This window comes from Camellia sinensis, chromosome 8 (genome assembly GCF_055761805.1).
Source record: "Camellia sinensis isolate YWXY chromosome 8, ASM5576180v1, whole genome shotgun sequence".
NCBI classification, from domain to species: domain Eukaryota; kingdom Viridiplantae; phylum Streptophyta; class Magnoliopsida; order Ericales; family Theaceae; genus Camellia; species Camellia sinensis.
Genome location: NC_138968.1, coordinates 13700044 through 13772132, shown reverse-complemented (window position 1 = coordinate 13772132; position 72089 = coordinate 13700044). Strand labels below are relative to the sequence as shown.

General features: G+C 32.5%; 3 protein-coding genes across 8 annotated transcripts; 1 reads left to right on the top strand and 2 right to left on the bottom strand.

Moving 5' to 3' along the window:
• The first annotated feature begins 18657 nt into the window (after positions 1–18657).
• ATO (splicing factor-like protein) lies at positions 18658–27975 on the top strand. 2 transcript variants are annotated; one of them, XM_082882090.1, is made up of 14 exons: positions 18718–18800; positions 18838–19034; positions 19117–19230; positions 19455–19559; positions 20727–20869; positions 21033–21129; positions 21218–21382; positions 22299–22370; positions 23611–23769; positions 24050–24127; positions 25271–25399; positions 25804–25950; positions 26696–26877; positions 27663–27975. In XM_082882090.1, exons 2-13 carry the CDS (start codon positions 18861–18863, stop codon positions 26840–26842), a joined length of 1530 nt encoding a protein of 509 aa, XP_082738216.1. In that variant the 5' UTR covers positions 18718–18800; positions 18838–18860; the 3' UTR covers positions 26843–26877; positions 27663–27975. The 2 variants fall into 2 exon arrangements, with proteins under 2 accessions (XP_028079041.2, XP_082738216.1); XM_028223240.2 differs by having other exon boundaries at positions 18658–19034.
• Positions 27976–28441: 466 nt separating this feature from the next.
• LOC114280828 (histone-lysine N-methyltransferase ATX4) lies at positions 28442–42988 on the bottom strand. Of its 4 annotated transcripts, none has more exons than XM_028223239.2 (22): positions 41328–42988; positions 40932–40987; positions 40648–40855; positions 39672–39740; positions 39293–39361; positions 39110–39201; positions 38924–39007; positions 38077–38212; positions 36731–36836; positions 36524–36623; positions 35924–36048; positions 35056–35201; positions 34446–34550; positions 32589–32653; positions 32044–32251; positions 30565–30657; positions 30412–30468; positions 30149–30238; positions 29541–29627; positions 29369–29443; positions 28867–28967; positions 28442–28770 (listed from the first exon to the last, which is right to left on the bottom strand). In XM_028223239.2, the coding sequence occupies exons 1-22, from the start codon at positions 42270–42272 to the stop codon at positions 28680–28682; spliced, it is 3108 nt and encodes a 1035-aa protein (XP_028079040.2). In that variant the 5' UTR covers positions 42273–42988; the 3' UTR covers positions 28442–28679. The 4 variants fall into 4 exon arrangements, with proteins under 4 accessions (XP_028079040.2, XP_082738215.1, XP_028079038.2 ...); XM_082882089.1 differs by having other exon boundaries at positions 30565–30654; XM_028223237.2 differs by having other exon boundaries at positions 38924–39019; positions 41328–42887.
• A 3238-nt stretch (positions 42989–46226) lies between these two features.
• On the bottom strand, positions 46227–52463 carry LOC114280827 (uncharacterized). Of its 2 annotated transcripts, none has more exons than XM_028223235.2 (4): positions 51986–52463; positions 48288–48773; positions 47338–47484; positions 46227–46566 (listed from the first exon to the last, which is right to left on the bottom strand). In XM_028223235.2, exons 1-4 carry the CDS (start codon positions 52088–52090, stop codon positions 46474–46476), a joined length of 831 nt encoding a protein of 276 aa, XP_028079036.2. In that variant the 5' UTR covers positions 52091–52463; the 3' UTR covers positions 46227–46473. The 2 variants fall into 2 exon arrangements, with proteins under 2 accessions (XP_028079036.2, XP_028079037.2); XM_028223236.2 differs by having other exon boundaries at positions 46227–46555; positions 51986–52416.
• Positions 52464–72089: the final 19626 nt, after the last annotated feature.

The following is a 72089-nucleotide window of genomic DNA, read 5'->3' as shown; positions in this document are numbered from 1 at the left end:
AGGATCTTCGAAGATCTTCGAATTTTCCAACTCCTTTCTTGAACCCTCTCCTACACCCACCAAGAAGCTTCCCGTTACATTAAAACAGAGGTTCAGGGGCTGTTTTCCAATTTTGCTCCCCGAACGCCCTTTTCCGATTACATTTATGACATTTTCAACTCTAACTCCCAATGTAGGTGTCCTATTTACATACCGTCTGTCCCTACATGTCACCTTTGTCACCGGGAAGCTTCCCGTTACATGAAAACAGTGCATCGGGGGCTGTTTTGCATTTTCGGCCCCCCAATCCCTTTTTTGTTAACTAAATTTATGACATTTTCAACTCTAACTCCCAACGTAGGTGTCCTATTTACGTACCGTCTGTCCCTACATGTTACATTTGTCACTGGGAAGTTTTCCATTACGAAAAAACAGTGGCTCGGGGGCTGTTTTGCATTTTCGCCCCCCGAATCCCTTTTTGTCGACTAAATTAATGACAGTGTGAACTCTAACTCCCAACGTAGGTGTCCTATTTATGTACCGTCTATCCCTATATGTCACATTTGGCACCAGGAAACTCCCCGTTACGTTAAAACAGAGGTTCGGGGGCTGTTTTCGATTTTCGCCCCCCGAACCCCTTTTCTCGACTAAATTTATGACATTTTCAACTCTAACTCCCAACGTATGTGTCCTATTTGCGTGCCGTCTGTCCCAACAAGTCACATTTGTCACCAGAAAGCTTCTCGTTATGAAAAAACAATGGCTCGGGGGCTGTTTTGCATTTTTGCCCCCTGAACCCCGTTTTGTTGACTAAATTCATGACATTTTCAACTCTAACTCCCAACATAGGTGTCCTATTTACGTATCGTCTATCCCTACATGTCACATTTGGCACCAGGAAACTTCTCGTTACGTTAAAACAGAGGTTCGGGGGCTGTTTTCCATTTTCGCCCCCCGAACCCCTTTTCTCGACTAAATTTATGACATTTTCAACTCTAACTCCCAACGTATGTGTCCTATTTGCATGCCGTCTGTCCCTACAAGTCACATTTGTCACCGGGAAGCTTCCCGTTATGAAAAATCAATGGCTAGGGGGCTATTTTGCATTTTCGCCCTCCGAACCCCTTTTTGTCGACTAAATTCATGACATTTTCAACTCTAACTCCCACTGTGATCTCCAACTAAATCAAGCCCAAGTGTTCCACTTAGACAGGGTGGACCACATGAGTCTTTGTTTTGCTATTCTGAGATTCATTTTAGGATTATTGTTCATAAAGAATCTAATAGGGATTTTTACGTTTTGGCTGTTAAGCTAACCCTCCTATTAGGGTTTTAGTTATTTGAATTTTATTGTGAAAGGAAACTACAGTATAGTTCTCAGTACAGGATGACATATTGGAGAGTTTTGAAGTCTTATCTATCCTTTATGAGCATTTCCTCTCTTTGGGTGGTTCTTCTAGTTAGATTCCATCTGCTGTTTTGTTTCCTAGGAAAGGATGTCTTGTCTTTTCACTTTTTTCCTTGAACATATGCTTCTACTAGTAACTGTACACATACTGTCATGCTGGCAGACTCATATACATTCCTATTCCTTATGTTGTCTCTTGTAGTTATTATTGTCTTAATTCTTTCTAATGTGTACAGGTATGTTTCAGCGTTTTCGTTGGATTCTCCATAAATGAGAAATTGACAAAAGAGTTCAATTTCTGATTGGAGGTTTATTTGCAATAAGAAAAGCCAAGTTTCAGGTGCGGTCTTATTTGTTTTTGTAGATTATTAGTAGATTAGTTTCTGTGAGTATTTAGCAGTAAAGAATGGTCTTAACCTAAGTTGCTTCATGTCTATGTGCATATGTAAGGATATCCAGCTGTTCGTCCAGAGTTAGATCTTGTTGAGCAAGAAGATCAGCTAACTCATGAAATCTCTCTTCAGGAAGAGGAAATAGACTCAGAGATTGCTTTACGTATATGTATATCCTTTAGACGTTTTAACTTTGGTTATATATCATTCTAATGCTTGTTATTGCCCACATCCAGATATTTTGGTTTTGGATCCATAGTTCTTGGAGAATGAGAAGCGATATGAAGAAGTGAAAAAGACCATACTCGATGAGGAGTCTGAAGATGATGCAGATGCAGATTCAAATGCAGGCTCAGATGATGAGGATGATGAAGAATCTGATGAAGAGGATGAAGAGAAGATGAAAATAAAAGATGAGACAGACAAATCTTGTAAACCTTTGGAGGACAATGAATTGTCAAGGCATCTTAAATGTCTCCTAATTGTCACCAACGGAATTCTCTTCTTTCACAACTTCTCATTTGAAGTATTCTTTTTTCTAGGTAAGAGTTCAATGAATGACGGTCTTCGGTGGTAATGATACAATGTATTTCATAGTTGAAATTGCGAAGGTTTTTGTTGATGGTTTGTTGATGGTTTCTGTCATATACAAGCATATGGTGGAGAATTGAAGAGAGAGAAGCATAGAAGAGTTATATGTAAAGTAGGTGTATAAAGGCTTTAGCTTATCTTCATATGCAGTAGTCTATTGTATTGATTAATCAAGATGAGATGCCAAAAAATGTATACAATATCAAAATGTGATATTTCATTGACTTGGCTAATAGGCTTATTCATTTGGGTGCTCCCTATATAAGTACAGATTTAAGGGACAGTTGATGAGTACAAAGCCTCATATATGTGCTCACTTCATATACTGTGAACTATTCGCATTTTTATACATCAAGATTTCAGTGAGCCCTAATGATACGTCGTATTTGTTTCGAACATAATCTGCCTTAACTAACAATAGTTCTCATAGTGTCTGTTTCGTATTCATTTACAGTGGCCTCTAACAAGACTAAACTTTGCACCAATTAAGGAAGCAACATTCTCCAAAGTACGAATGTTGTTAGCCAATAGAAATCTAGGAATGAGTACCACATAATCAGGTCAGAAACTTAAAAACATAAGTTAAAGCGAACATATTAAACAACTCCTATTGAATCAATGAGGCAGATTAACTCCCACATTGATGACACTTTCAACTCTTAATGTGAACATATTTAAATAAAGTAAATGTGACATTAATGATATTGTTCTTACCAAAAAGCAAGCGTCGGATGCCTAACTTAGATTCTCAAGAGTTGTGACAGTTTGGCGACTACGTTATTAAGATGCTCGACCTTTGTATTTGTCTCCTCCCTTGCTTTTTGTCCCTTATCCCGCTTTTTCAACATCTCATTGGCTAATTGAATGCGCTCCTCTTGCTCTTTCAACATCTCATTGTAACATCTCGCGCGCTCCTCTCACTCTTTCATTAACTCGTCATGATCTTTTTGTCACTCCTCACGAAGTGCCTCCACCTCAGCGCACATTGCCTCCATGTCCTTATCGCGTGCTCGTGATGCAGCTATGGTAGAGGGTTGTGGGCCACTCCCAAATCCAAGCAAGTACCTTTTCTTCTGTCCAAGCACTTGCCTTGAAAGCTCCTCGTGTGTCAATGGCGTCACCGACTCAATGGCAGCCGCTTGTACATTGACCATCTCTTGCTATCACTGCAAATACATGAGACAAAGAAAGGTAACTAATATATATGTATTATTGGTCACTAAGTAAAGTCATATGGAATACAATTATTTCATTGTTACATACTTACATGCAGCTCACCGCATTTCTGATGGATCTAGTCATTTGTTTTCTTGGAAGTGTGGCAGTCCTCGTAGAACTTAGGAAAATCCAACTCTCCAGTTTTTGCTACCTGTTAACACACCAACGTATAACAGAATGACACTTTATGCACCAAATTTGAGCCATAAGATTTTTTGTAGACACTATGTCAATACGAGAAGAGTTGTTGCAGACAGATTTGTAGTTTATACAGAGTTCGAATTCAAAGAGAGTATCATTAACAGATTTATATTTTTCAGACAGATCTTTTGCAGATTTTTTCAAACATAGTATCATTAACTGATTTTTTCAAACACAATTGTACCAGAATTCAAACAGATTTGAAATTAAGATTTTTGCAGATTTGTTTCAACAGATTTTTGCAAACAGATTTTCGCAGATTTTTCCAAACAGATTTTGTGAAACTAATTTTTGCAGATTTTTTCACACAGAATTCAAACAGAATTTTTCCGACAGATTTTTGCAGACAGTTTTTGAATTCAAATAGAGTATCATTAACAGATTTGTAGTTTAGATAGGTTTCGAATGCAAACATATGGCAAGGGTATCATTAACAGATTTTATAACTGGCCCAAATCATTAAAGTGTGATAATGATATGTAGAGTTGGTTAGAGAGAGTTAATTGGTAGTAGAGTTACATAGTAGTCATCTTATATACAAGAATTGAAGTGCGATAGACGCAAAATCTATCAGAAAAAGAAAAATTTGAGAATCGGAAAATAAAAAATAAAAAAAAAACCCTCTTTGTTGCATGAACATTTTAGTATCATTTGAAAAGTTGATACAATCGTTAGAAATGAAAATCTAGCACGCACTTGTTGGTACCCACAAGTTTTATTTATATAATAGTATATATATTATATGTAAGAAAGACAAGCATTGCTCTTGCTAAGCATAACGAGACATTTGATTCATGAACCAGAATACATAAAAAAAGAATGAAAGCGGTGGTTTAACTAATGTGGTAGACAAGACAAAGCTTTGAAAAATAATATTGAAGATGATGTACAGGCTTGCATTACTTTAAAAATAATAATAAATATATTAGAACAATATTTAGTTAATAATTGTAGTGTAACTATTAGACTCAACTGAATGATGTAACGATGATATTTTTGTAATTAAAATAATTTCTTTTATGTTTTTGGTAAATAAAATGCATATAAGTAAAATTAATTATGCACTAGTTTGGGGATTCGGGATAGTCAACCCCCTCTAACATTTTTTTAGAAATACAAAGGAATATAAATATTTTTATAAATATTTTTTTATTTATATAACATTACTCTTCACTAAATCATGCAAAGTGAGATTCGTAAATAGTCCTTTTAATTAAATTTGCATAATTTTTTCCTTTGGTTTGATTTTGATTTAGATTTATATAGATCATGAAATTCGATATTGTTGGTTTATGCCATTTACTATTTTTAAAATAAAAGAGGTTTTTTTACCATCTTAGAAGAATTAAGAAATGAGCAATAAAATTTCATTTTTCATTTTTTGGGTGATTGAGTAAGAAATATCACTTTGAATATAGAAAGTTGAATCAACAACATTTTCAAAGTGGAAAAATATCATTTTCATTTGAGTTAGGTGAGATAACTACTTATCAACCAAAAGAGTTTATTTAAGCGTAGCAAGTTTCAATTATATAAACAGCAATGGTAGAGAGCCCAAATTTTGTGGCTCAAATGTGGCTCAAATGGCCAAAACGACGTCGTTTTGAGTACAAAACAACATCAAAATAGCCAAAACGACGTCGTTTTAGCCATTTGAGCCATATTTGAGCCACAGAATTAGGGCCCCCAAACATTTTTCTTATATAAATATGTACCTAACTGTAGCTTAATTGGTGAGCTTTTAAACCCGTTCTTTCTCTAAAATAACATCAAAAATTTTATTAATTATGGCGATCCAAACCTAGTATACAAGCCATGGTTTGGCAGCTCATCCAAACCAAAACTTTGGTCATTGCTCCTCCTCAAGCTTATTACTAGGGAATCTGTTACATTATCTTTCATCGACAATGAAAAAAAAAAAAAAAAAAAAAAAAAAAAAAAAAAAAAAAAGTAGGCTTTTTTATTGATGCTTTTGTAAGCTCCGCTTTAATTTATTCATGTCATCGTATTCAAAGAACAGTGAGGATGAGAATAAAGGCTATTGACCATAGTTTGTATTAGTAGAATCTTAATATAATAAATCACTAGAAGGCAAGAAAACTGGTAAACAAATGAATTGTTTATTATAAAACTCGGTATGGGAGATAAGCATATTGATAATTTAACAAAGTCATAACATATTTAAATAAATTGTGTTAGTTGCATTGTTGGATTACATTGTCGATGTGGCAGTTTTGGGCTTATTAAATCCCCGATCAACTTTACTAGTGGCAGTTTTGTGCTTGTTAAATACCTAATCAACTTTATTAGTTGGAACACGTTGCTTGTAGGCAAAGTTTATGTATGGAAATTAAAAATAATATTGTTTCTTTATTTAAACCAAGCAAATTAATTGTCATTTACCTCTTTGGAAATAAATAAATAAATAAATAATATATCTCATGGTAATCAAAGAAAAAAAATGTTCTGTATTGGAAGCATGCAAATGGATGCATTTCATTGAGAATATTCCAAGCTCATAGTGCTTTTAAAATCATAATATATATATATATATATATAGATAGATTCTTTATATTCATTTCATAGGAAGAATTACCTGTAAAGGGTCTTAACTTATTTATGTACTTTGTTCAACTTGTCATTTGGTTACAATGATAGATAGTACTGAAGATAGGGTCAAAAGAATGAAAATCTATTATGGGTCGTTTTATAAATTATAAAAACTTAAAAGGGTTTTGCTCGGTTTGAGTCGTAGTGGTCTCTACAACACTAGATTATGTTCTCTAGTCTAGTTGGTTTTTCAATTATAACAAAGGTTTCTACAATAATGATTCCCCCTTTAAAAATCTGTCAAAGTAAAACACAGTGCCATATGTTGTCCCATTTAAGGGTGTTTTGGGAATGGTATTTTTTGTTTTTGGTCTTATTTTTGTTTTAGTGAATTTTTTTCAATTTTTTTTTTTAAAGTTTTAGATTTTTAGATTAGTTCGATAAGACGAATCAAAAAATTATAATTTTTTTTAAAAATTTCAAAAAAGACAAAACTAAGTCAAAATAAGCAATATTTTTTGGTTTACTTTCGTCTTTAGTGATTTTTAAAAAAAAATTCAAAAAATAATATACTTTTTAGATTTGTCTCGACAAAACGAATTGGAAAAGTAACAAATTTTGACATAATTTTGAAAAAAAAAAATTGACTAAAGACAAAAAAAAAAATCAAAAAAAGAGGTGGCTTTTTTCTTTTTTTTTTGGCTGCCAAAATGGGCCTTAGTGATCATCAAAAACAATATTTTTCAAATAACTTAAATATATATATGTATGTATGTATTATATTTACTCCCCAAAAGAATAAGGGGAAATTGCAAGGCAGTGCAACTTTTCAAAAAAATAAAAATTTAAAATTCAAAACAGCGGCAAATCATATTAACTTTAATAATTAAAATTATAATTTTTTTCTTTTATAAATTTGTGAATATTTTTTAAAAACAACATTGATTTGTAATTTTTTCAAAAAAATAATATAATTGATAACCAGATTGACCAAAAGTCAAAGTTAGCAGCAAATGGCAATTTAATATAATCTCATATATGCATCAGCTACATATTGATTTTTTTTTTTTTTTAACCAAGCTACATATTGATTGGTCACTACTCGCTTTGGATACTAATCAAATGCAAATTAATCTAGTTAAAGACGCGGCGACATAACTCTGATTTGCCATTTTAGAGCTAATGACGACGATGATGATGATTATGATAATTTAAAAAATAATATTTTTCAAATATGTTCAATATATACATGCCCCCAAAATAATATGAGTGATAAAAACATTGATAAGAAGTTAAAGGAAGGAGCAAATGGCAATTTAATATAAATCTAATATGCATCATCTACATATTGGTTGGCCACTACTTGTTTAGGATATTAATTAATGCAAAATTAATTGAGGTTAAAGATGCGGCGACTTAACTTTGATTTGCCATTTTAGAGCTAATGACGATGATGATTACGATAATTTTGTATTATTTATAATGAGATCCATCTGTATGATTGAGGCATGGAGGGAAGTTGGTAATGTATCCTGGATGATCTCATGCATGTTTGGGCTTCCATGCTATGCTGTTGGTTTTTTTTGATCAACTGTTTTTGTTTTTGTTATTATTGTTTGTTGGTTTGAGATGTGAATGCATTTGGATCAGATTTTTTAAATTAAAAGAAAAAAAAAGAAAGAAAGAAGGTATTTGGCTGTTGGATTGAGTGAGGAGGCCGACAATTTATATAGGCTTCTTCACTCCTTTGTTGATTCCAAAGGGTGCTAAAGAGCCCCAACATTACGATAACTGCTTTTAGTAATAAAATAAAAATTGTTATTGATATAGAATTTGTCATCATAACAATGTGACGGTAACATTTTTGTAATTAAATATCATTTAAATAGGCACTTTGTTTTAAAATGATGAGTCCCTATGTACTCACATCATTATGCATACAAATTATGTAATATTATTTTTGTTTGTTTATCACTATTCTGATAAAAATTCATGTGTTCGTTTGGCAATTGTTTTCTTTCTCTTTACTGCTCTTTTTTTTTTCTATTTTTTTACAAAAAAAAAAAAGTAAAGGAAAAAAAAAAACTACCAAAATCTTTTAAAGGTAAAAATATATATAGTTTCATTGATTTGGCTGTTGGATTGAGTGAGGAGGCGGACAATTTATATAGGCCTTCACTCCTTTGCTGACTCCAAAGGGTGCTAAAGAGCCCCAACGCTACAATTAGTGCTTTTAGTAATAAAATAAAAATTGTTATTCATATAGAATTTGTCACCATAATGATGTGAATGTAACATTTTTGTAATTAAATATTATTTAAACACTATATTAAGTGCTTTTAGTAATAAAATAAATGATAAATTATACAAATAGTCCATATAGTTTGGGTCTTGTGTCACTTTGGTCCTTGACTTTTCAATTGTGACACATTTGACCTTGAATTTTGAATCTTGTTCCAAATAAGGACAATTGAAGATATCATTAGATTTTTCAAGGGTAAAATTGTCAATTTGATAATATATAAACTAATTTGACAAAAATAAATGTCAAACAAATATTTTTGAATTTTTAAAAATTATAACAATAAATGACTTGATTGATTTAACAATAAATAAAATTTAATTATATCTTCAATTGTCCTTATTTGGAACAAGATTCAAAATTCAGGGTCAAATGTGTCACAATTGAAAAGTCAGGGACCAAAGTGACACAAACTATATGGACTATTTGTGTAATTTACCCTTTATTTTATTACTAAAAGCACTTAATGTAGTGTTTAAATAATATTTAATTACAAAAATGTTGCATTCACATCATTATAGTGACAAATTCTATATAAATAACAATTTTTATTTTATTACTAAAAGCACTTAATGTAGTGTTTAAATAAAATATAAATGACTTGATTGATTTAACAATAAATAAATAAATAAATAAATAAATAAAAGAAGGAAATAGGACTGAGAAAAAATAATTTTAAAAATTAATAAATCAAACACATTTTTTAATTTTTTATTTAAATATTAATGTTAAAATTAAACCACGGTACCTACAGTTTTAAATAAATGTTTTCATGTGTATTGGTAGAAGTGTGGCCTAACATTTTATATATTTTATAAGAAGATTATAAATTACATGCTTGTGGCACCCAAGTTGAATCTCGAGAAATGGGCTTGCCAACCTGCATTTTGGTAGGTGTGATACGATTGAGGGAAGATTCTTGCAATGACTATTATGAGTAAGGCTCGAAAAAAGATTGGTAAGGCCTCGTTTGGCGGAGTGGTTGTTTTTGCCTAAAAATTAAAAAGTTATTAAAAAAATCAAAAAGTTAATAATTTATACCAAAAAATTGTTTGGTTTGTGTTTCTCAAAAAATTTTGGAAAAATTTTTCTACAAATAAGTTTTCAAAAGTAATCAAACCAAACAAATTTTTCCAAAAAAATTTTTCAAAACTTATTTGGTTTACAAATTTTCCAAACAAATCTCTCTCTCATACACATCAAATCAATCACTTTTTCCAAAACTCTCTCTCAAAATAATTTTTCAAAACATCTTTTGAAAAAAAACCAAACCAAACAAATTTTCGTACTTTTTATCTCAAAACATGTTTCTCAAATACAAACCGAACAAGCCCAAAGATTTCTTTTTTTTTACTTTTTACACATCTTTTCGTAAAAAGTTAAAAAGTCCTACCAAACATACTAGTTTTTTTTACCTCATATTTTAGCCAAAAAATTAAAAAGTTACTAAAATAGCTTGTTCACAAACGAAGCCTAAATGCTCTATTAATTTTAATTGATGTGTGAGTTTTATGTGATGTGATGTTTTAATTTAATTTAATTTTTTTATTTTCCACATTATTAGAGCATCCCCACCAGTTTATTAAAATTTTATTCTAAAATATTATTAAAAAATTCATTCCTTATTTTAGGAATCACTTTTTCATTTAGTTCTCCCAACAGACTTCCTATTCTTTCTCTATTCTATTAACAAATCCCTTATTTTTTCTTTATTTTATTAAAATATAATTTTTAATTATAAATTTAAAAAAAATAAAAATCATAAATGTGTATTGCAGTCTCTAAACAAAGCAAAGCAAAAAAAAAAAGAAAAAAATATATATAAGGGAGCTACAGTGACTCCTTACAAATAGGGAGTCACTGTAGCAAAAACTAATTTAAGAAATTATTTAGAGGATCTGATACAGGTGGATAAGGAGCCATTTATCTCTTAAAATATGGTGTGGGAGGGGGGGGGGGTTTGGGGTTTAGGGGCTTTGGTGGGGATGCTCTTAGTGTTCTTTTAGAGTTTCCAAATTAGAGGAATGTATCATTTCTGATAAGGCCTCTTTTGAGAAGTACTCGGTGAAGATCACTTTTTAATTTATAATTTTATTTTGAATTATATTATTTTTATTTTTTTAAAAAATTAAAAAATTAGTTTTTAATCATTGTTTCAAAACGCCCCTAAATTATTTAAAAGATTCCATTTAATTATCTAAACACTATATATATATATATATATATATATTTATTTATTTAAGCTTTTGTTTGTTCATCGAATATAAAAGTTGGATATGAATGTGTAATTTGGTATAATATGAGGTGCGTCGTACATTTTTTTTTTTTTTGGTCTTTCTATATCTTATGTTCGGTTGCTCTGAATATAGGAAATTTGAATAATATATGATGCAAAAAAGAGATGTAATACTACCCCTATAGAATTGTATATCTCCATCGTCGGATATAATTCATTTTTCATCCAAAATAAAAAATAATCATTCTTCTCTTATCCCATCTTGACCCTGTTTGGTACAGCTTAATTTCAGCTTATTTCAGCTTTTAGCTTAATTTAAACTATTTTGATGTGTTTGGTTTAGCTTATAGCTTATAGCTTATAACTTTGTGGAAGTCAGAAAAGAGCTTATTCTTTAAGTGGGGCAGGAGATGTTTTAAGAATAAGCTAGAAATCAGCTTAAGCTGAAAGTTATAAGCTATAAGCTGTTTAGGCATAAGCTATAAGCACTTTCCCACAGCTCTACCAAACAGGGCCCTTATATCCTATCTTAATCAAATATAATATAAATGACCTACAATATATATAATTCATCTCATATTCTACAACATATTATATTTCATCTTTATTCTTAAATATTCCATATCCTCCTAAAACTCTTTGATTCAATCTGAACATCAAACGGGCGTAAAGTCATAATCAATTAATAGTCCCAACATTCAATCTAAACAATCAAACGGGCCTAAAGTCATAATCAATGAATAGTCTCGAGTGAATAATGACTAGTGTGTTTATTAAATTGGGAAAAACAATCTCAGAACTTAACTCACTAGTTCTTTCACTAGTGTAGGACCCCTTGGGGTTGTTGGATTCAAAAGTTGAATCTTGCAAGCGACTTTCAAAGTAAAAACATGGTTACCTGCAAAGATTTGAACAGTATAAAGTATACCTTTCACCAACCAAAAGATGATTTTGGTAAAAAACTATACCTACCAAAAGCATTAAAAAAATGAAATAAAAATAAAGGTCTCCCCTTAAGATGGTAATGCATTACTCCCTCCGTCCCAAAATATTAGTCCCTTATTCCATTTTTCATTGTCCCAAAATATTAGTCCCTCTTTATAAATCAAGTACAAAAATAATGTAAATTTCCTATTTTGCCTTTCTGTTAAATTAATAAACAATTTAAAAAGTACAATTATGACATTGATATTCCCAAAAAATGTACTATCAAAAGGGTAATTTTGGAAAACCAACTTTTTTCAAATGCAATAAGTGTACTACCAAAAAAAGTTGGATTCCCCAAAAGGGACCAATATTTTGGGACGGAGGGAGTATTAATATTGACGAAAAACATCTAACAATGATTTTTTTTTTTAGATGCATAGAGATTATCATTTACAAATGGAAAATTGTATCTACAGCAAGACTTAAACCTTTTAACTTATTTGTGTGTGCGACAAAATTACACTATTGTTTCTCTCGAATACAATTTCCTTCAAAGCTTGAATTAACTTATTCTTTTTTAATGTAATCTAATTTTCTCCAATGTACACAAAACATATATGTTCAATGTCCATTTTTCAATTACATTAAACAAAACTAGTTGATTAATTTGATGTTCTCACATTCTTTTTTACATCAAAACTTGCTTGATGTTTTGTTTTAGCCCACAAGGCCTTCACTACTATAGGAGCTTCCAAGTATAATTTTCTTGGGCCCACAAGCCCATATATGTGAGTTGGTTTTATGGCACACCTTCCTATATGGTAGATGGTAGTAGGTTTGGTTAATAGTAGTTAGTTGATATGCACCATCTACTAGAGTGGGGTAGATGAGAATTTTGATGGTATTGGTATTGACAGTGAGATATAAGTATATCATATCATATCCTTGTGATTTTGAAAAGTTAGTTAGCATGAAAATTGAGCTACTATTACACATCCCTATTGAGTGTTCTCATTTGTGTGAATACAAATAATAGTCTTCTTCCTTTTTATTTTTAATTGTAAAAAATATAGCATGTCTCCACCAACCTAATTACTTTGTTTTACACGTGATGATTTTGTGTTACTCGAAACTTGACTCAACTGTTTGGCTGACTTGCTTTTTCGATTTATTTGATTTTAGTTTGTTTTTCCCAACTTTGTGTTACAAATTTTACTTTTTAAAATTCCATCTAGATTAGATAATTTTAAAAATTGTGTTGGTGTATTTTTTTTATTTTTTTTAAGGAAGTTCACTAAAAATAAAAATAAATCAAGTTTTATTGAAAAGACCTAAAAGAGTTCTTATTTTTATCTTCGCGGGATTTTGTTCTAAAAATTTTCAAACTTTAATATTTATTTTTAGGATCATATAGTATAGACAGACTTTTAAAAAGTAAAATATTTTGACTTAACAATGAAAAAAGCTCATTAAAAATAAAAATAAACCTAAAATATGCACCAACTTATAAATTTCAGCCAAGAGGTTATTAGTCATCTCGTTTGTTTAATAAAAAAGGAATATCTTCAAATGAATGAACTTTTCTATTAATACATGAATATTAATCATTATTGGTCACCAGTAAGTGAAAAAAATTGCATGTTAATCCACCTACATTTTCCCAGCCCAAACACATCCTTGATATCCAAAATACATTAGATTTTAAATGATCTGAGATGATAAGTGTTCAAACCATTTTGCGCATAAACATTTGACTTTTAAAAAAAAATATGTAATAAGTCTGATATTATTGTTCGTAAAGCTAATTTTAGTGATACATTTAGATTATAATTATTTTTTACAACGCGTCAAACACAACCTAAAATCTTTAATGAAATATAAAAATCCAGTCAAGGTCACTTCCCTAGGGTCATTAGAAGTCGCATCTTGTTGGGGGGTGGCGTGGAACTATTTTGATCTTTGTAATATGATTTGGTTTTCATGCCACCATGTTTCTACTTTTCAAGTACTAGTATGGTCCATCACAAATGACTCACAACTCTATTGTCACAAACAGAGTACAATTATGTAGTTTGTGATATCTATGAAAGCTATCATCAACTAAATGACAAAATAAATAAAACAAAATCAAAAACTTGACAACAGAAGTCTTGATGTCAAAACCAGTTCAATTTTACTCACCTACCTAGCTACCTGTTAACTTAACAATTGAATGCACAAAGCCCTTTATTTCTGATTAGTTAAAACAATAGAATTTACTATTTGGGAGAACATAAAAAAAAATAGTGTACAAAAATAATTTCAAAATGATAGAGCTATAACTGATTTATGCATTAAATTATGCAAACAAATCTTGTACCATCATCACTTAGATTTTTTTTTTTTACTTTTCGCTTTTTTGAAATTCTCCCTTACTATTTTAAATAGGACTCACTTTGCTAATTTAATATAAGGATTTTTTTGGTTAAGTGGGGAAAGAAATTATTTTTAAAAAAAACACTCATTCATGTGGTAGGTAGAGCATTAAGATGTGAACAAGAAAGTCACATGTGTCTTGGTCTTTATGGTCTTTAAGTTCATATTCATTGTTTGGGATAAATATTTATTTTCCGACTTTCACCATCTAATATTGACAACTAAGAAAGGATAAGCTTTGTGCATCTTGAAAATTTTGCATGATAGAAAATAAGTTGGAAGTCTTTGTCAAAGAAGAAGGTAAAGATATATAACAGAAATTGAATTGAAATTTGAATTTGAATTTGAATGTACAATCTTCACCACCATAGCAATTACAAGCTTGCTTTTCTAGCCAGGATGAACTATAAAAGCCGACACCGGTAGTTTAGCAATATAGGGTTAGACCTTGAGATGAACTGTAAATCTAGACATCTTAGTTTGACTCTCATTAGTGTCTCTTAGGCTTGACCCATACTTGTGGTTTATCGATGATTACAGGTATAAAACGTTCACTCTGCAAGGGTGGGTCAAATGTGGCCTTCCCTTTAAATTGTATTGTCTAAATCTTAGTGTTGAAAAAATGGACCATCCTATCAGAAACCACCCTATGAATAAAATGGAATATACCTTAAATTGCACCTGAAATACCTTAAAAATGGTTAAATAAGCTTGATGGATATAACAGCGGAACTAGCCTTGTTACGAAAGCTCGGACAAAACAAAATTTTCAGTGATAATTGGTTAAACATTACATGTTGAAGTTAAACTATGAAAAAAAGAGTGCATGAAGAAACAAACAAGAATTATAAATCCAAATTATACAATGCAGAACATGCTATAGTTTCTAGGATGTTAAGTTTAGCATTTTAGTAAATTTATTGTTATTTTATCAACATTCTGCATGCTCTTTAAAGGGTTGCTCTATGAGGTAAATTGAATTTGAGAGTCACACTCGTCCAATCACTTAGTGGAAAAGAAAGTGATCAAGCGATGACAACCAGGAGGTTGGCTTGGAAACATCCATCCTTTAAAGAAAGTGCAATAGCTCACTGGTCTAGCTTCATGGCACCGAAAATGTATCAGGGCTCAAGTGATTCACCGAAGGGGCGAGACCTTGAAAGCTACTTTTTCAAGTGTCAGTACCGGGGTGTTTTGTCAATTGGGGAAGGTTATTGGTGACAACACCTGGAAATGAGGGCAATATTGTGCCTAAAGCTAAAATAGATTTGATTCCCTGCCCTTCTAATGGATATGGAATCACAAGCACAAGATTGGGTATCTCATCCACGAATTGCAGAACGAGGAGCATCTTAGGCAACCTGCTCCTGAACAGGTGGAGCAGATCATGTCAATGTTGGATTCACATCTGTTAATCCAAACGCAAATTTACATCATACACAATCACAATCATTCACAATTATTTATCCTAATTCATGCCATTTTGACAACACTAAATAGTGGAACAAGGAAGTGGATGATCCCATAAAAAAATGTTCGTACGATTATGATATTGCTAGGCATGGGCGCTTTCTATTGCCTGCTTTGCTAGCCATATCAACAAAAGATGCATTACCTCCATGTTCACTGTTAATACATATTTTCGTATTTTGAAACAATGTCACAATCAATTTAAAAGGTTGTTGAGGCTTGTGGATTAAGACTTTCTCACAGATCAAGGAAAACAGCTTACAACAAAACCTTAAGGCCTAGAAAACCAAAGGCTCAAGCCCAAGAAGCAAGGCTCTCATAAAGGACAAGCATCAAACTTGGAAAGATCTTATGCTTGCAATGCATGCTTCTCAAACTAGCCTAATGCAAGCAACCTATACCGATAATCACAAACAAACTTTTTACCTATCAGTCTTACTAGTTTATTTCAACACATTAAGATACACAAGTTCTACAAATCACACCACTAGTTATAGATATCACTATTTTTTACTTATTTGCACGGTTAGTCAGAAGTTTAAATCATAACAACTTGGTAGCTAAAATCAATTTCTATGAACTTCGCACAAATAATTTGCTCCTCAAACATAGAATCCCAAAAATAGTTGTAAGACATTGGTGTCCTCATGTAGTTTTTAAAATCTCATCATTTCATAAATCTATTGTTAATATCTTGTAGATTTTCTAATTTAGGCCTTAGTCCTATTAAATTTTGGCATTTCATTGTCTCCAAGGTAACTTATAAACTATTTTAGAGCATCTCCAATCTTTCACCAATTTTTTCAACTAGTTTGATTTCAAATTTGAGTAAAAAACTTGATCCTTTCATTAAAATCTTTTTAAAAATCTTCTTCTTATCCAAAATTTTCCTTTTCATCAAACTTGATCAAGAAAACCCATCTTCAATGCTTCATTTTTTTAAAAATTTAAATCAAATTCAAATGTGTTTGATGGATTCTTAATTTGATGAAAAAAATAACTCTTCTTAAATGATATTTGATGAAAGAATTGGAAACATTTTTTTAACACTTTCGGGAAAAAAAAAACAAAAATAACTAAATGGGTATTCAACTAATTCATACTAGAAGCATAAACAAGCAACGAATCCATAAATTCTTTGCTCAAACAAAAAGATCAACAATGTGCTCAGCCAAATGAAAACCCAATAAAGAATTAAAAATCTGTGTGAGCTCCAAATATTATGCCAAGTACCTGCAAAGGAGAGCCAACAGAGGTCTTGGGACTTGTCGAATAGGTTGTCCTGTAGCTCTTCATCTCCGCCTAAAATAGACTGGTTCAGCTTCCACATTGTTTGGGATCATTATTATTGCTATAATTGGCTGAGCTTTCTTTGCTCATCCAATGGCTTTTTCATCAACCCAGATCACTATTTCTTTGTCTCTTCACTGGGTCACCACCACGAAGTGGAGATCATGTGAGAATTTCAGTATTATTTTTATTTATATAACTACCCCAACTTTTAAGGCTATTTCTAAAAGCACCTCATTTTACTTGACAAGTTTACTCCCCCAACCTCTGGGATTACTAGCGCGGCTAAACGCAAGAGTTGTCTAGTCTTTTAACAACACATCATTCAGCTATGTACTTATGGGGCAATGTTATCTCCACCGAATTTTAACTTATTTGAATCATCTAAATTTATGTATGTTGGCTGTTCGGTTGATTATCCGGTAACAAAGGTGATAATTGTGATTGACAAATGTGACAATCGCGATTGACAAAGATTGCACGATCATCCAAGCAGTAAATTAGCATGCACAAATTTGAACGATTTGAACAATCTCAAATTTGATGGATAAATTATTTTGAGTGCTTATAATATTTTTTTTGAATTACTTCAATTTTTTTTTACGTCATACATCTAGTCTAATGATATTATTATTTTTACATAGTTTATTATTATTAGCCAGACACATCGTCACAATGTAATTTATTAGAAAATTACACTTTATTCATCTATTATGATTCGCTATCACTTCACTTTTTAATAGAATTATATTACATTTTAATTTTTGATTTGTTTTAATTTTAATTTTCCATTAACATCATGGTATCAAAAGAGTGTGAAAAAATGACAGAAGAGTTCCACAAACCAATTTTTATAACTAAAATATATTCATATCAATAAGAGATGTGTATATATATATATTTTTTATCATAAAAATAAAATTTGCACATACTTTTTTTGACAAAATTTATATATTATAGTTATGTAAATAAATTAGCTTGTAAAATCATCTCCAATTATTCATCAAAAGTTTGATTTGATATCAACTATTCCAATAATTTTATTAAATTTTCATCAAAATCTTTTAAAAAATTAATTTTTCATCCCAAATTTCACTTTTCATCAATTTTGGTAAAAAAAATCAGCTCTAATCCTTCATCTTTTAACAAATTCATCAAATTCAAGTGAAAAAAGGCTTGTTAGAAATCTGATTAAAGATTTGATTCATTGACAAAAAATTTGTTTCTCACTTGATTTGATACAAGTTTGATAAAAGGATTGAATCTTATTTTTACCAAATTAAAATGTGGTGAAGGACTGGAGATGCTCTAACTGACTATTTTGGTCATAAAATTTTTTCATCATATTTTCATAACAACATGACAACGGCCTCATTTGGAAAGTTGTCTATTTTAATAGGCTATTTTAGTAGATTAAAATATTTTTATTTGATAAAAGAGTTAGATTTTTTTATAATTAGATGTGATGTTTGTGAGAGTAAAAATAAAATAATTATGAATTTGTTATGATATTTTATCTTATTAATTATTTTAGTTTATTTTTATCTTTTTGTAAATTTTAGCTTAAAAAAAGCCAACTTTTGGCTTCCCAAACACGGCGGGTTAAGATTGAAACAAATCTATAGAGTAGAGGCAAAAGTGAACAACTTTAAATTGAAGGGGTAAAATGATAATACCTATAACTAAAGGGTGAAGTATAATTTGCCCTAATTGTTACTGGCTGGCTTGGTGTATTACCGCAAGTCTGCAACATCCGGAAAGAGAAAGGTGCAAGAGAAGAGAGAGAAAAGCCCTAATTCTGTTTTTGAAGAGACAACAGAGGAGGGAGGGAGGGAGAGAGAGAGAGAGAGAGAGAGAGAGAGAGAGAGAGAGTTGGTGAAGATGTCGTCGACTCTACTGGAAGTGACTCGGGCGGGTCACGAGGAAGTCGAGCGGCTCGAGCGACTCATCGTGAAGGATCTCCAGAACGAACCGGCCTCAAGCAAGGACCGCCTCTTCCAGAACCACCGTGTCCGCAACATGATCGACGAAATCACTTCCACCACTCTCAAATTGGTACCCTCCTCGAAAATGCTTGATTTATTAGGTTTTCTTTCGTTTTCCCGATAACCAAACAGGGGAGCTGTGTTTGTTGCAGGTCGAGATTTATGAAGATAAAGATAGTGCGAGGAAGGATGAGATTGCCGCTCTTGGAGGCCAGACTGCCACTGGAACAAACGTGTTTAGCGCATTTTATGACAGATTGAAAGAGGTATTTTGTTAGGGTTTTGTCTCTTTCAGTATAAATTGCTTCTCTATATGAAAAGAGGTATTTTTTTAGGGTTTTGGTGCTTTTCCTTGTGTGTAAGGTTGGTTGAGCTGAGTTGAGTATGTATGTATGTACAATTGTACATTGCAAGGGTTAGGAAATGAGCTCTTGCTCTCTATGTATGTGCTGTGTTAAAATTCTTGATGCAATATCTACAATTTGCGCAGATTCGTGAGTACCATAGACGTCATCCTGCTGCACGTGTTGTCGACGTTAATGAAGAGTACGAGGAGCTACTGAAGGAGGAACCGCGGATTGAGTTCACTGGGGAGGTCACTCTCTTTCTTTATCTCTATGGGTGTGTGTTGTGTGTGCGGCCCTATAACTATTTTGTTTCAATATTGTAGATAACATGTTAAGTGAATCATTTGAAAACATAGCAACTTATGTGTCATTATTTTGGCAAAACTTTGCTTTGCACTATGCAATTGTATGAGTTTCGATGTGGTTTTGCTTAACTAGATGCTTGCTCTGCAAGATTTCAATAATTGATAACTTAACTAATATGTTTCAGTATGTCATAGCTTCTTTTTTGATTAGGCCAGAAAACTTACTTCTGCTTCATTTTATTTCATAGGAACCCTGATTCAATCTTCTGCAATGTGACATTAAGACCTATAGCAGAAATAATTTATGACTAAATTGAACTGCATGAATAACTAGTGCTATGATAGATAGTTATGCATCAGACATCAAGTTGAAAGATTTTTTGATATTACCCTTGATTCTGAAAATTCATGTTATATCGGGCATTTCTTTCAATCATCTTGGCCGGAAATGTAAGCCTTCTGCTTTATCTGAACCAAAGTTAAGTTCAGGTGTTCATGTATTAATGGGCAATGTACAGTGGGTGGCTCCTAGAGGGTTTGCTCAAATGCTATTATTTGATTTTCAAGTTTTTGGAAGGTCGAAGAGGGCTAAAGTTCTTTGGAGCAGTGTAGTCTTTGCAATTTCCTGGGTCATTTGATTGGAAAGGAATGGGCGTATTTTTGAAGGAGGAACTAGGGATATAGATTATTTATGGGATAGAGTGTGTTATGTGGCGTCTTTTTGGGCCTTGGCAAGTCCTGTGTTCCGAGGGATTCCTCTTTTTTTGATTGTTTCAAATTGGGTGTCGGTTTGTGCTGTATAGTTGTGTAGTTTTGGTTGTCTTTTGGTGTGGTTGTCTTTTTGGATGTATTTTTTCTTTTTCATTGTGGAGGATGCCTTATCCTCTCTTCTCTTTGGCCTTGGGCCTTAATAAAATTTATCTTTTTTTGTTGCTGATCAAAAAAAAAAAAAAAAAAACAAGGGCAAACTTGTGCTGACTCATATATTGCAGTTCACGTTACGCCAAGTTATGGGAGTTATTTTATTTAATCTTTGACTTGTGTTACGAAAATTCATGTTTCCTGGTCTTTAGGTTTTATTCAGCTAACTAAAGTAGATCATATGTTCAGGAAGCCCTTGGAAGGTATCTAGACTTGCATGAATTGTACAACGAGTACATTAACTCTAAATTTGCGGAGCCCATTGAGTACTCTGCTTACCTCGATGTTTTTTCACAACCGCATAAGATACCTCGCAAACTGAAATTGACCAGGTAAGATTCCTTGCAATCTGGAGAAAAAGAAAAGCCTCAATCTTTTTTCAATCAATAATTTGGACATTTCTTTGTCTGCATGTAAGTTTATTTTTGCGTCTGTTCAGTCTGGTAATTAAGCCTTATTCATACCTTTTTAATTTATTTTTTTTTTTCTGTACAGGAAGTACAGGGAGTATTTGGAAAAACTACAGGAGTATCTGATATATTTCTTTGATAGGACAGAGCCTTTGCAAGATCTTGATAGAATATTCTCAAAGGTTCACCTTCAATGACATTCTTGATGTGTTGTTCTAGAATTAGGAATTCGTCCTTGTTTTTCCTAAAAAGGTTACTGGCTTGTGGCAGGTGATTGCTGAATTTGAGGAGCAATGGACTATTGGCCAGATACAAGGATGGGAGAATGAGGCTCAAGAAAATGGGCATGTTTCAGCTCAACCTGCTGTAATCGATCTTGATTATTACAGCACAGTTGAAGAGTTGATGGAAGTGGGACCTGAGAGATTAAAGGAGGTAAGGTTAACCAGTATTGAAATTTATGGAGATCTTTACTACCTTTTATTGGATTTCAAGACTTTTTCATTCCCAAGTCTATTGACTCATTATTGCTGGGGGATTCAAGTATACTCGTAATCAAATACTCCAAAGCAACTCATGACTACAAGTGTGTTGATTGAGTGCATGCAGCTAGAAGTGATGGTAGTAAATCTTCCATGATGAAAAAGGGATAAAATAAAATAAATTTCCCATCAAATTAATAAACACAGTTTACATGCAGACACACTTGGCAGTCTCACAAACTTTTCAGTTTCAGTTTCCAGAATATTTGTTGAAGTTAAGCAATCACTGACTCATATTTGTGCATTGGTCTTGCGTGCTTAATTGAATCAACATTGTTGACATACATGAGCTATAACGTGGGTTGTTTCCTTTATGTTATTTCAAATCAAATGGACCATCTGAATGATGAAGATCATGCCAAATTATGAGTCTAGTTTTTTTATTTTATTTTAAACAATGAGTGGTGTAATACAAGGAAGTGGCATTTTGTTCTTTCTGGTCATACTAGAACCTTATTTTAATTAAGGAAATCTAATAAAGTAGGTTAAACATCAAGGATGAGAAGTAAAAGAGGCGTCGTTTAGAGGATCGACGTGGGCTTTGGCTTTTGTATGCATGAATCTAATTCACCTGCCTTACATCATGTGTATTCTTGTACAATTTTCAAACTCTAAATAATTACATTGCCTTTATAATTGCAAATATTTTAATCCTCTTGTATGAGTTTAGAGTCATTGGACTTAAATCTAGTCTCGCCTACTAAAATTGTATGAGGATGAATTAATATTATGCCAAAGGATATGTATTTTGCTTGTTGCTTCTTTCTTTTTTGTTTCTTATTGGTTTGTACTATCTCATTGGGTGGTAGGCATTGGCTGCACTGGGACTTAAGACAGGTGGTACTATTCAGCAACGTGCAGAGAGGCTTTTCCTTACAAAGGTGATTTCACCAGCTCCTTCATCTAGTCAAATTCATGTTGCATTTTCTTTCATGAATTTTATTGCTGTCCTTTTGTATTAGTGAAAATGTACAACTAATAACCCATTGATCAAAATTGTACCTTGGTGGTAGGTGATTGTTTGAGTTTTGCATATATATGCTCTTTATTCTTTCTTTTTGTTTGAATGATTGATTGGTGGGGTCATGGTTTAAAAGTATTATTTAGTTGTAAACTTCAGTATCTTGTGAATCTTTGAGAATTCCTCAAAAATAAATAAATAAATAAAATGTAAAACAGGCATTAATTATTGTGCATGTCTTCAGACATCTAAAGGTTTACATCCTTAGAAATGGTTGAGAAACCTCAGATGGTTTTCTGAATGTTGACATGACCAAAACTGACCAACTGGAATAAGAAAGATGTGACAAATAGAATGTGACTTGAGAGAGGGGGGATGACTTAGCACGTGGACTTTCTCACATTGATGCTTCATAAATTTCTGAGTTAATGTTTGGGGTATTAGTTATGGGTGTGAGTGAGGTATTTGTCTAACAGGCCTACTTTTGGATTTGTATTCTTTCAGTGTCCAACAAAGGCCGCTAGGTGCATGTAGGGAACTGCGAAGTTCTTCAGGTACTTTGAGGGCAACAATCTCTTGAAGTATTTGCTTAGAAAAGGTGAAAAAATGACTGAAATCCTCATAATCCAGTAGATGACCATATAAGTAGCAACATGATCTCTTGGATTAATGGTGCCGGTGGATAGAGATTTCAGAGTTGATCTCTTGGATTTTATGTGGAAGCTTTAGTAGAGCTTATGAACAAAGGACCAGTAGATGACCATATTAGTAGTGACATGATCTTGGACTTCACACCACGGCAGTCTGTTTGTCTATATAGAAGTTGAGGACAGCAGACATTGGGTGGCAAATTTGACTCTTTATTTTAATATTTGGGTGTTTTAGATTTTATTTTTTATTTTTCAGTTTTTAGGAGTTTACGTTCAAAATTTGTATTTGTTTTTAGAAATTTATAATTTGTTAGCTTTGATTCATTCCCTATGGAAACCCTTCTAGCTACTACATTTACAAACTCTCCCTACTTCAAGGATTGAAGACGGCCTAATTTCCCATTAAATGCTTTTCAATATCAATTTTCTTTCCAGTTTCTTTTGAACCCTACATTAAGATCCATTTTGACCAACATGTTCGCCTTAATCTCTTCATTCCCTTATTTGCAGCATACACCTCTTGAACAGCTGGACAGAAAACATTTTGCCAAGGGCTCTCGTGTATCTGAACAAAATGCAAACCCTGCAGCTCCTCAACAGGCTGAGAGTTCAAAAGAAATTGCCCTTATGGAAGCCAAGATGAAAAAACTCTGTGATCTGTTGCAGGAGGTTAGCTTATGCTGCACACTCTACTGCTTTCCTTCAGTCAAAATTATGATTTAAGATCTAGACTATTTCTCATTCCATCTTATGTTGCAAAAGGACAAAAATAAATAAACAAATAAATGATAGAAAAAACGAGTTGGCAAGCAAGGGTTTTGTTAGCTTCTTTGTATTTGTAATTTACATTTGAGTATCAGCATGCACTGAAACATCGTGTAAGTCTATTTAAGATGGTTAACTATCTGGTGCTTCCAATTTGATTTTGATTTTGATTTTGATTTTTCAGACAATTGTGCGGACAAAAGAGAATGTTGAGAAGAAACAGGCTTTAACGTATGAGGAAATGGAAGCAGAGCGTGAGGAGGTGATATAATTTATTCTCTTGCTTTTTTCCTCTCGTTTATCCTCTGCTTCCCACTACTCTGTTTGGTATTCCTGTAGAGCTTGTCTTATCTTGCAACTCCCATGCAGGTTCAGTTTGTAGTTGCATAATTGCATTTACCAATCTGAATCTTATGATTGATGATAGGTCTATCATTGGGCATAATGGCCAAGGCTTGTAGAGAATGAGCTACCATTCCAGTTGTATATGCTGAAAGTAATTCAATTCCAATAGACAGTTTGATATAAATTCCCTCTATAATTAGATGACACCTTAAAAAATGCTATTGTTTTTGAATGCCTCGTGGATAATCAGGAAGTTTATTTTGATGGTGCTTGGAAGTGTGGTTTGAGAAAATATGTGTTTGTTTTCAGTTTTTGGAATTCAGTTTTCTGAAAATTGAGTTTTTGTTTTTCGTGTTTTTTCGTTTTTAGTGAACATTTTTTAAATTTTAATTAATTTTTTTACTTTTTTAGATGCACCTTACTTAAATGTATCTAAATAGTAAAATATTTGTGAAAAAATATTTTAAAAAATTAATAAATACACATAAATACGATAGTACTAAGTTTTCGTTTTTTTATTTTTTATTATTATTTTTTTTTGTATTTAGTGTTTTTTTTTAAATATTTTTTTCACAAATATTATACTTTTTAAGTGTATGTTAGGTGTGTCTAAAAATTTAAAAAAATTGCTTAAAATATTAAAAAAATCATTGAAAACATTAAAATACGGAAAATAAAAAAGTAGAATTTTTTGAAAATTGTTTTCTGAAAACCAGAACCAAACATTCCTGAGTTTTAAGCGGTGTAAGATATTTTATGCACAAGAAGTACGCAGCAGTAGTTTGATCTATCCATTAGTATCCAGGTATAGACTAGAGTACTGTTTCATTATTCCAAGTTCTGACATCACGTGTTTTAATTCTCTTGTTCATTATTCATAATTCTTGCAATTTTGTTGTATTAAACCATGACCGAAACTAGTATCCATTCTACAGTTACAAAACAAAATTGCTTGTACTGTGGCACAAATCTATGATTTCTATGACAAAGTGAATTGATTTACTTCGTTAATGTACTTTCTAACCCTAAAGGTTTGTTTGGATATGAAAATTTTAATCAGGAAGAGGTACAAGCTGACACTGAAAGTGATGATGACGAGCAGCAGATTTATAATCCCCTGAAGTTGCCAATGGGTTGGGACGGGAAGCCTATACCTTACTGGTTATATAAGCTTCATGGTCTTGGGCAGGTAAGTTCTGATTGAATGCATATCTCTTCAGCTATTTCCTTCCCTTCATTGATTAAAAGGAATAAATCAAGATGTCTGTTCGTGTCGTCCTAGATTTTTGTTTTTTCAGTTTTTTTTTAATCTAAAAAAGGTAGTTTTTAGTTCCTGTTCATATGTACAAATTATTCTTTTTCCTCTAGTTTGTACGTGTTAAATTTTGCAAAGAATCTCTCTTTTAGTTCAGGTATTAAATGGATGCATTTATAATATGTAATTGCATAGAAATTGACATAAAAGGCTGTTGACCACTATCATTTCAGATGACTTTTTTGCTGTGATGGTGTCATTACTGCTATTCAGGCACCAGTATATCTTCTTGGATGAAAGTACAGGTTTCTCAATACTTCCTTTTGAATGCATTTCAGGAATTCAAATGTGAGATATGTGGGAATCACAGCTACTGGGGCCGTAGGGCTTATGAGCGACACTTCAAGGAATGGCGACATCAGCATGGGATGCGTTGTCTTGGCATTCCAAATACCAAGAACTTCAACGAAATCACATCAATTGAGGTATGCTCTTAGATTTTATTTTTATTTTTTGTGTGCTGCAATTAATTCCTTTTCATTTAGATTTTAGTGATGTGAACTCATCTCGCATAATTTATCTATATTGTTGTGGTTTTTTTCATAGTGGTCATTGGTGATTTAATCTTTGTATTGAATGAAATTTTTGGAGCTTTATTTCTACTCATCATTTCTTTTGTTTTTTCTCTTTTTCACATGATATAGGATATCTTTCCTACTATGTGAGACATGTATTGATAATAAAAAGAACTACGCGAGACATATATTGACACAATACTGCAGGTCTTCTACATGGCATTTAATTGATTATTTCAGCGGATGAAGTCATTAGTGTCTGAGCCTGGATTTAGTTTGTGTTCGTTCGTAGTTGATGAAGTCATTCCTGTAATAATCATCTACTGGGCCTGATCCTTGTTATTTGGGATCACAAACTTAAACATCTTTGGATGACTATATAGGAATGGCCAAATTTAAAGCAACGGAAGTTCAAAATGAGGTCTGAATTTTCAGTGTTCTAAAACTTATAGATCTCCAAATTTGTTCATTTAGTAATTGAAGATGTCCAAAATTTAAGAATACCATGGCTTTGTGAGATTACTTGGTTATCAGATGCATATGATTGGGCATGCCATTATCTGTGTATAAGAAACTTGTAAAAATTGCACTATTTTGTACTTGCTGTTATTGTGTCTAATGTGAAAGTTTTAAACTCATTCATTCTATTACACAGGAGGCAAAGCAACTCTGGGAGAGAATACAAGAACGGCAGGGAGTGAACAAGTGGCGCCCGGACCTTGAAGAAGAATATGAAGACAAAGAGGGCAACATTTACAATAAGAAGACATATACCGATCTGCAGCGCCAGGGATTGATTTAAACTAAAGAGTCATCCAGATTTTGCTTCCTTACAAAGTAAGTTTCAAGGGAAGTAGTTTCTGTTCTTGTCATCTTCTTTCTTATTTGGGAATAGCTTGCATCCGAGTCTCAAGTTTAACTTTCCTTAAGTGGACATTTGGAGATCGCTTTGTTTAATCTCACACCAAGTTTGTGCCCCTTGGCAAATAATAGAGGCCATAATGCATTTCTTTTGTGGAAATTCTATAATACACCTCATTGTGGGGTGTGTACCATATGCCCCTAGTTTGTAGTCTTTGGTTATGACTCATTGCGGTGTTAGTTATGACTCATTGTGATGTTAGTTATGACTTATTGTGATTATTATTGTAGTTATACCTTATGTGGTATTTAGTTATGACTCATTATTTTTTATTTTTTTTTGTTATGATTGAAAATGATTTAGTTGACATTTATGGTGATCAACACCACAAATGTCATAACTTGCATATGGTACACACCCTTTTGAGGGTGTGTATATTCTAGCATGACCCTTTGTTTTGGGATGATTAAATATGGATTCAAAAAGACCTGAAGGATTAAGTATCTGCTACCCAAAGCAGGGTTACAACCTTAAACAATGATGTCAAATTGATAGGCCTGGAATCATTTGATCATTCTTTTTTTTCTTTTTTTTTTTGGTTAACCGTAGAAGTATCCTAGTTGGGATCCTTTTTTGCCCTAATAACTTCGTTTCTCCATTAATCATCTGAATTTGTTTGTGCTGCCTAATATTTTCCTGAATTTTTAAATGTTTTCTGAAACACTTGAATGCCCTTTTTTGTTTTTGTTTTTTCTTGCAGCTATGCTTGTCTACATTGAATCTTAAGGAGAGACTTGATCAGTCAATTGGAGATATTAAGACACTACTTTCAAGAGGAATATGATGGTGCATGAGTTTTTGAACTGTGATCTTGTTATCTTTTGAAGGATCTAGGCAAAGGAGAGCATTGTTAGCGAAGGCCCTGTTGGTTCTAGTTACAAGTTGATATTACTAAGCGATGCACCATTTTTAGCAGTTCAAATTCAGCATTTGTAGTTAATCTGATCCACATCTCACTAGTTTGTGTTCCATATCATGGTTTTCCTTGCATGATGAATGGCAGTCGCTACAGTGGTATGCCAAAACAAAATCCACAAGAATTTGAATTTATCTAATAATAATGTGTAAACCCAAAGATTATTGAGGGATTCCTAAAAAAAATAAAAAATAAAAAGATTATTGAGTGAATGCCGAAAACTTCTAAGTGCTGGTTTTGAGGCAATTATATATCCATGTTTTTAATTTTTTTTGTAGGTAAGTTAGTCTCGCTCAATTAATTTTTGTCGCTGCTGTTTTCTGAAAAGAATTAAATAAATATTTGTTCATTAAGTCCACAGATACTATTTGAGCTTGGGTTGTCTCATACCATAAATAAAGATGAAGAATTCCAATAATATATAGGCACTCTATTTATCAATTATGACCTCATATAGTTTTTCGAGTGATCTTTACACATAATTATATTACTGAAAGAAATGGAGGAAAATAAGTGAACAAATGAAATTTTAACCAAAAAGAAGATGAAAATGCATCAAATAATTTACACACGGTCAAGACGCCTCGAGCTGAAAAACAGCTGGGCAAAATTTATAGCTTTTATTAAGCTTGAAAATTATCAAAACAAGCTAAAAAAACAAAAACAAATAAAATACATATATTTCTCTGAAAAACTACAAATTCAATAACCAAACTGTGAGGTCTCCCTCTCAACGAGGGTTGGGTTAGTGCTCCTTGTGGAGAAACAATGGCTATATTCTCTCTGTAGTCTGTACCTATCCTAATTCATGAATTTTCTGCAGTTTGGAGCTTTACACAAGCAAGGGACTTTGAATTCGTCACACTCATCCGGATCAAATAAGTAATCATACCTGTCATTCACACAACCGAAGAAAATCATTTATGAAGCAAACTTACCAAATCAAATTAACACAGAGAGAGAGAGAGAGAGAGAGAGAGATACATACGTCAGCTCGTCACCAGCAGATACGTTAGTCTTGGCAATTAGAACAATCCTACTCTCATCATGACCCACACTCATGATCCTTGCATAGCAGTTGGGCATACACTGCAAATAAATGAATGAAAAAAAGTACAGTAAGAAGAGATGACACACATGGTCCCTAATAAGAAACACATGATTAAAATGGATGCCTATATATATACATCCATGGGACGATAAGTAAAACACGGACTCCTTTCACATTCTAGAAACAAAATAATTCAATCAACCATCATATAGCCAATGGAAGAACTTGCACCAATCACGGAGCAGCAGATAAAAAATAGCAGAGATTCTGATAACTCAAACAAAAAGAAACAAAAAAAACAAAAACTCAAGAATGTTTTGTCAATTCAACCATTTCATTTATTTAGTAATATATAAATAAAGGTAACGCAACGTCATCATCAGCAATGCGCAGATAGAAGGAAAATCATTAATGAAGAATCTCAATAAGAATGACTTACTGAATGGTTGATTAAGCGTGCAATGTTTCCCTTATCTGTGGCATCTACTACAACTTCTTCACTTATCTTAAACAGCTGCAAATTAAAAATCCAATCACGCTTCTACTTTTTTGCAGTTCTTGAAGAAAAGTAAAGGAAGAAGAAAGGAAATTTCCAAAAGCAATGAACTTACATAGCAATCTTTGCCTTCTAAACGGTAGCGTGCCTCCCTCAAATCTGCAACACTTCGCCTAACCTGCTCACCACGATATTCCAGAACCTGAAAGAAACACAGGTATGTTACCCTGCACATTTTGTAGTGTAATGCACAAGTGAACCCAGACACAATATAGTCTAGGGAAGAAAAATCCCTTGCCAAAGAATATAGTCCCGTACATACAAACAAACTAACTAAAACTAGCTCACACGGAGAAACATGCAGTGTTGGATGAATCATAATACTAATTTTATATCAAAATTAAAATTAGTCCACAATTCTTTTCCCAGCAAATTAAAGTTTTCACTGCACATGTAGGACCACTTTAGTTTTCATGATGATGCTATTCTTCTCTTACTACCAGATTATACTGACTACCCTTTAGAATCATCCTAATCTAGAGCATGGAAATGGGACTATAGAGGCTATATATGTCAATAGGACTGCCAAGCACGCCCCAGCTCTCCTGATAATTCATGAACTCCAAGCATAGCAGTGCCTTCGGAATAGTTTTAACACTTCAAAAACTAATAAGCAAAAGATGAGTGAAACAATAAAATACATACATATAAGCAAATACATACCATTTCTCCTTCTTGGATGTTTCGACGTGCAAAGAGTCCCCATCCATGAATTCCAGATCTCCCAAAGCAAACCCGATCATTCTCGGTTCTCTGGACTCATAAATGAAAGACAAAAAAGAAGCGATAACAGTCAACTTAGGAAATGACCTGAACTCAAACCTTTCATGTTGGGGATCAACTGCCCTCATTGCCCAAAACCCCAAAAAAGAAAAGCGGGGAAAAGTCGAAAGAAAGAAAGAAGATGGAGATTTAATAAAATTTGCCTGTAAGTGGTGCAACCGTTCCCTGAAAGTAGAAAATGCTTTAGGCTCATCTATTTCCTGTTTAAATGAAAAAACATACATATTAGTTCCACTTGTTGCTTCTGATGCCCAAATCAAACTGGATGAGAGCAAAAACCATAGAATGCAACTTACTCTGAATGCATTCAATCTTTGTATTGCACTTAAAGAATGATGGCAAGGTCCCATCACTCGATGGGCTATGGGAATGGCCTGTTCACCTGTCTTCTATCAAGCAGAAAAAGAGAGGGATAAGAATGGGCACATGTAATAATAACAAGAAATGAAATAGTTATGTATAATCTTTAAGCATAAACAGATGACTGAAAATTGTCCTTAAAAGTCAAAAAGAAAGATTTTATAAAAGATAATACATATCATATACAAATGTGGAAAACTAAAACTTGTAGCTTCATTTTAGCAAAATTTGCAAAAAAAGAACTCAACAATATTATAAGCACATGCATTGTTGCTCAACATGTCAAAGTCAACATGTAACCGTTTAAAACTAGAATGGCACAGGAGCAACTCCAATGGTGAGCTATCAGAGATGCTATTGCTATAATATAGCAGGTGTGGGAAAATATGGAGCTCCAATGGGCTGCTAAAAATAGCAATTACTATATCTTGTGTCAAATTTGGCACAAGTTTTATCTATAGCTAAAGAACTCATCAACAGAATTTTGCAAGCCCGCCAGTCGCCCGGTTGATGTTGGTACAGTGTTGGTTAAGCTAAAAAAATAACAATTTCACCATTGGAGCAACATTGCTATCCTAGAACTTCTTTGCATTGTGCATTGCTAAATTATAGCTTTAGCTATTCATTTTACCAATTCACCGTTGGAGTTGCTCTAACATAATCAATAAGGAGTATTGTCCTTCAAGTAGTCGAAAGGTAGATCATTCAATTTGTTGTAGACCATTTTACAAAATATGCAAGATAGAACACTAAAGTAAGATACAAATTAAATGTAAGTAAAACAAAAGGAAGATTAATGTCGAATGACAAGTTGATAACTAGTGCATAATTTCAAGGCAAAATAGTTTTGACCTTGTTTGCATTTGCCTTTTTATGCATCCTTAGTGCAGATCTTTGGCAGTGCCCAGCACATACTAATAAACTACACTTAATAATGGACTACACTTAAAACTACCAGACTAAGGCAAGGCATCAAATGCATCGCCAGAAGATACACATAGAAATGGAAACTAGTACAAGATTGAGGACAAGACTTGGAAGCAATCTTGCATAAAGAGTAGTAAAGCAGGAAGAAGAGACTGCATTTTTGCAGGAATGACATAGTTGTTCACTGCATCTGTTCCAGAGGCTGTTTTGCACACAAACAAATCTTTTTGAGAAAGGACAAGACAAATTTTTCTTCAAAAAAAAGATCACTTCAGCCAAAAGCATTAAGTAAGTAAATTTTTGACTTACAGGAATAAAGATGACACAAAAGGGAAATCAGGATAAGGAAATAAAAACAAAGTAGGGCAGGTTGTGCAGACCCTCCAACCCCACTTTCTAAATTGTATGTGGCCCACAAAGCATTCCAAATTTCACTGCATTGTTCAGGTGAACTGACACCTTTAGAAGTATATGAATTTCAAAGGTACCTTATTCTTCAATCTTTTAAAGGTTCGACATCTTGCAGCAGAATTTGGCTCAATCTCATTGATCTCCATTATTGGAGGTTCTTGAAGTTTCAATCTGTTCGACGAAATTAGCCTTGAACCAGTGCGCTTTTTGTCTTGGATAAGGTTTTTGGTGGAAAAAACCCCTCGAGGAGTCTGCATGATTAGAACAGTATCGGGATTTGGAGCCCTGTTCTCAACAAGAAGATTGTAAATAAATAAAATATGAAAAGAATCCCAGGAGACAAAATGTAAAGTGAAATAAATAAAAGCAAGGGCATTGTGTAATTCCGGTCCTGCCAATGCAAGGTGTGAGGGGAGAGGTCACTTGATACATACTTAACCTTTGGCGTTATTAGCACAAGGGATAGATGGGACACAAAGTTGCTTATGAAATATGCTAGGTAGAGTCAAAACATGCCCTTAAACCCCATCAGAAGAAGGGCCATTGGGAACTAATGGAACTCTGGCAGCAAAAACATGTGTGTGTGAGAGAGAGAGAGAGAGGGAGAGAGAGAGACTTTTACCTGTGATAAGCACAATATGAAACCATTTTTGTAATTTGTTTCCCATTTTTTTCCAAGCAATGCAACTGCAATTCAAAAGGTATTCATCACATTAGTAACTATGTGACAACTGGTTAGAACCTTTGTGCTACAACTATGTCACAAGCAGCAAGCACCTGACATTAGATTACTTGTGTAAATTCTTATATCGCAACATGGCAACCCTACTGTTCCTCCGAGGGATAGCTAAGATTCAAATAGAGAGATAGATACCCCACTAATTGTTAGTACTTGATAGAAATAATAACTCCAACAATTTCTTCGTTCTCAATGCCTCCTAATTACTAGGTATTAGTCACTTCAACAACCTTTAATGGTTATACAGGTATCCAAAATATGAACAAGATGGATGTTTGTTGTCCCAACCATTCTTGTTAGTCCTCAGCCTGATAAGGAAAGGGGTAATTTATTACAAAGTTTTTGTGTTATCGATTCCTAGGTGTAATGTGTCCATGCCGCCTATTGGTACTAGTGGAGTAGGATTGACCTGTAACACAAAGGGATAACTAAGATTCATATTGAGTGGTAGATACCACTGATTCAACCCCAGTAACCTACCCTTCCCTATCCATCATCACAAGGAAGGATGCCTTACCCATTTATTAGGATGAAACAGATTGATTTATTGAGACTGCACAAAACACCAATTTTGTTATCCACAAAAATGTACATTTAAGTTCTAGGCATTCTCTAATGCTAATACCATAAATGTTTTTGCAAAAAATCCCAGGGTTAGATGGAGTAGCTCCTTCAAAATTATGTTTGAGAATATATTTTCACAATTTTCGATCATACACAAAGACACCACCAAATGTGATACATACAATTTTAACATATGATCTAATTAATTTGAAATTAACTTAAGAAAAGAACAGAGAACTTTTAGTTCAGTCACATGAATAATCTCTTAAGATTCAAAGGTCGATAATTTTTCAATTGTAATAACCTAATATTTTACTTGTTCTGCAACAGTTACATCAAAGTATAAAATAACAGAAATCTACGTAGTTAAATTACTTGTTCTGCAACAGTAAAAATTACGTCAAAGTAGAAAATAACAGAAATCTACGTAGTTAAAAAAGAAAAAGATTCCAATTCAGGGTTGATCATCCTGAAGACACTTAATTCCAGAACGGAGATATATTTACTGAATCAGTGGAAAGATTCCTAGGTATTTATTTACAAAGATTTTAGATAAAAGATAGGCACACACCCATTCATACTTCCAAACACACACCAATAGAGAGAGTGAGTTGAAGCTTTTATCAAGGTACAATGAATCAAATTTACTGGTTGATCATTTCTCTTTTTAGATGAAGTAAGCATTTAAAAAAATGAAACCAAAATTATCATTATGTATAGAGATAGAAGGTTGATCATTAACATGAAATGCTTAGTAAAATTCATAGAATTAAACCATGAATTTTAGGGTCAAGATTTTGTACTTCTATAACCAAATCTTTCAATATCTTTCAACATATAAAAACTACCTCACTTCACTACAGCTTGCTGTTCATACTAGCAATCAGTTGCACCACACAAATCACACCATAAAAAATTGCACATTAATCAACTTGTGAGTGCAGAAAACTTCACAACTCAATTTTCAATCCACAAAATGATATTTCTTTCCCTCGGTACCTTCAATCATTGTGTACATCCAAATATAGCAGAGATAGAAGCAGAAGGTACTGTTGGTTTCTAAAAATATAAATAAACAAGTGGATACATGTGTATGGATAAGTGTGATGGGAGATGTTATGAACAAACAAACCATTTCATATCTCGAAAACATGTAAATACATATTGTTAACTCACCTCCATACGATACCCCGCCCTTGAAGCACATACTGCATGGTAATAAGTGGAACACTTGCAACACTGTGTGCAGGAACCATGAATTTGCTTGCAGATTACGCAGATCTGACACTCATAAAAAGAAGATACAGTTTAGGTTCCAACATCAAATGACTCATGTACATTAAAACCCGCAAATCATTATCCATCAGCATACTGACAATTCAAACTAAAATGAGACATTAATTTTTCATGATTGATCAAATGTTGCATTCTGGATCACTTCTGGTTTACACTAATCCTAAAGTAAAATTTAGAGAGAGAGAGAGAGAGTAACAACACTGTCTCAGTTACAATACCAGCAAATGTAGCAACAAACACAGTGACACACATTTGATTCATTATAAAATATATTCTCATGGAAGAAATCAGTATACTTTCCCATTTTTTTCTCTCTCTCGATGGATCACAACCCATTTTTTTATTATAGTTTTATATTCCAAGAGATCCATAAACTTGGAAGGTGGCTATTAAAAAAATGAAAAACACAATAAAGTAAAAAGTTATTCTACCTTTGAAAAAGATAAACAGAGTCACCTTTAAAGCAGTTTAAAAAAAACACTTTTTCTACCTTTACAAAAGAGTGTGATGGGATTCTCAAGATTCCAACAGCAGGCTCCATGTTTTCATCACTTGAGAAAGAAACTTCAGGTTGAAACCAAGCACAAGTAACATGAACCCACAATGACTCGACATCAGTAGGCTTCAAAGCACCTCCTAACAAGGGAAAAGGAGCAACATTAGAAGATAAAAGATAACAATTTACAAACACTTAGTACGTGCTATTATACTCTCTCGACACTTATGAAGCCCACAAGACACTTGAAGACAAAAGAAATCTCTTGACAGGACAGTAACCATATCGATGGGACCAATGCTGGCACTAGACTTTTTATTTATTTATAAGGTAACATCTAAAATATAGCATAAAACAGAACTTTTGGTGTATTCAAATTTTTAATTCCATAAATGCCTTTGTCTTCCTTTCCCTCTTCGTCTTGCCATCCACAAAAAAACAAATTTTGGGTGCAAACATGATTTGAACAATTCTGTCAAGAAGCCACATCATCCATAATCTTTAACATAATGAGGTTGATTCCCTACTAAAATAGTTAATTCAACAATTCCCCACTCCCACTACCCAAAATTCTCATAACTTTGACAAAACTAAACAAACTTGTAAACTTATGGAGGTCAAGTTAAGTAGGATAAATCATCTATCAGAAAGCATTTTGTGGTGCTAACTATGACAAATCACCCTTCCGAAAACACTTCACAAGTGTAGAGTAATCACTAAAAAATTTCACATTATGCCTACGAAATCATCCTTCAGACAGTAATTTTTAGGGAAAATTCTCATTAGCTTCTCCAATGGGAGATGGAAAGACAAAACAAAAAAAATACCAAAAGAATGTTTTCATTTCAGTTTAGGAACATGCCTTTTACAGGACAGAGGCAACACTCCCGCTTGATATCAGGTGACTCGCATGCTCGACAAACCCATGAAGTAAAATCTTTAACATTTCGTGCTCCATAGCATTCTTGATGAACAGCAATTTGGCATCTGACAGAAATATAAAAACATTAATTAAAGTACTTAAAATTTAGTACCATGTCTAGACAACAGATAAATTTGCCTTTAATTGCCAGATATTCTTGCAGAAGGTCAAACTGATAATGTGAAGGAAAAGTTTAACACGTGTATTTCATTCAAAAAATATACCATGCAAGGGCAATGTCTACAACTTTACTAAAGGAATAGTGACTTGGATTAACAGAATTTCAAAACATCTCATTGAGTCTATGTTCTTGAAGAGAGAAACATCCTTAGATGCTAGGAATAAGTCCACAATTTGGATGGCCCGGAATTGCCAGACCAGACAGTTTTTACACCCTCAGCAAGTCATAGGGGGGGCATCCTACAGGTGTCCTTGAATTGTTGGCTATTAGTAATAGTATTATAGTTCCAAATACCATTTTTGAGAACCCGGTTTTCAGTGTGTGTATCAAGAAAAAAGATGTTCCTTATTGACAAAAACCTGTTGCATATAATAATTTTGTTGTAGTCCCAGTCTTCAACCCATCTACATACAGCACACCGTTCTGTTGTCCACTTGGCATAAACAGGCTCATATTTCTCTGTCAAATCAAAATATTGTAAAGTCAGTTCACTGGTGCTACAGCAGGTGCAACAAACTGCACCATAATACCAAATTATAAAATTATATGCTTAGAAGATCAGTAACCTTGCAAAAAAGTAAGCAACTTCTGCTTTCGCACTTTTATTGAGGGGCGCTTAAGACAATTAACAGAAACAACAGTACGTGCATGATACTCTGCTATCTGCAGCATCTGCGAAACCAAATAAGATTCTATTAGATATATGCATCTCTCATATAAGAAGTGGCCATACACAAATAAAGATCTATGTAGTGAGGCATCTTTCATAATTCACAAAGGGAAAAAAAAAAAAAAAAGAAGGAAAAGATAAAATATTATGTTCAATAATGTAGAAAGAAAACGACAGTTTCCATTCCCTTTAAACCGAAAAATAAGTACTTTCCTTTTTTATTTTTATTTATTTATTTGTATTTTTAAAAACTAATGCAAGGAATAAAAAAGTTTATAGATATTGAACTCTTCGAAAATATTGATGAAAGTTAATATGAAGTTTAGTATTAAACAAATCCAAACAAAAAAAAAAAAGAAAAGAAAATAGAAAACATGGACATTAAAATTTGGTAGGAACATGCATGCATATGCATATCTATATATGCTGGTGCAGGTGCATGTTCATCACCACACAAACATAAATAAAGATAAAAAAAAATTTAAGAAAGAAAAGGATGTTAGAGGTTTGGGTATATTTTCAGTTTAATTCAACCTGGTTCATAGTCCAAAATCACAATATCATTCAAATCTATCAGCTATAGCCTATAGGTCTGATTCCTAGAAAGATCAATCATAATTCTACTAGAAAGTTGAAACATGATATATGCTTTAAAAACTTGTGTAACCAAGCTAGATCTTTTCTGGACAATGTTAATAAGTCAACTTCACTTTTCATACGACAGTATCTGGTTGGCATTATATCCTACATACATTTTACATGGTTTTAACTATCAATAGGCCAAGCTTTCTTAAGCTGCTAAATACAATATTTAGAGATATCAATGTCCTATATCAGCCAAAGATCTTATATCAATATGCTTTGGACCCTAAAAATGAATAATTCCCCAACGTGAGCACCAGGACCATCCAATATTTAAATCCTAGACATCTATGGCACACTATAAGCTATCAACTAGACAATAAACATAGAAAATAAATATATATTTTTTTAATAAATATTATGCACTGGAATGCTTACCCTAAGCCTGAGGTGAAACCAATCAATTATGGAGACCAGAGAACATTTGGCATTAGATAAAAAGAGCAGTTCTGATTTGTGATCATTTTAATAAAATTGAAGCAATTCATCTTTAACAGCAATCCATATAAACATGCATACACAAATAAGTCTATGTAAGTGCAAGTTGAGGGAGGAAAAATTAATATGCAGGAAAAAACAAGATCAGCTTCAAGTACAAACCCATTGTTCCAGTGGCAACATGGAACCTTTTACTCTGACACTAGTCTTCCAATTTTTTGCTTTTGAACCCGTATGTCGCTCCCATTCGTTAAGTGCCTGTTTTTCTGTCCCACAAGATCCACATTTGCAAACAACTCTGCCAAGAAAGGAAAGAAAAGAAATATATAAAAAAGGAGTTGAGTATGTTTTGAGAACAGAGCAAACTAAGACTCAAAACTGAAACAATCATAGCTCTGAATGTGATCATAGAAATTCAAGCTGATTGGCTTGATTAATTGATGCACCAAAGATCCAAGAACCTAAAACTCAACCAAGTGTTCGAAAGAAGAACTACACAAAGCGACAGTTGAGGACGAGTCAAATTAATCAGGCTTGACGACTAGGAGAAGCAAAAAGAAAACAGGTTTTGGTGGAAGGAGCAATGTAGTAGATACCATAACTGATTGCCAATGGTTTGTAGCAGCTAATTTTTTAGTAGTTCACATTAATCAATCAAAGAGTTTCAATTGTGAGGGCCATTAGCTTCATTATTTGATAATAAACTTAAACTATGTTGGATTGATACTCTGACTCTGAGTGACCCTGAGATGAACAATGTTCAATAGAGAATCATCTGCTTTGGGAGAATTTCAAGGACAAATTGGGATACTTGGGAACTAGAGAATGTTTGTTATCAAGATGCTAACCAAAATATGTTTGATTTATAAGCATCATAACGTAATTCTAGCTAGAGATCTGCATCAAGGAAAAAAGTTAGTTGTTTTTGGAAGGAAAGAAATTAAGCACTAGAAAGAAAAGAAGGAACATTTTTTTGGAAGTATTGATGCTTGAAGGTATTGATGCTTACAAATGAAGGCTTGGAAAATATATGCCTTCCACACCTGAGCAGACAACTATAACCTTGTCAGGCAGCACATTCTTCTTGTTATTTCTGCATAAATATCTACCCATCATTAGATATGCAGAAGAAAACGTGAAATTCTGGTCCCAATACCACATAAGCAGTAACCAGTGATAGCTAGTACAGACTTACTTGACTTTAGGCTGACAGTTTTCTGAATCTGATAATTCAAAATTGAACTTTGCTCGGCATTCAGGGCAGTAATAATCAGTCGCTGCCAAATCCTGGAGAAAACAAGTGAAAGTCACCCTGCATGCACTTAGATGTTGACAAAAAAGAAAAATAACATTTTAATAGAGCATGTGATGAGCAGACCTTGGAAAAATTGGGGGAAACTTTGTCACATGCTGCATGCAGCCAAACTTTACAACCATCACAGCGTACCTAATCAGTGAAATAGCCAATCATTGAATTGATTAACAGATTATACAAATTTTCTCCAAAAAGAAAGTATATAAATAAAAAATAAACACGTGTGTGTGTGTGCGCGAGCGCGCGTGAGCATATATATGGGTATGGGATAAGCTTCTCTCCAGTTGGACTGGAGTCCAGTACAAAATTATGTGAGAGGCTGAGGCCCACCATGGGACCCACTAGACTCCCACAAATTTTTTTGTTAGACTCAGTTCAACAGGAGAGAAGCCAACCCCTACATATATGTAATCAAAAAATCATTTTAGATTGTATGCCTCACCCAAGTGCCACTGTCTGAATAATTCCTGATCTTCTTGCAAATGCCACAAGAATGTTTTGATTTTTTTAACTGCAGTGAAAATGAATAGAATAGTCAACAATACACATCCCACATCTGAACGGTTTCAGTGAACATTTTGGTATAGAATACAACGATATAAACACCCCAGCACAAGGCATATAATACAAACCTTAGAACAGGAATTACACAGGTGACTTCCAGGAATTGGAGTCTTCATTTTATTTGAAAGATTTTAAGTAAAAGACTCATTCCACAAGACCACATATTGTTATTTTTAAATATGTAGTGATAGTGCACAAAGAAAATAAATTTAATGAACCCTAGTACTGAAAGGACAAAGATTTATACATTAGGGCCCCGTTTGTTTTCAAAGTTAGGTTGGGTGGGATTGTTAGTGTGGGGTTTGTTAGTGAGGAGATTGTTAGTGTGGGGATTGTTGAGGGGACTAAGAAAAATAGTGTTTGTTTTATGACCATCGGACTATTAATAAATGTTCAAAGTGAATATCATAGTAATAAATTTAGCAATAAATTATAAACACAAGGGTAAAATAGTCAATTAACCCATAGTCCCAAGGGATTCATCTTTGAATACCACCTCCCCTAGGCCACTACTAGTCCCCTCATTCAAGGCCTTTCATAGTCCCTATGAATCCTGAGGTCCATTTTGAAAACAAACATGATAATTGTTATCCCCTCCTCACTATTAGTCCAGTCCTGACACCTACCTCTCAAAACAAACAAGCCCCTAGGAAGTCTATAGAATACGGATTAGAATCCCACAACTAAAGAAGAACTAATCACTAATCAAACCCAAGGTCCAATACCAGACCTAGATATGCAGTATGATATTCATTTAACACTAAAAAAAGTACAAAAGCAATTCTGCGGCCATCAATATATTATCAAACATTTAAGGAAGTAAAAAATGAACCGTGAATTTTAAAGTAACTTGCCTGCTTCTGAGTGTCGCATTCCTGATTTGAATCAGTAGCTTCCTGGACTCCTCCACGAATAGATTCTAAATAATAAAGATTCCCAGCCGCTGCATTAATTTCCACCATTAACATCTCAGTAAAACCTTGTTCTGCCAAAAATGCCTCTTCTATCGCAGACCGAAGATTGCTGGGCTTGCTATCATTCAAGTCAGTCTGTCCCTGAAACCTGAACCAAAGACAAAATTTAGGCATACTTATGAAACCGCCCAATGGTGAGGCACATAAACCCAGCAGTTACACACCTGTCTACAAAATCTATGAACGGAAATATCCTTCCACGTTTAACCCAAGCATAGTCCTGCACATCAACATTTATTAAAGAATGTACATAAATACAGACAGATATTCTTGTTAACTATATAAACAAACATACATCATATGTGCGTGTATATATTTATACTAGATGGTAGGGTGTGCTTGAAATTGGCAGAGTTATAGATAGGCAGTTACGGAAGGAAACCTGTGCCTGAACTCAGCAGTTACAAAAGGGTAATTTAGGAATAAGAAAAACTATGACAAAAGTGTTCATACCAACTTGGCAATAGGCTTTATATAATATCACATATAGTATAGATAGATATCACAATAGTGAAGTCCATATAAAGCAACTAAGTTTGGGAGAACGTATAATAACTTACCCTTTGTGTTCCATTTCCAGAGTAACCAAAGAACATCACACAAACAGCATTGGCGACCCGAAAACTCAGAACTTGCTGGGGAGCTTGCGATTTGGGATCGAGAACAATAGCTGGCCACGCAGGATAGTTCTTCCCTGACATTGCCCAAACTATATCGCCAGAAACAAAGTCATTCAGGCCATACAACCCACATTTCTTCTCACCATCCTCCTCCAACAATCCATCAATGTCAGTCAAATCTATAGGTTCCTCCGGTTCCTCAATTGGCGATTTTTCTGCGTCGACAAATCGCTCATGGAGCGATGATACGGTACTACGAGAACTCAATTGCTTCCCAACATTAAAATTCTTGGACTTCTGATACACAACTTGTCCATTCCCTAACAATGGTGGTAATTGACGACATTGATAGCTAACTTTGTCCCCATTACGCGCCTTACTAGCTATTTGTCCGCGAATTTTAGGGGTTTTAAAGCTAAATTTCTCCTTATAAGGAGTGAATTCAGGGTCCAAACTCAATTCTCTGACACTAGATTTACTATCTTTCTTCCAATTATCAAGAATTGAATCATTGAATCGAGAAGGAAGTACCTGAACACGCCCTCGAGAAGTCCTCACAAGCGGAGTCCTCGAAGAAGCCTCGGGTACTGGATTGTTCAATTCCTTCACCACCTTCTCCTCACTTTTCAATTTCGATTCCACTTCTGATACCTCCTTACACCACGCCGCCGCCGCGGCTATGCCGGAAAACCCCTTGTCGCCGCCATAGCCGGTGAACGGAATTACACCGACGGCGACCTCTCCGAGAAGATGCAGAGGGTAATAGCCGTTAACTTTCCGTTTCTTCCTATTCACGGAACTCTCATCGTCTTCACCATTCGATTCGCTGACTCTGCATCGCTTCAGAGTCGGCATTACCGATTTCAAGTTCCGCTTGATTATCATCGTCCAAAAACCCTAATTCCCTCGATTCGAAACCCTAATTGCTCCAAAATCCGACGAGCAGAGAGAGACTCTGCACCAACCCAACAGAGATAGAATCGAATTGGGTAAGAAAGTGAGAGAAAATTGGGCGGGAAAATCTTATAGTGAGATCGAGAAATCAATCAATCGGAGATGGGTGTTCTCTGAAATAGGGATCGACAAAGCTCAGGAAGAGTCGTCGATGTTAAGATACACCAAAACCCAATATTATATATTATAAACTTTCCATAAACTTAACGATAATTTTTAGCAATTATATCAAAATATATACACATAGAGAAATATAATCAAAGTTTAGAGAGAGAAAAAATCAGAGAGAGAGAGAGAGAGAGAGAGGGAATTAGGATGAGTGAGTTGAGGTCGGCGTTATCATTGCAATGCAATAGTATTATATATATATATATAGATATAGATATAGATAGATAGATACAGATATAGATTTTGTTTGGGAATGAGTCCAATTCTGAAGTTGAGGCAAATTGGGCTGGGTTTTTAGTGAAAGCCATGGTGGTGGGTTAAAAATACAGAGATGGGAAAAGAGTGTGCTCCAAGAAACTTGTAATGCCAATTTTGAAAAAAAAATAATAATAATAAACAGAGAGTTTTATATTTTGTCAATTTGGAAATTTTTTGGGTTTTATTTACACTAGTTCATTTAATTTGTTTGAAAGTAATTGTTGATTGTGGTTTTTAAATCACTACAATGTGTGTGTATGTAAATTCTGATATGAAGCAGAGGATAACTTGTCTTGTCTGTGCATCTCTGTGTTCAAAAAATCGGCTGCCGTATAAATGAAATTTGCATTTTTTTTTTTGTTGGATTTAAATTCAAAATTGTTTCAACCATTTTTTATGGTAGGAATATCTTGCATAGCTTCTTCGTTAATGGGTATGATTCCCATTTTTTTTGGGGAATTTTTCTCTATTTATAATATGGTGGAGAAATTTATAAATTTTTGTTTTTGTTTGTCCTAGCCTACTCTGGTGGGTACTTTTCGGGTCTTATACTGGTAGATGGGGTTGGTTAATATTTAGGCTTCTAAAATGGCAATGACCATGACAGAAATGGAGAGATGGGGGGGGTGGTGTTGAAGAAACGACTGCTAGATATCATGGATAAATAGATCGGAGGCGGCTCGGGGTTCACCGGACTGCCATCACCTAGGAATAATCATGCTACTAACTGTACCGATCACACATGGACGAGGAGGATGACGAGGATGAGGACCAATCATATATGGAGATGGAGGAGGAGGAGGAGGATGATGAGGATGAGAATGAGAATAAATAAATTTTTGGAAAGGTGGAATAGTTTTTTGTTTTATTTATTTATTTATTTATTATGAGGAAAAATGAGTAAAAGGGAGATCTGTGGGTCTTATAGTCGTACAAATAAAGGTCTTGGAATTTGTTTTTTAATGGGGACGGGACATGTTGACATACAAATTCAGGTGTTATATTATTAATTAGTGAGATAGATGAAACAATGAGTGGGCCAACGGTTGGCTTGGAAGAAGAGGTGGAGCAATAGTGCTTCGATAGCAATATTTGCAGCTTTTTTTTATTTATTTTTATTTTTATTTTTATTTTTTATAAGCAGGTATTTAAAGTGAATCAAATTCAAGATTTTGAATCTTGTTTGGCCAACTGTTGCAGTTTCGTAAAGATTTATAGTGCGCTTTAAATATGAATGGCCTCGAATTTTTCAGCCATGGTTAATAGTGTTCCAAAAGAAACGTGGCCCATAGAATCATTTGATTTTGTGTGTTTCAAGATTTACTGTTTCAGAAAGAATTTTAGCATCAAAGAAAGTACATCAAATGGAGAGAGAGAGAGAGAGAGAGAGAGAGAGATCAAATGATTTGTGGATTCAGAGAGCAGGAGGAAGAAGAGCTTTATATGTCCACAAAGCAGCTGAAGAAGAAGAAATGGGTGCTCTGTTGGGGTTATGGAGCCTACTAATATGGAAGAAAAGGATCTTAAAAAAGACACTGAGAGAGAGGGATAGAAGAAGAAGATATGCTAAATTTAGACATGCCAAAAGGAAAAGGAGAGAGCCAGGAAAGGGAATTGCCAGATCTAGACTTGTTTATACTGTGTTTTCTGGTATGGACATAGGCCCTGCCCTAAAATTGGACAGCCATGTTGGATCATGTGAAGCCTTAAAAAAGCCCAATATGGTACAAACCTAAAGTATGGTTGTGTTGTGCCATCTCTCTCTCTCTCTCTCTCTCTCTCTCTCTCTCTCTCCCTCTGTTTTTTCAAAGTACAAGTTAAATATGTGAAAATGCATTCATATAAGTATGGGCTTGTAGCCAAGAGTTTCTACCCAATGACAATATCTCCACTATCATATGAGTTATTAAAAATTGTACTTATGTGAGTCAAGGGTGTAGTGGAGTTAGTAAGATTTTGGAGTTATAATCTCTAGATCTTTAGTTTAACTAGTAATGAAATTAATATTCTAATCTAATTTGAAAGGGATCATGTCTTAGATTATCAAAAAAAAAAAAAGTGATAAAGTATGGCGTGCATCTCATTACCCCAAATTTGGGTGTCTGGATGTGAGAACTTTTATGCTGTGTTTGGTTGGAGTTTTTGAGGTGGGATTTGGAAAAGGAATGAGAAATGTAATCCTATTTATGTTTGGTTATAATAAAAAATATATGGGAAAAGAAAGGGGGTGAGAAATAAATAAAGAAATAGGATACCTTTTAGGACATCAATTTTATTTTATAACCAACACAACCAAACATAGTTGGGATTTGAAATTCTATTAATTCTTTCTCCTTTTCCTTTCATTTCCATTTCTCTTTCCATTTCCCTTCCCAAATCCCCCAACCAAACACAGCGTTAAAGTTTTTATTTGCTTCATTTGTCATTAGAACATTTTCAATTGGAGAGACATTTAAACATTTTGCCTAATTTTATCACATAATGGAGCTCCAATAGAATGGATCATCCTCTCATGCGTTTCGTCTACATTAGTCCCACACTTTCCAAGCACGCATGGCAAGAACGCAATCTGATAGGCTGAATGACGCCATGTCGGGGAGAAAACAATGATGAGAGCGGCTCCATTTTGGATCGTTGTAGGACTACCACTTCACTTACATAGATTCACCCACACCTACCTTCCCTCCTTATCCTCCTCCTCCTCCATCGACGGCAACATGGTAGATATTTTGAAGTTTTTTCTCACTTATTCTCTCTGCGACGTGGCATCATTCAAACCATTGGATTGCCTTCATGCCACGCATCACCATCTTGTGGAAAGTATAGGACCAGAGCAGGATGGGAAACACAGGAGAGGATCCTGATCCCAACAGAATAGGCAACAGGGTAGATATTTTGCCTCATCCTCTCTTGGCTATACCTACAATTAGTCTTACAGGCTAGGCATTCTAAATTTCAAAAGTACAAAATATTTAAGTACACATTTAGTAAAGTGATTAAACAAAATACAAAATATACTCTTCTTTTTTTTTTATGTACTTCTAGTAGCAAAATACTTGGAATTGCTTTTAGCAGCTTCTCCTTTTATCATATTCTTTGAAGTAATTTTGGATCCTAAAAAACAAAAAAACATACAGAGGCTAGTTTACAATTTTATGGTGTGCAAATTCTTATGGGCAAAATGGTTTTGGTTGTAAGAGAAAATGTTGTATGTAATGAATCCAGATCCTCTAGAGTAATTTTTTTGTAGTCTCAAGATTTAATTTCACAAAAGTAAAAGGTATAATAGTACTAATAGCTCCGTTAAAAAAAAAAAACTAAATAAATGTATATGTATATATATAAGCCATACAAAAAATCACTCTAGAGAATCTGAACTGTTAGTTTCTACTTTCCCTCAACAATCAGTAGTAGGTACCCTTTTAGGATTTCATAACTTATATGCAAACAAAGTACAACTTTTTTTGACTTAATAGTTTTTATTCCACACACAATATATACAACCCTAGTTGGACATTTTGCTCTACAGAGATTGATTATTACAGAACATATATATGAGATCAACTAATTTTGCAGCTGTTGGGGGTCCGGACCGTCTTATTGAGCATAACCTGATTTAAGCTTCTGCCGAGTTTATGCCAGGCTTTACATGACTGCTAATCTCACTTCATTCCTACCGTTCTTCATACTGTGGTAGAGTTGACAGTTATTGCTTCTTCGGAATGTCAGATTCTTCTGTCTTTGCAAACCTTCCACGAATCCTTGGCTGATTATCGGCCAGTGCTTTCCTGCACGCATACTGCAAGTATGCTCACAACGAGAATGATTCAAGTTTTGTTTTGGCATGACCCAACAATTGATTGTTGAGAATGATTGACCCAACAATTGAGCTATGTTATTTAGACTTTGGGTACAGTACTGGGTGCGAGTATATGTCAAAGAATTAGATCTTCCAGAAGTTACGTATAGGTATAGGTATAGATATATAAACACGTATTAGATGTAAATTATTAGGAATATAACTGAAATTATATGGGATTTAGGGGGAAAAAAGGAATTTACATCTCATATCCAGGTCAGAGGCTAAAAGGTTTTATTTACTACCAAATTTGAGATTCTTCTTTTTAAAATATTGTAAAAACCAAAGGATCTAAGGCCATGTTTGATTCACAATACTAATAGTGAGGTATTAATAATCCTATCAAATTAGTGTGGTATTAACTATCCCACCCCTACCCCATTACTAATAATCCTACAAATTTGTTGGATTAATTATTCATTGGATTAATAGTCCTAAACCAAAATGTCAAAACAAACATAGGATGATTGGGCCCACGGATTAATAATCCTAATCCTATGCTTTAATCCTTCTAATCAAACATGCCCTAAGTGTCTAATTTAAGTGGGTGTTGTACTCATCTCATACACTTGCCCTAATCATATCGGGAGGAATATAAGAGTCCATGAAACAATGCAATTGAGAATCATTTTAATTTTGGTTGGCTATGACCCAATAATTGATGGGATAAAATGGAAACAAGGGGAAGTGAAAATCATAATTATAAATTACCTTGATTTTCCTGCCGAAATTCCTCTTCGTCTTCTTGTTCCTGTATCGGGAAAGCTTTTGCCTGCGGTCTTCAGTCGTACAATTGTTGATAAATTGTGGCAGCCCCAGGGGAGAATGGATGAGGCTTACATTGCCATTACCAAGAGTCTGTCATAAAAACTCAGTATCAATGACCCAGCCACATCCTGTCGAAAAATGGCCAGAAAACATCTAAACATTTCTCAGTTTGTATACTTCGTCACAAGACCAGTAGATGCTCAGGACTCTATGAAAAATATACATTTACAGGTACGTGGTGGGATAAACCAGATGCGTAGACAAAAAAACAGAGAATTGAAAATGAAGACAAAAGCAATATCTGATTTCACAGATGAAAAAAGAATCGTTCCTTATAATGAGTCCTTAGTTTCGCGACATGGTATATAACTTGTTCTCCCACTAAATATCCAGGATTAGCCACTTAGCAATGTACACATGTCAGCATGTAACGAAAAAAAAAACAATAAACACATGTATAGATATATACTCAGTAACACGGACACTTCTAAGAACACTTATCAGATACTTTCCAACACCAGTCCGACATATGTCCAAACATGTAACATTTTAAAAACTCAGACATACTTTGGACACTAGGAAAACAAGTGTCTATCACTTTGACACACATGAAATACATTTACAAATTTGAAAAAAATGTGGAATCCAATAAAAGAAAAAAGACTTAAATATTTTGTGTCGGTGTGTCTGTGCCATGCTTCTTAGGATATATATATCTAGGATCAGCTTCATACCAACAATATGAAGTCTCCCAGATGTCCTAAACTCTGCAACCATAATAGGTGTGCTCAAATTTACTTGTAGAAGTGTTAATTTCAAAATGAATTAGAGAAACAAAGATGTAAAGGAATGACAGTGATGAGAAGCAATGCAAGAAAGAAATTAAACTTGACCTTAATGTCACTGTCACTGAACGCCCTTCGCATCCCGAGGTCCATTCCAGGAAAATCCAGAAAATTTGGCCTCATTGGAATCCACTCCATTGAGCTTAAACACCCTGAACTACCACTCTTCTGGAAAGACCCTTCAGGAAACAATTTGTCCTCTGCAATCAGATTTTCATTCGTCCCTACAACAGGAATCTTGATATCCAATCCATCAGATAGCGGTGTTTCAATAGCATCTTTTGCCAAGATATCCTTCTTGCATTCATAGAAAACCTCACTCAAAAGTTGGTCATTTTGAATTGATTCGATGTCCGCGGTCTTGAGTGTTTGGGAGGATATGATATCTTCCCCACAAGAGATCATTGAAATGGCAGCTGTCATGGGATCAAGGCCTACAGTTGGTTCTTCAATAATCGGTTCCGGAGCGTTGAATAGATCCCCTTCTCCCCCCATGTCATACTCCAATATGGTGGAGGTCTGAACCAGGTTGCCCTACATTGGGAAGAAAAAACATCAATAGCTTCTAAGATTCACTATTGAACGCAGAAATGATTAGGGAATACATGCAAAACAAGCAAAACACTAAGGTTTCCTTTGGATTTATGGATTTCAAGTGAAAGGATTTGGACACGAATCAATTTAGGCGAATTACTCAAATTTAGACATGATGGTTTAGTACTGGACTTTAAGATTGAATTTGAAAGCCTTACCATGATGGATTTGAAATACAAAGTAAAGGAAGTTATTTTGAAATCCTTCATACTACGGATTATAGTTTTTTTTTTTTTCAACAGCAGAAAGAATGTTATTAAAGATAAAAAGTACAAAGTGAGGACGAGTCCTCAACAAAAGAACTAGACAACTCTAGTCAAGACGGAGAAAGCACCTTTAAATGACTCTCCAATCTCTAGAAATCAAAAAAAAGAGGGGTCCCTTTAAATGAAGTCGAAACAGAGGCTCACAGCTATGCTAAGATTATAATAAAATACTTTCTTATTATGCTAATCTATCGTCCACTTTAGTATCTCAATCTATCTATGATAACAAACTTTACTATATTTTCATAAATTTTATCAGATCCCTTCATTTGAAATCCATATATCAAAATGGAATCTAAAACCTAACTGGGATCCTGAGGCCACAAAATCTATCAAGCAAGAGAGCATTTCACAAAGTATTAATCTTCTTCTATGTCAAAGAAATAATGCACCCAAAATTATTTTATGATAGCAGCAGCAATCCATTCACATTACAAGTCAATATAGTTAAAAAATTTAAACATGAAACTTCAACATTCAGCTACATTAGGATCATTTGGAGTACTGTTTAGACATGCAAGACCATTTGGATCACACAGAACAAGCCCAAAGTAAGACAACATTAAAAAAAGAGTTTCAGAACTCCGAAGGAAACATGTTGGAACTATTCAAAACATATTTACACATCACGAATAATTCTAAAATTCACAAAAGATGAATAAAATTATAAATGAACATTCATATATATATATATATATCATAATGAGGTTTGACACAGTATATTGCAGGCAAAAAGTTCTGAACATAATGAAAAGCTTCTAATTTTTGTTTGAATTCCCATGCAACACCACAATTCCACAATTCAGATAGAAACAACTTTCATACAGGACACATTTTTTTCTATGGAAAACTGCAACATAAGTGAAATCAAAAGGGAAAGAAACATTACTTCAATAATAAAAGTAATGTCTGGGAGAGAAACACTGATCTGCAAAACCTCCATTGATGCATCAATATGGTGTAAACAGAGTTTAAAAAACAGTTCGTTTATAAGTTTCGGAAATCAATACTTTCGGAACTGACTCATGTACAAGGTTTCACGCATATACTCAACTCAAACAAGACAATCATGAAAGAGGGTGCAAGCATTCATGCATGTCCTCTCAATGGGAAGTGACAACCTTAGAATCAGAGCACTTGGTGGTGCGACTATGCTTAAAAAAGAAAAAATGAAAAACATAATAGTCCAATGCAAACGTAAAACACACGGCTCATGCATTATAGCAGAAATGTGATGCCAAATATCAAAGTCATGTAAAGTTGGCCAAATTCAATAATTTATGGGTATATTATAGGTTAGTTATCCTGGAAATTTCACAACTTCCAAACCAGAACATTCCTTAAGGTTGAGACCTATGGTTTTACAACAAAAAAGAAGAAGAGGAAACGAGTTAATGAATTGAGTAAAGAGACAGAAAATTATGATTCATAACACAAAGACATTCCTCAAATGTTTTGTGAAAGTGAAGATCCAAATGAATTGATACGCCAGTAAAGAAACCAAAAAAACAAGGTTCTGATCCATAGCATAAGCATGGTTTCAGCATACGGATGATACACAAAAGTATGAGACAGGAGTCCCAAATGGACAAAGGTTTAACTGGGAAGAAAAAACAAGCAACCATCCTAGAAATTCAGCCCAAAATTTATAATAAATCAGAAAAAATGACTATTAAATATTCCCTATTAATCAAGCTAAAGATTGGAGAAAAGTTGACTGAGAGTAATTAAAAAGTTAAAAATTTTGTATTTCCAATTTTGGCAACTAAACTAGTGATGCAAAATCAAACAGGAGAAAATTTGTCCACAAATCGAAAGGCAAGCGGTCCCAAAAAATTCCAAATACTAAAAGTTCATATATGTAGAATTTTCTCACCAAGCAAAGATTTTAGTAGCCTCTAATACTCTTCAAATCAACAAAAATGTTAACTCTAAAATTCTCTGAATGGAATTATTATTATTTTACTTGGAAAATGCCCCAAAAAATCACCCACTTTCAAAAAAGACAGATCAACTGCAATTTCTCCACAGGGGTGTTCTCCTCTTTTTAAAATTACCTTTGACACCAAAACACAACACATACAAACAACAACAATAAAAAGGTTAAATAAGCTTTTGCTTTTCTTCAACTTTTTTTGACTTTAATTATTGCGGTGGGAAAGTGAACCCTTAAACAACAAGTAGACATCAGAAATTGAAAATTGAGAATCAAAGCTGAGATGGAAAAAACAAATCTGCGGCTACTTGTCTTTTCCATCAAAGAAAAATGGAAAAGTAGAATAGAACACGGAACTCATGATTGTTATATGAGTTTCCATTCTTATATATTCTTGTTTCCAGATCTAGCATATAACAGAAAAGTTTAAAGTGATCAAATATGATCTGTTTGGTTGTTGAGAAAATGCTAAAAGTCAAGGGAAAAAAAAATCATATATTGAAGATATCAAAAGAAAAATTAGTTAGTTTTATCTCCTCATTGTTGATAAATGTGCAATTGCCTTCAACACTCCACTTTTTTTTGTGGCGGTTCAATGAAAAAGGTGAAAAAAATTTCAGACTGTTTGGAAATTAGATATTCCCGAATTCTCTCAGTAACCAAACAAAGATTTTAAAGAATTGACAAAATTGAACTTAGGATAACAAAATTCAATTCAGATTCCCAGAAAAACACACATGACCGAAAAACCCAACAAAGAAAATCAGAAACCCTAACTGTACAAGGAATTATTATCAAAGCAAACCCACAAAAACCCACAAAACTCTGCATTCAAGCTCATCATCAAACAAATGTCAGTGAACAAAATCAACATAATCAGAGAGATAGTTAGACAGAAAGAGAGAGAGAGAGAAACAGAGTTTTTTTTTTTTTTATATATTTGGTCTCACCATTGGAACATTCGATTCGTGAGAACGACAGAACTCTTCAAGTTGATGTACTTCTTGAGAGAAGGTCTGAAAGTAAGGGGACATTAGCCCAGCTTCAGCATACATTCCCTTTGCCTTTTTTTTACTCTTTTTCTCTCTCTAAAAAGTAGAGATTGAAAGCAGAGGAGGAGGAGGAGGAGGAGGAGCTTCAATGGAGATGAGAAGAGCCCTTTTAAAAGTCTCCTCCTACTACAGAGCTCAAAACAGAGCAGCCGAGTAGCAGAAATGTAGAGAGAGAAAGTAGCTGAGAGAGAGAGAGAGACATAGAGAGGGGCAGAAAAAAACAAAACAATCTATTTTGGTTGGTTCCTGGGGTTTTCATTCTAAACTTTGGAGAGGAGAGGATTCGCTCCGGTTCAAATCGGAATTGGAGAGAACTGTCGGGTCTATGTGAGCTCGTCACGAAATTCGCATCAATAATTTAGAACCTTTGATGGGTAAAATTTGTTAAATATTTTATTTTTATAAAAAATAATATTGATTAAATATCGATAGTTATTGAATCAAATTATATTATTATTGACAGAAAAATAATTTGATTAAATGATTATCAATATCTTATTAACATAACTTTTTATAAAAATAAAATACTTAATGAGTTTTACATATTAAACGATTTGTATTATAGATGCATCCTTTGTTAACAGCACTGTCCAATTAAAAAACTCAATCGAAAAGAACTGGGTAATAACAATATATATCCTATTTTTCATTTGATAATAATATCTACACTATTTTTCATTTTATTTATTTATTGGAGATAATGAATGAATTTTGTTAAATTATAAAAGGTTTTTTTTTGTAAATATATATTCTTAGAGAATATGTTAAGGGGTTGTTTAAGATAATATAAGTAAGTATATTTTTTGATTTTTTATAAAATATAAGTTGAGTTTGAAGTGATATAAAAGAGAGGTGATATGATTTAAATAAGATGATATGATTTAAATAAAATAATGACTTTTTGACTTTTTTAAGTTATGACAAACAAAGCCTAAAAAAACTTTAAAATATTATATATTTTTTATTACACTTATTTGAATGCACAAACTTTCAAGTTTCATAATATTTGTCCTAAAATTGAACATTAATAAAATTTAATTATAAAATAAAATTATCCTTTTGAATTTATATATTGACAAATAAAATTTTGAGTGGGCACTGGCAAACTTTAAATAGCTGCTGATTGATTTATTTGATGCAAATTACCATATTACCTTTCTATTTTTCTATATATATATATATATATATATATCGGATCTGCTACGTAGCTCGAATTGTCGAGCTCGAAATTAGCTCGAATCCAATTTCAGAAGCAGAGAAGGAGAAGAGAAGGAAGGAGGAGGAGGAGGAGGACTGGAGGGGGCATAATCACAAGGGGAGAAGAGAAAGAAGGAGGAGGAGGAGGAGGAAGGAGGAAGGAGGAAGGGGAGGGGCTCAGCCGATGGCAGTGGTGCTACGACGAAGGGAAGGGGCTCGGCGGGACCGGAGGCGACGGCGGTGGTGCTGCGACGATCACTGGTACTGCGACGAAGCGGAGGGGCTCGACCGACGGCAGAAGCGAAGGGGCCCTCTCTTTTCTCCATTCCCTCTTCCTCTCCTCTTTCTCTTCTCCTCTCTTCTTCCTCTCTTCTCTCCCTCTTTCTCCTCTGTTTCAGACCACTCAAAACTCCCAAAACGACATTCGAGCCAAGATTTTCGAGCTACGGCTCATTTTCCTATATATATACATTAAAAAAAAAAACTATAAATAAGCCATACCCAAAAGCTACCTACTATTTTACTTACAATAAAAATAAAAATAAAAATAAAAATAAAAAATTGGTGGGTAAGTTATATTTTATTGAGATTTGAATAAAATATAATAAATTTTGTGATTTTAATATAATTGTATCGATTCATTTTAATAAGGTTGAAGTGATTGGAACCAATGTAAATTATGTAAAATTACAAAGATAAAATACACATTTAGTGTAAAAGAAATACCAACACAATTTTTAATTTATTTATATGACTCACAAATTACGGATGAAAATGAGAATAAGTGTTATATGAATTAAAACTTTAAAAATATTTAATATAAGTATGTCAAACTTGTGTAGCTTATAGTATATTTCTGAACCTCAATAAAAGTTAATCCCATTAAATATGAATAATTTATTATTTGAATTCTTATAATAATTTTTTGAGAGATTTATTAGAAAATCATTTTTTAAGTGTTTGTATCTCAATTAGTCTATAAGATATTTTTATATTCCAATAAGTCATATTATGTAAATATTTGATATATCAAATCATAATTCTCATATTTAAGATATTTTATGGACATTTCTACCCTTACAAATATTTTTTGAATAGTTAGCAATTTGGTAATGTGAACATTCATATTTTACAATATGAAGATTCACATTGACATGTTAACATTCACATTGATGATTAAACATTCATATTGACGGTGTGAACATTCACATTACAGAACATTCACACTGTAAATGTGAATATTATTAATGGTATTTTGATAATTATGTCACTCATAAGACTTATTAGAATATTAAAAAATAATTTGAATTAAATAGAATATAAGTAGGTAAAAAAGATTTATGAAAAAGTATCTCTAATTTTTTATATATGTAATTTTAGTAATTCTATATACGTAATTTTTTATTTTTTTTTCAAAAAAATGTGGGTACTCGCAAATAAAATTTTGTGCAAGCCCTAACAAATTTCAAAAGCACTTCTTCTTCACCTTTTAAATAATTAGTTTTTTTTAAAATTTATTTAAATTATTTTTGTCTAATAAATTATAAACAAAAAGTATACTAAATTGTTTAACACACTACTCTCAAAAAATAAAAAATAGTAAACAACTCAAACGAATTGCAACAACCGTCCCCAATAACACATATTAAAATTATTATAATAAACAGTGCATAAGTTATTAATTTGGGATTTATTGGTGCATCCCCCTAACTAAAATTTATTTGAACCACAACTTTAGAGGTCTTGTTTGGCAAGATGATTGAGATTAATTTAGTTCATTAAAAGATAAAATAGATTAAAAAAATAAATAAGATAAAATATCACATTCAAATTATAATTATTTTATTTTTTTTCTTACAAAATTAAAAAAGAATAAATAAAAAAAATAAAAGCTTCATAGAAAATGATTTTTTTTTTAACTAAACTAAAATAATTAAAAAAAATTGTAAAAAAATTCTTCCTAAACGGAGGCAGAATATACACCAGAAAGAGATATGTATTATAGCGTGTATGCAATGACAGGAATAAGGACATAAAAAATAAGAAGAAAAAAAAGGTCCACATCATTTTACATTTTGGGCAGGTTTCTGAATTGAGTAAAGTTAGGGATTCTTATATTCTATTAATATTTTTATTAAATATTTGAGGTTTATATGATGTGAGTTCTATATTTATGTGAGATATTGGTAAAAATTTAGTGAAATATTTAGGATTCCTACCATTTTTCTTCTGGATTTGGAGGACTCTTCTCTCAATTTAATAATTTGAATTATTTATTTTATAAAATTTTTCATATATGTTATTTATAAAAAAAAAAAATTAGATGGATCTGATATGTACATGTTTAATTTATCTCATTTATTACTAAAAAATAAATAATTTATTTTAAAAAACACTAATTTTTTTAATAAATATGATAAATTAAATATGTTACGATTATTAAATCGATTTAATTTTTTATGTGAGTGATATACATAAAAAGTCTTGTATAATAAATAGTTTAAATTATCGAAATGAAATATGTGATTATGACGACCACCTCGTTAATTAAGAAAATTAATTATATTTTGATTATGTGTTTATTGTTAATTATGTGATTATGTGTTGTTGATTGCCATGTGACCCATGGATATTATTCTTGACCTCTTTACACAGTTGTTATTCACTGGACTCTAGTTCACTATTTACTATATATATGCAGGTGATTGAGAACCGAATCAAAGATAGTTGCGTCGACCCAAACCCATGTTTTGTCAAGCCAATTATTGTGCCTTATCGCGAGGTTCCGAACCAACATGTGTCAAGGCTTTTTGGGTGGTTCAAATTCACTCCTTTGATATTGCTCGAGTGAAAAGAATGTTTTATGACTTTTGTTAATATTGTTTTTAATAATGAGATTTAATTCCCTAACTTGTGTTTTGTCTTGTATATATGTGTTTTATGGACATAAGTTTTTGTGTATATAACTATGTATATAAAAGTTTATTTCCGTTCAGGTCCTTACAGCTCATTGGACGATATATGTTATTATTGAATGGCTTCTGCTAGCCCCTTTATATTGTGTTATTGTCATTATTGTTAAATAGGCATTCAGTAATCACGGATTACTGGCCGATTACGATGTTAAACCTATAGGAACGGGTTTGGGTCGTGACAGTAATGAATCCCATAGACCTTAACAACAGCCCTACAGAAGTCCATCCCTTATATTTTATATTATTATGCACTTGACAGTCATACCTCTTATCATTCTTATTAATTTAATAATTGTTAGATGTTGTTGGCAAAAATTTGATGTAGATGAAATCGACAAGGAAAAAGCGACAAAGAAACTAATTTTTGCAAACAATAACTAAATCGAGTAATGTGTGTCCTATACCTTGACAGTTTCAATGACTTCTTTGGAGGCTGTAATGTGAAGAAACAAACACAAACAAACTAAAATTTGATTAAATAACACTTAAACTTGTCATTTAATTACAAGAATCAAATTACAAGTTTAAATATGATAATAATCGACGTTATCGAATTGACTTCAAAAGCTGAATTACAGATGAACAACAACTAAGTTAAGATAGACTACTCCTAGATAAGTTACATTAGTCATACAGAGAATAAACTATTCTTATAATATGTTAAAGTAATCTACTCTTAATTGAACTCATGTTGAACATTGATGATTGGTTGCCCACTATTTGTCTTCTTCTAGGCAATTTATAGGCATTGATCTTCGGGTAACTGCACCAAGGCAGTTTTCCAATCCATATGCACAATTAATAGAAGTTACAACTCCCTCATTTGTGCCACACATTGTACCACCTACTAGCCCACTATTTGCAAAGTTGTTATGTATATCTTGCATTTCATTAAAACAAACAAAAACAACAACAACAACAACAATAATAATAATAATTAAAATATAAATATATATGGGGTCATAATTATATGTTAAAAATAATTTAAGGTCTAAATTAATAGATCAAAATCGACAGGCCACAATCAATGAAATTAAACTTGGCCATAATCGACAAGCTACAATAGATTAAATGGGACTTGGCCATAATTAACAAGTCATAATCCATAAAAAATTATTTTTTAGTGTCAACAATGCCCAACAATGCCCCCCTCATTTAAGGTAAAAGTGAGTTTTGCCTTCAATGAATTAAAGGATAAAATTCGGGCTAACTAATATGACATTTTTTACCATTGTTGTTTTGCAAACCATATCATAAAGATTAACTTTTGATGTAGTCCACACATCCACAGTGGATGTTAAATTCCAAAACTCACATGGTTCAATATAATAAATAAAATTCATAAAATTTGACACTTTGAATAATGTTAAAAAATTCACATTCAACATATGTGAATTGTTCATAATTTTCAACCACTTTTGGCCTGAAAGCATGCCCACCCATGATATATTTTTTAGCCATCTTTGACTTAAAATTATGCCCCCAAGTAAATCTTCACCATCATCTTGTGATGGATTTTTGACATTTTTCGAGAGAATATGCTGTTTTTAAATTTTAGCCATTAATGGCGTATGAAAACTCTCCAAAGTCATGTTATCTTCATGACTCGGTGTGTTGATCCCTCGAATCATGTTATTTTCGTACCTTGGCTCTTCATGAGCTTGAAATTAAATATGGCATTAAATTCTTCAAACAATTCTTGCTTTCCATGTGGAAGCATGCTTTCCAATAATTGTTCTATTCGAAGAAGAAGAGCAGTTTTTATTTTTATGAATGAGCAACTAGTTTTGTCACAACCTCAAACCCACCCCTAAAAGTTTGGGCATGACCCGTTCGAAAACAAACATTTAGCCTGTTGTATATAACATACGGGGCCTTATCGGAAGCATATAGTAAGAAAATAACAATACATATAATCTCCATTGAGCTACATCTATATGCCAGGACCTCATATGCATCACATGCACCATAGAAAATAGATAAGGTTCCAAACTATATCTCGCAGTATCGGTTATATACAAACATACATACAGTTCCAGCCCCACCATGGGCTTATACAAAAATCATTGAAGTTCTATACATTCAACCTCAATTGGGTAATCAAAAGTAAGCAAACACCTTAACAGACTTTACATAAGTAAATGGCTTCGTGCAGTGCCTGGACCCACAGAGGTTGACAAAAGAAAATGGTGGCATGGCTAGGACTGACCACCTGGTTGGCTACCTACAGAAACAGACATAACACAGAGTGAGCCAAGCTCAGTGAATAGTAATACATAAATAAAACAATGCTCGACTTGAAATATAATACATCAAAGCATAAAAAGATACACACATAGTTGGTCTGAATCCGTATTAATTCCATGACGGCCTTGGCCCATTCTTGAAACATGGTAGCTTACAACATGATATCTTGAAACATGATGGCTATAAGCCCTTCGACGTAATGGCACAAGGCCCTTAAACATGGTGGCGTTAAGCCCTTGAACATAGTGGCACGAGGCCCTTACATAAGTTGGCATTAAGCCCTTAAATAAGTTGGCATTAAGCCCTTGAATCATGTGGCATTAAGCCCTTGAATCATGCTTGTATGAACTCAAAAGGTGTCTCACACGGACTCTAGAGGTGACTCACATCGTAGCACTTAGTTTCGTGTAGCACTTTGTTTCATATTATCATAATAGAATAACTTGGCTTCAGAGTCTTACTGAATGAACGTTTCTTATCTTTCCCATTTCTTTCTTTACATACATTGAAACATAGCATACTTGCATTTCAGGCATAAACATAATACTTATGACAATCACTAGCTACATTTGAAGCATATAATGGTACTACTACTCACAGTGTTATGATGATGTGCTTGTTCCTCCCGTAGTGTGCCCTGCACACATTCAAACTTACAAATTAGTTCACTTCTCTTTGTTAAATCCTCTCTTGGTTCAATTCACTTCGAATGAATTTTACACATGTTGGTAGGCATAAAATGCAAATTCTAAAAATATCTGAGGGTTCAGCACGCAAAACAGAGAAACCCGTATTTTTCCACATGTGCCGCACGTGCGGCTGGGATCCCCGCACGTGCGGCGGCTGGTCCCGCACGTGCCTTTTAGGCAGAATCAAAGCCCCAAATTTGTTCTTCTCCGGCACATGCGGCCACAACCCCCGCACGTGCGGCGATTGGCTCCCGCACGTGCTGCCATGAATCCCGCACGTGCGGCGATTCTGCAATTTCAATCCGAATTTTGCTTCAAAATCACACTCTTTTGGGACACTTCCACAAGGCTCAAATTAACATGTTTAATCGATAAAACATAACCTAAAACTCATGTTAATAGGATCTCCAAATACATACATATCAATCTAGACATAAACTAGATTCTTGATTCTCAAACATAACTAAACTTTCTTATGAATTCCATCACATATATATGCATAGTGAGTTCTTCATAATTCTCATGAGAAACAAAAGATAATTTCTCCACATATATGCATAGACAACTTAGTTCAAAATCATCCAATTTTAAAAGCATGTTCCAAGTCCAGATTGTACAATTATGATGGAATCACACTCAAATTCAAGAGAGGAGTTAGAGAAGCTAAAGAACTTACTTCTGAGCTTAGATCTTTCCAATTCTCTCTAGATTATTCAATCTCTAATCTTGTTGAAGTTTCCCCTCTAGGTTTTCTCTCACTCAATCCTTCCTTGTTCCACTCTTCCCTTCACTTGTCTCCCAAGGGGGTTTTATGAGAATTCCTAAGTCTTCTTCAAAGAGGCTTCTCATAGACATATATATATATACATATATTGAATAAAGACAAAAATCAATCATTCAAACATCAGAAATTGAAATTTCCCAAACATGCTTAATATTACATAAAAATTATGCTGATCATATATATATAATCAATTTCAGTTAGTTAAGCCCCTAAGGCTTTCAATTTCTGCTTCTAACTTAGAGATATAACAGATATTTTCCCTTGTTGAACAGATGAATATCCTTAAACATGGGGCTTACTTACTTAGCCTCAATTTCTCATGGAATTTCACAACAAGCATTCAAAAACACAGAATAGGGTCTGAAAATATATTAGAAAACATGTACGATGGTCGGGTTATTACAAGTTTGGCCCAAGTCTGAATCTCCATGCAGATCCATGTGATGTCCCGAGTCTTGGACTTGAATAGTATTGTGTAGTAGGGTAGTATGTATTACTTTTGGCGTTTTGTTTATCGTTTAGGTCATTGAGATTTCTTTATACTTTTACTTAACCTCTTGTCACTTTTCCGGGTTGAAAATTTTGAGTTTTAAACATTGGAATTTGTCTTTGGTTGCAAAATCAAACTTTGGGTTTTTGAGCAAAACCGTTTACGCGAAATTGGGAATCGCTCGAGCAGATCCTTATAGAGTTTTTCTGGTTTTTCAAAGTTTTCTAGGTAGAAAATTTCTTGAGTGGATTTTAGTGAAATTTTTTGAGGACTTTCTAGAACAATTCGCTTATGAGGCAAAAAATTTCGCTCTTACGGATTTCAGTGTGTCTATCTCAAATTCCGTGCTCTTTTCCTCAAAACTAATGCCAAAAACGTCTTTTGCATAGATTTTCACTCCTCTTTCTTTCTATACTCATCTTTTCTCTCCCTTCTCTCTATAAACACACCAAAATCCAACTTCTCTCTAAGATTTAACTCAAATCTTCAAGAGTTTGAGGGGACTTTTTACACCAAATCGAAAAGGGCGACGAGGGCTACGTTTATAACTGATTGGATCGAGTTTTCTTCAACCTTGAGTTCTATGGTTTTTTTCCTCTTCATCTCTCAAGCTTGAAGTAGAGATAATCTTTGAATTATATATATGTTTTTACAAGATTATGCTTGTTTGAAGCATTTATTATATGTTTGAGTTATGATTTTGGGTTGTTAAACCCTGGATGATGTTAAAAGATAATTTTATCTATTTTTTCCAAAACTTTTAAAAATATGAGCTATGATCTAAGGTGTGGATATTGTTTTGGAAAAATCTTTTCAAAAATGGAACAAAAACCTTGTTTTGGTGGAAATCCTAGAATTTGGAAAATTTGGAAAAAAGTGAGATATTGTAAAATTGATGCTTGATAAATTGTTATGTGAGTAAATGATGGAGGAAATTTCTATAGTTGTATCAAATGAAGAAATTTCATGAGAAAATGAAAAATTGTTGATTTAGAAAGCTTAAGGAATAGCTTATTGTTGTTGTTTTGGAAGGACCAAACGCAAAAAATGATGATTAATATATGAAAAATTCATTGTAACACACCTTTACAGGTCATCGATGTTGTCCGCTTTGGGCCATACCCGCATGGATTTGTTCTTCCCAATGGGTCATCCATTCCAGAATTACTCCAGCCTAAGCACGCTTAACTGGGGAGTTCTGCTAGGGATTTCACCACCCTGGAAAAGGCCTCAACGCTATATAAAGGTCCAAGTTTTTACTTTTATAGCCTAGGAACTTCTTCGCCATTCCCGATGTGGGATACCTGGACCTTATTATCCACCTCCTTTAGGATTGCACGTCTCCGTGCAGTAGCCTGCCAGCTCACAAGCCTGTCCACATATATCGAGAGATGCCAAGAGCCCACACTCGATACTCTAGAGAGTCGATTTTGATACCATTTATAACGTCCCAACCCTTCACATGTCATCGATATTGTTCATTTTCGCCTATGCCCACACAGATTTGTTCTTCTCAATGGGTCATCCATCCCAGAACTACTCCAGCCTAAGCACACTTAACTAGGGAGTTCTACTAGGGATTTCACTACCCTGGAAAAAGCCTCGATGCTATATAAAGATCTAGGTTTTTACTTTTATAGCTTAGGAACTTTCTCTTTATTCTCGATGTGGGACACCGGGACCTTACATGCATGAAGGTTGATATTGTATTATTTTATCTCTTGTAAGTGTATTATGATGTTATAATGACAAGAGATGTGGGAATTTGATCACAATAGAGAATTATGTGGTGAAATTGAAAATAGACTATATTAATGCATTGTACATTTTGCATCGCTATTCCATTTTGTCATGGTTGCAATTGATTTTGAATCTTGCATTGGAAAAGTATTGTTTTGAGAAAGGAAATTGTTTGTGAAACAAGGTCATTTTAGATTTGTTTTGGGGTAAACACGTTAGTAAGTTCGGATAGGGGGTGTAGTTGGTATTGGTTAAGTTGGCCTAAGTGTCCGTATTGAAAGACCGAAAACACGGGCAGATAAGGTACCACGTGCCTTCTGGTTAGCAACCGGTAAAGTGGGGATTGATAGTGCTTGTTATGCTTACTTGCAGACACTAGCCTAGGGATTACCTGAATTGTATTTACTGCCCTTTCGAACAACATTGAAATTATTGAATTGTTAAATTCTCAAATTGCATTGTGCACAAAAGTTTCAAAAAATAGAGATGTATGTTTTTGAACATGGCATAGCATATGCATTCATCATAGGAGATTGTACAAAATGTATATATTTTGTTAAGATTTTTCCACCGGGTTTTGTGCTCACCCTGTGAGATTTTATGCAGCAAAGGATGTGGTGATCTTGCCGAGTTAAAGGCGTGAAACATATTTTGAGAGCAAAAGGCTCTTTTATTTTTTTGTAATTATTTTGGTAAGCCAAGGGCTTTATATGTATGGGTTTGAAAATCACTTTTGTGTAACCAGGCTTAAGCCTTAGAATTTGTAGCCCTTAAGGGCATTAATTTGTACTTGATTTATTGTGCGACATGCTATAGGTCCATATTCTAAAAATGTTGAATATATACTCGCGTGTGGAATATTTTTTTTGTAAATCTCTTGATATTTAATAAATACACATGTTAGAGATTAATGATGATGTCTATGTTGAGGCTTTATATTTCTTATATATATTAAGCATTAGAGGGGTTGTTTTGGAAAGAAGATAATATAATTGAAAGTTGATGAATCTATTTTGTGTTAATTATTCGGGGCGTTGCAATCCATTTGCTCCTTCTTTGCCATCATTCTAAATTATACAGGTCCCACTGGGCGTACCAAAAATATGTTAGTAAAAATCTGGTTTTGATGAAATCGACAGGGAAAAATCGATAAAGAAATCAATTTTTGCAAACAACTACTAAATCAAGCAATGTGGTTAGTGTCCTATGCTTTGACAGTTTCAAAGATTTCTTTAGAGGCTGTAATGTGAAGAAACAAACACAAACAAACTGAAAAATTGATTGAATAACATTTAAACCTGTCACTTAATTACAAGAATCAAATTACAAGTTCAAATATGATTACAATTGACGGGGCTAAACTGAATACAAAAGCTGAGTTACAGATGAACTACTCCTAAGTTAACATAAATTACTCATAGATAAGTTAAACTACTTCTAGAGAGAATAAACTACTCCTATGATATGTTAAAGTAATCGACTCTAATTGAACTCATGTTAAATATTGATGATTGATTGCCACTGTTCGTATATTCTAATCGATTTATAGGCATTGATCTTCGAGTAGCTGCACCAAGACAGTTTTCCAATCTATATGCGCAGTTAATAGAAGTTACAACTCCCTCATTTGTGCCACACATTGTACCACCTACTAGCCCACAATTTGCAAAGTTGTTGTGTATGTCCTGCATTTCAACAAAACAAACAACAACAACAACAACAATAATAATAATAATAATAATATAACATATAAATATATATATGTGGCTATAATTTTATATTAAAAATAATTTATGGTCTAAATCGACAGGCCGCAATCAATAAAATTAGATTCGATCATAATCGACAAGTCACAATAAATTAAACAGGACTAGGCTATAATTAATAAGTCATAATTGATAGAAAAATAGTTTTTAGTATCAAGAGATATATATCCTATTTATATATATTTATTTATACTATAAAATGTATGTAAGATGTGAATGCACCAAGCCTAATAAAATCTAATATGGTAGTGAATGGATGCGTGTTGGTCTGTGCTTCTGTGTGTGTGCTTGACTTTTTGTGGGTCGAAACAATTTGCTCATGCGGCGGGTGTGCGTGGGACACATTTACAATGCATGTAGACAGTCCAATTCTTGTTGCCATGTTGTTGACTCACAGTTGAGACCTAGCTTGAGCTTGGAAGGTTTTTTATTTTTTGAGTTTGCTTAAATTAATTTCATATAGTCATAACTCTTTAGTCTTCATTTCTTGAAATCATTTATAATAATAGTTCTAGTATATGTTACCTTAGTTTGGGATTCTTTCTTGGTTTTGTATCACATGTAAGTTAATTTTATGATTATATAACTTTTTAGATTATCAATTTTAAGTACATTGAGTTAAGTTGTAAATATGTTTTGGTACAACTTTTAATAATTTGTGAAAAAAGTTGCACATATTTGGTTAAATGAGGTTGTTTGTTAACGTTATTTCTAACTTTTTGTTTACAAAAAATATGTTTAGTGTACAAAAATATTTTGAAAATAAACTAAAATAAAAATAGAGAAATATATTTGATGAATTGTTAGAAATGATGGCCAATGATAGAGGGTGAAAAGTGGCTGGAGGTGGTGATCGACAGTAAGGATGACTGAGGGTCAGCCCCGTGATGGCTGGCTGTGTTTGGTGGCCGATAGTTGCAAAGGTGATGGTCAAAAGTAGCGGGTGGGAAAGAAATAAAATGGTAACGCCTATTTTTGAAAATAAGGGATTGTTTGGGATGATCTAAATAAGTGCACTTTTTAATTTTTTATGAAATATGAATTGGATTTGGATTGGGTTTAAAGTGGTGTGTTAGAGAAATGATGTGACTTAAATAAGATGATATAACTTAAATAAGATAGTGATTTTTTGACTTTTTTGAAACTTGCCAAACCAGCCCTAAGTGAAACACAGCTTTTTCATTTAATTTTTTTTTTAAATCAATTTATTTTTTTGACAACAAAGAATATATCAAAGAAATTTTTAATTTTAATTTTCATAAAATTTCAAAACGACGGAAAATAAGAAACAAAATGATTAACAAACAAAAACTATCACACAGTATTTTATAGTCCAAATATTGATAATACTTTTAAAAGTCATAATTATGATTTAAAAACAAAATATTTTTTTTTCAAGGTTTTAAATAAGTTAAAGAAAGTAACAAATTACAATTTTAAAAAAATCTCTATTTTTGGCCAAATAAATTTAAAAAGTTAAATAAATTATAATTTACAATTACAATCAGACATCATTTAATATATCTGAACACATAAATTTAAATCGTTCATTAGAGATCCCAACATAAGAGACTAGAAGGAAATGTTGAAATATGAACCTTATTATTTATTTTTTAGTATATATTACATATTTTGTGATAAATATTACATAATTTTTTTAGTGAAGTTATGATATGGTACTGGCCTTGTTTGGGAACTGGCTTTTTTAATAACTTTTTGACTTTTTAACTAAAATATGATGTAAAAAAAACTAGCATGTTTGGGATATTTTTTTGACTTTTTACGAAAAAATGTGCAAAAAGCAGAGGGAAAAGAAAATTTTTGACTTTTTTGTATAAGTTGTTGGCTTTTTGACTTTTTTAGTAACTTTTTGACTTTTTGACTAAACCGGTCGCTTCCCAAACGACGCCTGAGTTGCCTCCAGTTAAGTTATTGGATCAGACGATGTTGTAAGGCCTACCATGAATCCCATTTTGATTATCCAAATCACTAATTTTTAAGATCACTTTATGTAGATCACTCATATAAAAAATCAAGAGAATGTCAAAAAAGTATAAAGATGGTAAAATAATTTGAAATTCATAAAAATACAAGTGGCTCATGAACTAATTTGTGCAAAAAAAATAATATACTTTCATATATTTGAAATTATTTTACTATCTTTCCACTTCCCCCCCTCCCCCCTAAGAAATCAGGTTAATATAATACCCATAACTATATAATTTTATTATATTTGTTTATGAAAAAATGAATGACAGTAAAGATTTTGAAAATACATCGTATATTTTTTTTTTGGAGAAATATGTGATAAAATTATGTATCTTTGTATATCATATTGACATGTGTGTGTGTGCGCGCGGGGGTGGGAGGGGAAAGTGACTTAAAAGGTTAATAGTTCGGATGATTGAAACAGAATCCCATGAACCTGAATAGTGTCGTCCGGTCCAATGGCTAGACTGAAGACAAGTAATCCCCTTATGATAATTTGTGTTTCAAAAATGAATTGTGCATTTTTGTAGTTAAAAAATATTTGGATGAAAAAAATTCTTTAGCATAACTATAAAAAATAGAAATTTACATATTAGATATTTTTTTTAAATTAATTATAAATTCATGATAAAATTTATAATTTTATTTTTTAATATTTATAAAATTTACCATTAATCTAAAAATATTTTTTTTATTAAGATACCCATTGAAGTGAAATTATCCCCCCAAAATAGAGTAGATAACTTTGAGGTATTTAGGTTAAAAGTTAATTTTTAAAATTTTTTAAAATATATATATATATATATATAATAGAGATATAATCTGACCTAAAAAAATTAAAAAGTCAAAAAACTATTTTAACTAACTTGCAAAAACAGGCCTTTATTTCACAAAAATATATAACATGTATTATAAAGGCACTGGTCCCCTCTAATCCCATATTAGATTAGAGAGTGTTGTTGGGCTTGTGGGGTTCACCATGGGTATCGTTTTGATAATTCGAACCGTTCAATGTGTATAACTCGTCAAATACTACATATTTATAAAAAATCATATTTATTGGATATCGATAGCTATCTCATCGATAAGTTTTCTGTCAACCGTTTATTTTTTTTACCGCCTATTTTTTTTATACAAAACTGATTTAATTACGTAACTATCGATATCTAATCAACGTAATTTTTTATAAACATATAATACTCGACAAGTTCTATATATTTAACTATTTAAATTATTAAAATAAGATCCATAATAAGTCCTTACTGGCACCACCTCACCTTTCAATTTGATTTGAGACGAAAGGAAAGGCAGGCTTGTTATAAAAATACCTACTAAAATGCATATTCAAACTCCGTTTCAGAAATTGATTATTTTAATTATTTATATTTTTTTAATATAAATAAATAAAAGATTAAAAAAAATTAATAATTTATATTGTGACTCGAAACCGACATAAATGATTGCATGCTGAAAAAATTTTCTTCTTGGGATTCCAAACCAATCATAAAAATAATACAAAACCGAGTAGGCACAAGTCCCTATCCACGGGTACAACTCATTAAAAGTGATGGACAGGTAAGATTAAAACCGCATAAAATAATTCGGTGCATTTGGTTTCAATTTTTTGAAAGACAAATTATACAAATAGTTCTTATAGTTTGGGGTTTGTGTCACTTTTGATTACTGATTTTTTAATTGTAACATATTTAATCCTGAATTTTGTATCTTGTTCAAAATAAGGACAATTGAAGATATTATTAGATTTTTCAAGGGTAAAATTGTTAATTTGATAAAATATAAACTAATTTAATAAAAATAAATGCCAAACAAATATTTTTAAATTTTTAAAAATTATTTCTATCTACTAAAAATAAATTTATGTAAAATTGATAAATCTTTTAGACATTTATTTATTTGTTTTACCAAATTAACTTTTATTATGTGTTTGGATGATGATCATATAAAATTAATTTAAAAAAATTAATCATGTAATTTTTATTAATTTTACATAATTTTATCATTGGTGGATAAAAATAATTTTAAAAAAATTAAAAATATTTTAATGACATTTATTTTTGCCAAATTAGTTTATATTTTATCAAATTAACGATTTTGCCCTTGAAAAATCTAATGATATTTTCAATTGTTCTTATTTGGAACAAGATTCAAAATTCAGGGTCAAATGTGTCACAATTAAAAAGTCAGGGACCAAAGTGACACAAGCCTCAAACTATAGGGACTATTAGTGTAATTAACCCTTTTTTGAATTAAGTTTTTTGAAAATTTAGTTTTTTAGTTTTCGTGTTTTTTTGTTTTTAGTAAATATTTTTTAAATTTTAACATTTTTTTTAGATGCACCTTACTTAAATATATTTAAAAAGTAAAAAAATTGTGAAAAATATTTTAAAATTTTAATAAATACATAAAAATATAAAAAATGTACTGAATTCTCGTATTTTTTTTTTATATTTTTGGTATTTAGTGAATTTTTAAAAGATTTTTTTCACAGATTTTTTTATTTTTTAAGTATATTTATGTTAGGTGTGTCTAAAAAGTAAAAAAAATTGCTTAAAATGTTAAAAAAAAATTAGTAAAAACAAAAAAATACGAAAAAGAAAAAAGTAAAATTTTCTAAAAAGTTTTTTTGAAAAAACACAACCAAAATAATTATATTTAAAAAGTTAATTGATTTTTTTTAGTTGTTGAATTAATTATTATGAATGAAAAAATAAAATAATTATAAGTTAAACATGATATTTTATTTTATTAAGTGTTTTAATCTATTTTGCCTTTTAGTATGTTATTTTACCTTTTAATATGTTGTTTTAACTTTACCTTTTTCCCAAACATCCTCATAATCATATCGAATCTTACTTTATCATTTATTTCAGTTAATTTTTTACCGTTCGAGTCAAGTTATGATTATATTTAATCTAACAAAATTGTTTTAAAAATTAAAATAAATATATTAAAATAAGATTTTGATAAAAGTATAAGGTTGTAAAAACTAAAGTAAGAAGACTAAAACAAAATTTTAACAAAAATATGAAGGTATTAAACGTAATTAACACTATCATGTGGTTTTTTTTCATTAGTTTTTACAATTTTATTATATAAATTGACTAAATTATAACTTAACTTAAAATCTAAGAAATTAACTGAGATAATGAAAAAAAAATAAAATAAGATTGGATGTAAAATGTATGAGTATAAAGTATAATCCACCCATTAAATATCTAATAGGCTATGTTTGTTTCACAAAAGTGATAATATTTTAAAAATGCGCACGAATTATATTTAGTTGATTGAAATAACATGGAATTATGAATATTCCTATATGATAAGATTAACATTTTCATTGCTAGATTAGAAGTAAAAATATTACTTCGTCTTCATTTTATAGAACCAACTGACCAATTTTTTTACTTAATTTCATTAATTTATTTTTTGATTAACTAATACTATTACACTAATGAGCAAATAAATGCAATTTATCTAACATTTTCAACTCATTCACAATATACTCATAATCTCGTTTAATTTAATAAGATAACCAAGCAAAGCCTTAATGTTTGTATTATAGGTATAAATTAGTTTAGGGTTCGTTTGGGAAATGAGTTGACTTTTTGGCTTTTTATTATTTTAGCCTCAGGCTAAAAAGCTTTGTTCATGAAGGATTTTTTGATTTTTTTGACCTTTTGTGAGAGAAATAATGTAATGATTATGAGTTGGATGCGATGTTTTGTCTTATTGAGTTAAAAAATCTTTTTTTTTTTGTGACTATTTTAACCAAAAAAATCCAAATCTCAACTTCCCAAACGAGCTCTTAAATAAGGGTGTTTGGAAAGAAACTTTTTTTTGGCTTTTTTAGCTAAAATAGCACTAAAAGACAAAATAAGCTAAAATAGTCAATAAGACAAAATGTCATATCAAACCCATAATCATTTCACTTTTTCTCTCACAAGCATCACATCTAACCACAAAAAAATTCAACTTTCTTTTTAAACACAAAAATTTTAGCCTTTTAAAATAGTTAAAAACTAAAATAGCAACTTCCCCAACACCCACATTGTCTTTTCGCACAAAAAAGAATATCGTTATAATTATGATCTTTTTTACCACGAATAATGTTATATGCACTAATTAGTGTATTAATCAATATATAAATTGATGATATGGCATAATTTAAGAAATTTTTAATACTTGTAATGTGATTAATGAGCGAGGTTAATAATAATGTCATAACTAATATTGATACGTTAATTAGTAAATTAATTAATGTATATAGCACTACTATTTTATTACATTGTATACTATATGATGCGGTACATACATATTGATTGAATTTTTATCAATAATGAACTTCACATACATATTATTAGGTTGGGGCTTCTCTCCATCTAGACTAGAGGGTACAGTCTGGGCTCGTATTGTCTATTATAGGTTATTTAAATCGTTCATTTTATCGGGTCATGAGTGTATATCATTTATTAAAAAAAAAAATTAGATCGATTTGATATTTGCAACCTATTTATTTTATCCATTTGTACCATATATATATATAAAAAAAAGAAGAAGAAGAAGATGATGATCTATTTTTTAAAATATATTGACCGTTAATTTTTTTAGAAATAAATTCGATAAAATAAAGGGATTATCATATCGATATAATTTTTCTATGAATGATATACAGATAAGGCCTAATAAAATGAATGGTTCAAATCATTAAAATTAGACTCGTGATAGGTCTCATGGGTTTAGACAATACCCTTCAAGTGTAGATTTAGGGCTGGTTTGGAATGATTTAAATAATTGTAGTTTTTGACTTTTTATGAAATATAAGTTGAGTATGGGTTGGGTTTAATGTAATGTGGTAAAGAGGTGATATGACTTAAATAAAATGATATGACTTAAATAAGGTAGTGATTTTTTGACTTTTTAACTTTTTTAGTTTTTGACAAACAAAGCTTAGATTGGAGGAAAGCCCAACCCATATTATCAATATCCAACCAATATATGTGTGACAATTCAAATAATATACATACGATGTAGTATAAGTTGAAAGTCTCTCTCAATATTAATGCCCACCCAGCTGAAAAGTCATTTTGGGAGGTTTTGAAAAGGAGTAATGTTAGAGATCTCAAATATTCTACTAACAGTTTTACTAAATATCTCACATGGGTGTAGGATCCACACAATGTGGGTCCCACACCGATGTGAGACATTTGATAAAATTTTTGGTAGAATTTTTGGGGCCTTTAGCATTTTTGTTTGAAAAGTTGCTAAAAAATTGTTTTTTATTTATTTTTATTTTTTAGTTTATTTTATCTTTTTATGAGTAAATTATGTAAAAAGTGATATGATTCAAAATGAGTAAAAAGTAAAAAATTAATTTTTTACCAACTTCTCAAAAACTCCCAATTAGTGTTTTACAAATTCTCATTTGAAGACAAATTCATTTCATGAAGTTTAACTCATACGTCTCAATTTTTGGCAATTAATTTTCAGGAAATATTCGCTTGCTTTATGCTTTGAGTTTTGAGTTTGTGAAGACGACAAAAAGTTGTGGGTTGAAAAACTTTGGCTCCGTTTGGTGGAGTTTTCAAAATCTAGTTCCACACTCACTTTTGAGTGTGGTGTTTGTTTAGGGTTTTCAAATCATAATTCTACACTCATTTCTCAAAATTCAATTCAAAACATAATCATTACTTTTCAAAACTCATAACCAAACACATAATTCAAAACTCTTTTCAAAATTCCATTCAAATCAATATTTTAAAGATATTTTAATTTTGTTAAGATTTTAAATGTTTTAATATTTAAATATGTTACGATTTTTTTAATTTTTTGAATATTTTTAAATATTTTAATTTTTAAATATTGCGATTTTAATTTTTAAAATTTTTAAATATTTTATAAAAATAAATTCAAACTCTATTTTATTAAAATATTTTAAAATATTTTAATTTTTTTTGTTATGTATTTGGTTACGATTTGAGTGTAGAGTTGTGAAAGTAGTATGGAGTTTCGAGTTATATGTTTGGTTATGAGTTTTAAAAATAATTTTTTAATTGAGTTTTGTTTTATATGTTTGGTTACGATTTGAGCGTAGAGTTGTTTTCAAA

Coding starts and splice junctions, on each gene's coding strand:
- ATO (XM_028223240.2), top strand. CDS start 18,861: ATGTCGTCGACTCTACTGGAAGTGACTCGGGCGGGTCACGAGGAAGTC. Junction 22,371..23,610: donor AGAGGCTTTTCCTTACAAAG/GTGATTTCACCA, acceptor CCTTATTTGCAG/CATACACCTCTTGAACAGCT. Junction 23,770..24,049: donor TCTGTGATCTGTTGCAGGAG/GTTAGCTTATGC, acceptor TTGATTTTTCAG/ACAATTGTGCGGACAAAAGA.
- LOC114280827 (XM_028223235.2), bottom strand. CDS start 52,090: ATGTATGCTGAAGCTGGGCTAATGTCCCCTTACTTTCAGACCTTCTCT. Junction 48,774..51,985: donor ACGAATCGAATGTTCCAATG/GTGAGACCAAAT, acceptor TTCCCAATGTAG/GGCAACCTGGTTCAGACCTC. Junction 47,485..48,287: donor TCAGTGACAGTGACATTAAG/GTCAAGTTTAAT, acceptor TTTTTATGACAG/ACTCTTGGTAATGGCAATGT.
- LOC114280828 (XM_028223237.2), bottom strand. CDS start 42,272: ATGATAATCAAGCGGAACTTGAAATCGGTAATGCCGACTCTGAAGCGA. Junction 36,049..36,523: donor AAAATTATTATATGCAACAG/GTTTTTGTCAAT, acceptor TATTTCTGTCAG/ATGCCAAATTGCTGTTCATC. Junction 32,252..32,588: donor TCATATTGTGCTTATCACAG/GTAAAAGTCTCT, acceptor TGTTGAGAACAG/GGCTCCAAATCCCGATACTG.